The following is a 72089-nucleotide window of genomic DNA, read 5'->3' on the forward strand; positions in this document are numbered from 1 at the left end:
TACGATCATAACATTCAAAACGACACAGTTTTGTCAATCTGGAAGCCACCTCATTTAAAGTGGCAACACCCTAATCTAATTAAAGTTTTAAATATAAATTTAAATATCTTTTTAGCAGCGGAAATATAATAAAATAAAATTATTTATTTATTTTTATAAAGAATTTTATTTTATTATATTTTCGCTGCTAAAAAGATATTTAAATTTATAAATTAATACTTTAATTTATTTCTTGGGGATTTTTTAGTCATATGCAAAAATAGAAAAAATATAAAGGTGATGTATTTTGGGGCGAATTTAAAGGTGATGTGCAATTGTAGAATTCAAGGAAAAATAGTGTATTCAGAGGCAACTAACCCTAATATAAATAGGAGGGCTCCTTTCGAATGAGACGAGTCCCAAAATCGGCACTCAGTGGCGAAAAGATGAACAGGCTCAATTCGGCCAAACATCTCGTCGCTTTCTTCACCGCCGTCGCCCCCAATGCGAAAATCAGTCAGATTTTTGACAGCCGCTCTCTCGCCAGAATCCATCAGATTGCTGACCGCTGCAAATGTGAGGGGGAAATGGAGAAACAGCTGAAGAAGCTCTCGAGTAATGACAGTAACAGCAGTTATGAGAGGAAAGTGCTGCCGCCGGAGCTCTCGAGGAGTGTGGCTACGCTCACGTGCGAGTCGTCTGCGGCCGGCGGCGTCTGCGATGTTTATTTGGTTGGAACCTGCCACGTTTCTACGGTAATTTTGGTGTTATTTTGATGAATTTGTTTTGAGATTTTCATGATTATACAGTTTGATCTCTAAATCTGAAGCAGCTCGTTTTACCCTTTTCCAACTGTTTTTCTCCTTTTGATTACTGCTGGGAATTTTGTGGGATTGTTCGGATAGAGATTGCTTATTAAATCAGAATAGCTCAAGTGAATTGCTCTTTCATTTTCAGGAATCTTGCGAAGAAGTTCGGGCTGTGATTCAATTCTTGAAACCCCAGGTGCTTTTCTTTTGATAGTTTTAATTACTCTTTTCTTTTCTATTAGTGGGCGTTTACTTTTGAAATCTAGTAGTACTTTTGAAATCTAGTAGTACTATACTAATCCAGTGTTTACGTTATGGATTGAAACTTGGGATATCCCTAGGCCATTGATAATTTCTGTAATTTGAGCTAATTTTGCTATATTAATATCCTATTGAAATAAAAGGATTGGAGAAATCCTAGTAACCAAGGATAAAAATATTGAATCATGAAAAGTAAACGCCTTCTCAATGCACTTTTAGGTCTTCTGCTATTATTATGGTCATGGCCCATTTTCCTTTTCAATCCCCAATATAGCAATGTTATGTTATGTGTTTACTGCAGGTTGTCTTTTTGGAGCTGTGCCATAGGCGCAAGGCGTACCTTAAGCCTCGAAGCTTGAAGGTTGGCCTGTATTTGTACTTCTATTCTCTCTCTAGAATTAATTGATTTTAGTGTGTGTGATTAGTCAGAAAACATGAAATGATAGCTTGAGAGCCATGTAGTCTGCTTTTGCTCTGTTTCTTGAAGATGTACATGTATAGGACCCGAGCTCCGAGTGAGGTGAGAGAATTCAGAACTGCTTGCAATGACCCTTCACCCTCTATGTATTTAATGTCATATGGCTGAATGATTGATTCGAGAAGATAATTAGCACAATGAATTCTTGTGAACTTTGTTTCAAGTCCTATAAGGCCAGGTGATACTGAAATAGATACTCTGTGAGATCGGAAGCTAGACTTGAATAGAAACCTTCTTGTATTCTTGTTGCTCAGTGGACTTTGAGAATTAACTTAACCACAAGAGGTCACATTTGCCTTTCAGAACCGCAACTAATGATCTTGACCTGTTATGAATGCTTCCCTAATCTGACTTTCTAATACCTTATTCAAGACATGATGATAGTTCTTTTATATGCTCACGGTCAACTCAAATTCACAAATAAACCATGTTTTGCAGAAGCCGACCATAGGAGAATTGTTTGACGTGTGGAAGAAGGAAAAGGAAAGTCGTTTAGGGATACTCTACAGCTTGTTTGTTGATAAGGTATGATTCTGTTTTCCATTTTGTGCTAACTTACTAAAGAAACTTCTCGTTTTGGCTTCTTCAACAAACAATAGATAAATCTGGCGACTTTATTGTTTTTCCCATAATCTGCCTTTTTCTAGGTTGCTAGTCAACTTGAAGTTGAGCCCGGTGCAGAATTTCGAGTGGCATATGAAGAAGCCATGAAAAATGATGGCAAGATTATACTGGGCGATCGACCTGTTCAGGTACTTTTCCTCTAATTTTACTATTGTAAAGTAACACAGAAGCCAATTTGGACAAATTTGCTAGCTTTGTCACTGCTGTTTCTTCCTCCGTAGTCATACTATTTGTGCATTATGAACATCTGTTGCTGGCTATTGAGTTTTCTTTACAATAATGTTTTCCTCTTAATTAATAGCAGCAAGTTGTGTCGTCCCTTTCCATTGCCTGTAGGAAGAAATTCATGCACGATTAAATTTGAAGTTTTCTTTATTAGTATTGTTTGAGTTCTTTCCTGACTTTTCAGTTCCTATTTTTTTCGCCTTTGGTAGATTACGTTGCAGAGAACATGGGCCATGATGCCTCTTGGGCACAAGATAAAATTTTTCTTGAAGTTGTTTTCCGTGATAGGCCCAGAAGATATCGCCAAGAGGGTATACTAACTCGCCTTATAAGACTGACATATGCTATCTGCATTGTATCTGGCGAAGTGAATTTTACTGATGTTAGAAGGTCCATTTTTCCCTAGTGTAGCTGAAGGAATTGAACGATGTTGACAACATAACTCGAATAATTGAGGAGCTGAGCGAGGAGTTTCCTACTCTCGCGGAAGCCCTCATCCATGAGCGCGACCAGTTAGTATTCTCATACTTTCTAATTCTTCTCTATTATATTCTAGGTTTCTTATCCTTGTAATATTGCATGTTTGATTGTTTTCATTCCATATTGCCGTATGTAGATATATGTCAGCCACATTACTTAAAGTAGCACGTGAACATAACTCGGTGGTAGCCGTTGTGGGAAAGGGCCACTTACCAGGAATCCAGAAGAACTGGAAACAACCAGTTAAGGTAAAGATTTTATGTCATTCATTGATTACTTTGTCTGTTCAAATTCTCTTCTTGATGTTAACCTTCTACATAAGGGAAATCGCGATTTCTTAAATAATGCCCCTCTTTTCTAACCTGGCTTAATTGCTTTGATTTCAATTATATCAGCCTGATGTAACTTTACGCACTTGAATGTTTTAGATGGATCAACTTCTCAAGCGTGCCAATTGAAAATAAAACGATAACAGCGTGCAAGATACTTGGTTCTATTGGAGTAATATTCGCTGGTGATATGGTTCAAATTCGTGGAAATTGTTAGCTTGACCACTCTTCAATGTTTCGATCATAACTTCTTCAATTTAACTCCAAATAATGAACGACCAATTGCATTGGAAAAGCCAATTCAGATACCTTTCCATCAATATACTGTGGAGCTTCAGATTCCAAGTAGCCGAAAAGTTATGGACGTTTCAATAAACACCAAAAACTGAAAAATCTTTTCTTTAATGTTGGTAATTTCTAAAGTTCTTATTTATTTCTTGCATTAAGATTTCTTTGTATTGGGGCCTATAAATAGCGTATCTTATGGAGAAAAATGTAGACTTGAGTTTATGATAATTTGATTATATGAAGTTTGAGAATAGAGTTCTTAATTTCTTGTTCTTTCAACTTAGAAGTCGAATTTGGCATGCTATCTTATTTCATCCATTTATCTTATTTCCATCCTCATCAGCTAGAGTTGCTGTAATTTTTGGCATTTATCTCTCCATCAAGATATAACTCTGCATCTCATGTAACAAAATTCTCCTTTTTATTTTCTTTCAATCTTTTCATATATCTTTTATTACAACCTCTCGATGCCAACTCATTCTTTTTTCACAAAAATTCTTGTACAAGTTACATGATGCAATATGTCGGCGATTGGATGATGCTCTCTCTCAACCCTAGGAGGATCTTCTCCTTCTTGTGGATGGTGCTCTCTCTGTAGGAATATTAAACTTAATTAATACTCAATTTGTCCGACGATCGTTTATTCGATTATCTTAATTCGTCAATTCGTCGCTGAATCGGTCAACCGTCTTCAACCCTTCGTTTAAAGCCTCAAACGTCCTCCAATCATATTTTTTTTCTTTAGAAATACGACTACTTCGTCTTCGAAAGAGCTTTCTGTGGCCGCCTGTTTCGCCTTAATTCGAGCTATGTACAGGAAGTTATGGCCGTTCTTCGGAGACTGCCAAAACTTGATTTTCTGCGAAAATCTAACTCCAGCTCTGATCTTCTGGATTATATCCCGTTCAATCCCCGACGTCGGATGGACGACGATCTTCGAGGATTCCCTGAAGAAAACACCCACTCAACAGGCGCCGTTCAACACTCACAGAAAACCTAATTTCTGTAATATGAAATTACGTGAATCTTATTTCTGTTTTGAGGGTTGCTGTGTATTTATAATTATAAATACAGGATATGGGCCAAACTTATGAGTTGGACTATTTTTCTCCTACTGGGCTCAGGAGTCTTTGGGCCAACCCATGGATCAAATACAAAGAATAAAGATGGGCCTTAAATGAATTAATTCTTATGATCAGCCCAGATCACAATTAATACATAAATATTAATTCATTCCACTAGAGAATCAATATTGACTTAATCATTTATTGCCAATGATGAGTCGGGGATTGTATTTAGACTTATGGAACCCTCGTATTCAAGATATCCAACATTCATTAATTAATTAAAGCTTCTAATAGCTTATATTAATTAATTTCTTATTAATCCTTAAGTAATACCACTCAACCTTATTATTGCATTTGAACTTAATAAACATACAGGGTTTAGTGCAATAAACCTTTTGAGCTCCTTAAGGGGATGTTATCATCCTATATCGGATACGGTCACCTAATACAGATGACCAAATGTCATATATAAATTGCTATCACCCAAGATACAGAGTACTCAAGTTAATATGCAACTCTCACCCATAGTAAATTAAAGTGATACACAAATTTATATATACACTTGAAATCTTATTAAGATTTAGGTCTCATTAAGTCACCGGGATCTTGATTCTTCACTTAGGTCCTCATTGTGATCCTATCAATACATTTACACGCACCAGTATAGAGAAGTAGCCAAGACAAACTACTTTCATCTATACTGTAGCGTAAACCAACAACTCGTCCTAGAGTCGTCTCGGCTGTGATCAATTTTATATCTCATAAGGTTATTCCAATTATATGGTCTTCTGTGATCTACAACACACCATATAATCTACTTATATAGAGATAATTGGACATATATATGTAATTATGAACAATTCAGATAGGAGATTAGATAGTGAACTCAGGAATCATTGTATACAAACATAAAAGTTCCTACTTTCAGTATACAAATCCAACACTCTCTCAACCCTAGGAGGATCTTCCCTTTCTTCTCATCGTAGCTTCTCTGGCGCTTCTCTGCGGCCGTTCGACTTTGGTTTTCTCCGGACCGGCCAGGACTTCTCCTTCTTCGTTGCACTCACAGTTCCCGATTGTGTTGAATAATTTCACTCATCCGCCTCCTCGCAGATCTTCGACGTCTCCTCCGCTGCTGATAACCTCTGCTACGGTGGTCCTCCCCTTAGATGCCGCGGTTCTTTTCCCTGAACTTAGTGTTGTTGCGACGCCCTCTAGGGTTTCTATTATGGAGCCGCCTCCATCTCCTTTGGATGCTAGGGTTTCTGCCTAGCTTTTTCTCCTGCCGGTACTGTTATCACCGGAGTGTCCACTGTCCGGGTCTCTCACTCTCTCGATGCTTGCACGCCATCTCCTAGGGTTCCACCCTCCTCGTCCGATTTGGCGCTAGTGCCGCCTCACTCTGGTTTTAGGGTTTCGGCCCTTACGTTAGTTTCTTTCGGCCCCATGGCCGCAGTTTCTTCTATTGACGACATCTCTGCATTGAGTTCTCTCTAGTTTGATGGTAGTAAGACCCCGCTGATTCCCAATTCGCTCAACCAATCGTCAAATATTTTTGCCGGGAATATTATTCTTCGTGACTTAGGACAGCCGCCGGATGTTGGGGCTCTCCAGCATCAGCCGACTACCATGTCGGTTTTGAATAAGCTTCAAGGGCCAGCTTCCTTGTTGTACCATGCGGCTGGGTCTATGGCCGGATTGCCTCTTGACAAGTCCGCCGACATTCTTTTTCCAGAGACCACCATGCTTTCGCCGATGGGTCTTGTGGGAGCTGGGCAGACGTCCCATCCCGATTCTTCCAGTTCTTCTACTATTATCCTCCAGGATTCTGGGGTTCGTCCGCCGCCTGATGAAGGACGTGTTCCCCCAGCGGTTAAATCCTTCGCTGAGACGCTCAAGTTGCAGTTGGGACGGTCTGCCGACGTTCCGGCTCACGACTTCGTTGTCCTCAAGCCCTCGATGGAGGATGATCGGACTTGCCTCACCCTATCTCCGGCTTTCCATCAAAGACAAGTCCGTTCGTTCCAATTTGCTGTGCATGGCCGATTATTTCTTCGCAAGGGCGATGCCCCCCGATTCGTCGCTGATATTTACAATGAGCTCACCTTTCTGTGGAAGCCGTTGAACCCTTTGGGAGTCATTCCTCTTGGGAAAGGTTATTTCACTTTGAAATTCTCTTCACAAGAGGATTATTCTATTGTCTTCTCCAAGGCTTCTTGGCGCTTACGCACTGGAATTCTCCATCTCCAAGCTTGTGTTCCCAAATTCAATCCCAATAAGGCTACGCTTGCTCAGGTTTGGATTTATATCTTCAATCTTCCACATGAGTATTAGCATCCTGAGGTTCGTACTGGTATTGCTAGACATGTGGGTACTCTTATTATTATTGATGGTTGTTCTGCTAGAGCTTCTATTGGTTATTTTGCTCGTGTGCTTGTTGAAATGAATGTTGTAGCTGAGGTTCTTGATTATTTGTATGTGAAATGTGGTGATGATGTCTATGAAATAGAATTTAGATATGAAAATCTCTCATATTTTTGTTGGATTTGCTCTGTTGTTGGCCATGCTACTGACGATTGCAGGAAGAATCGTACTGATATGGAGCCTTCTTCTCCGACCGCCGATCTGGGCAAGCAAAATCACAAAAGAAAGAATGGAGGGAAGGGGAGGGGGGCAGGAAGCCTATGGGCTGGTCGATTGTTTGTCGTGAAATTTCCCCCCCAAAAATGTTGTTGATGTCGTGCTCCCCGACACTGGCATTACCAAAGACACTACAGATGGGGAGGAGCCAAAATCCCCTAATAGTTTGCATTCGGCTCCGGTTGGTGGCGCTGTGACTTCTAACCCCTTCGCCATTCTGGCGATGGAGAGGATAAGGATATTGTCACGCTACGTTCGCATATTCCGGTATCTACTCATGCCACCACGGGTTCTTTGCACCAGGTCCTGCAATCGGCTGCTGCTTCTGAGTCAAGTCGGCATTCCCCAAATTTGTCTATCACTGGGCAGTGTGAGTCATCGGATGGGACGCCTCCTTCTTCGGCGATTGATCACTCATCTTCAGACTCGACATCTGCTGCTGATGTGCTTGATACGTAGATTGATAATGAGGCTATTTCCCCGACGCACTGTAGCGGGCATCATCTGGCTTTAAGTGTGACGTCAGAAAATGCGGTGATTGAGGATCCTCCCGTGACTCGCGGCCGAGGGCGTCCGAAGGGTGCTACCAAGAAGGAGAGAGTTTATGATTCCTCTATAAAGCACCGGCTCCGATATATGATCAAGAATGGTATGTTTTTAGATATGAGTAAGATCCAAAAAGCAACGGGCCGTGCTGCTGGGGCCATTTTGCAAGGCGCTGACACGTTGTTGCTGGTAGAGTTTTTGAATAAAGTGCAACAGGATCAGGCTGGAGGTGCGATTTTGCTAAATTTTGTGATTCATTCTTCTTGTGACATAGCTCGATCTAAGTCGGCTGTGGAAAGATGAGAAGATATGTTGGATGAAGAAGATTCTTTGGAAGAGGATGGCCTCGTAAATTTTTCCTCATAGTCTTGGTTTGTTTATTTTTCGGTTACCCGTGGTTTCTTGCGGGTGTTTTTCGTCTGATTTTGTTTTGCTTTTAGACGGATCCTTTGTGACCCGTCCCTTAGGTTGCGTCTGTGCTCTCATAAATTTATAGGTCTTGTTTCTGTTTTTTTCTTTTTTAATAAAATTTCTATTTCAGCAATATGTTGGCGACTGGAATCCGATTGATCCGACCCATCATAAAAGAGAAAAATCCTTATATTTCTCTCTCCCCACTTTGGCTGTTTCACCTCCTCTTCCCACCACCGCCCGAACAAGAAACACACCCTTTTTTTCCTACCTTAAACACCTCTACTAGTCCACCGCCACCCACATTTCCCCGTCTCGGCACTCCATCCTTTCCCCGTCCTCCTCACTATTTGCATCTCCTTCACGTCACAGACACCAACACGACATGACACGACGCAGTGGCACCCTTCGACATCCACCCATGCACCGTGTGGCGAGATCCTCCAGACCCACCCCAATGTTCTTGCACCACCACCAGTCCTCAAAACACGGCGTCTCTGACCTCGTCGACGATGAGAACATTTCAAAAACATCCACACTTCGAAAAACATAGTGCTTTCCCTCTCTAAAAACCTATCTTTGTAATATTTCAGTTTTCTTATTTAGATTTTAAGTTTCTTTTATTTATGTATGTAGATCTAGTTACTATTAGTCGCTAAACAAGTTATTCTCCTCCGAATGAGAGGTATACTTGTGTATTAATTATATTTATAATTCCTCAACAAACGTCAAGGCTTTCACCTAACTCTCCTATATTTCTTTTAGTTTCTATCTATACAAACAAATACTCTACGCTCCGGGTAGAAAACGAGCGAGAGCTAATGTTGTTCATATTGGTTGAAAAATGTCTATTGGAATTAACGAATGCGTTTGTGTTTGTTGAATTTATTTGTAAAACTTTGTGTGCCTATAGACATTGTCAACAATCTATATATATAGGGGTGGACTAAAATAAAAACATATTTTTTTGTATAAAATAAAAACGCATTAAAATGTATGAATTTTATATTGAATACGTATGAATTCAATGCATAAAGGTATGAATTGCGAAAAATAAAATTTTCGCCACCTTTGGGATTCGAACTCAAGACCTGAATTCATCCAATAAGGTATCCAATAAGGTGATGAATCAACTGTAGATCTTGATGATCTAAGGGCTGAAAATGGTTTCTATTTTATACAAAAAAATATATTTTTATTCTAACTCTCCCGTATACATATATATATATATATATATATATATATATATATATATATATATATATAGGGTTGCACTCTATAGAAAAGGACTCTTAGATTAAGAATAAGGAACTAATCTGGTCCCTCAATTTCATTGAATCTAACGGTTGAGATTTTCTAATCAAAATCATTTAACTAATTAATATAAGTGCTGAAAATTAGTTGTAAATTCGTTTGGGTTATATTGGTCAATTGTAGTTCGTCGGATTTATGGAAAATCAAATCAAATCCCGTGATATTCTCATCTACCTTCTTAATCCCAATGGTATGGGGTTTTCGAATTTGTATCATTCAGTTGTTCAGATTTGTTTTTTCAGTCATTTTGCTTTTCATCTTCTTTGATTTCACGTGGTGGCAGCTGGCCTTGGCGCGCCGGTTTTATGGCTGTGGTGGCGACGATGCCGCTGCCACCCCCTCCCCCATCGCCGTTGCTTCTCCCCGACCCACTCGGCTCCCACCGATCTGCTCGTCGACGACGAAAACCCCTCATTCCTTTAATCCCCCTTATAAATCCCCTCGTCACCCCAATTTCCACGTCGTGCCGCTTGCTCTTGCGCTAAAGATTCAATTTTTTCGAAATCTTGGGTTGTAGAATTCATCACTTGCTTTGTAAGTCATTTTGCTTTTCTTCCCGATTTTCTTCTTTTGCTTTTTGTAATTTTCGGAACTGCATTAGCTTGTAGGTGTGGTTAATCATGATTAGAGAGCGGGATTCTCTAGAAGCATATGTGTGGCAAGAGACGTGGAAAAATCTGAATTCAAGAATTTTTGCTGTTGGAAACACTATATAATCTCTGGTGGATTTCTCTATAATTTAGTTTGTAATTAACTAGTGGATGATTTCGACATGTCTATGTAGTTATATCTTTTTCATTGTTTTTGTTGGGTTTTTTAAGTTTGTTAATGGAATGTTCCTTAAAGTTTTGATTTATATTGTTCTGTTGCATTGGTTTTTTGTTTTTGTTTTTGAAGAGTGATTTATGTTCGAACAATTTATAATTGAACTATCTTCCAGGTAACACATCAAATTTTTTTATAATTTCGTCAATCCAATAAACTCTAGCAAAGTTCAAATGATATAACTATTTGTTCAACAAATTACGTTCAAATTATTAAATATGTTCATCGAATCAGTAAAATATGTTCATCGTAATTAATAAACTATTCATTGAAAAAAATCAAGTTATGTTCATTTAGAAAATAAGATTTGTTCATAAAAGTTTAAATGATATAACTATTTGTTCATACAAAACGTATTAAAAATTCATTATACTAAACAAAAATATAATTTCATCAAGTCGGGTAAATCTAGCAAAGTTACGTTCATCTAGAAAATGAGATTTGTTCATTAAAGTTCAAAGGATATAACTATTTGTTCAAAGTTCAAAGGATATTAAAAAAAGTTGAGTTTAAAAGGAGGGATTTGACTTTGTATTGTTTATGCATAACAATTTGACTGTAAGTTCATTAAAATATGTTATAAGTTCATACAAATTATGAAATTCCAATGCAGGGAAATGTTATGTTCAGAAACTTATCTATTATGTTTGAAACAATATGTGACGACCAAAGGTTATTAAACACATTGAAATGAATTAAGAAATTTGTAGACATACCACGTCAGTGAAAATGTCAATACATATATAGCTAATGAAATGATTAAAGACTGAACTTAAATGGAATGATTAATTATATGTGATGACCAAAGGTTATTAAACACATTGTATATAAATTCGACAATTTTGAACAATATAATATTTGTAATGAACATGCATGCATATTTGATGAATATAATGTTTAGTCCAGAATTCCAAACACGAAAACTTAAACAGAAAAAAGGATAAATTTCGAAAATGAATCAATGGTCTTTCTGAGTGAGATATGGCGCCATAGATATTAAAATATTCGTGTTGCATTAATAGAAAATTGAGTGGAGAATAGATTTAATTAAATTTGGGCACCTAAGAAGAAGAAGAAGAATAATAGGAAGCTGCTTTCAAAGCAGGAGAAGGAAATTGGCATGTACATTAAAGAATTATATATTGTTAATTGAAATATAGTGTTATGTGCATTAAACAATTGTGTTATTATTTGATGTGAGTTTTTATAACTTGTATTTTTTTTCTTATGTTTATAAAAGATACGAAGCTGCGACATGGCTGAGGAACCTGATCGGAGTAGTGGCGACAAAAGATTTTCCAGCCGAGCCTTCCGAGAAGGTGTCGAAGCTCGATTATGTTCAGAGAATTGTGGAATTGTCTGTGTATTCTGATTGGATTTTTGATACGAGTTTTTTGACTCCAAATATTCTAATAAATTGTACTCTCCATTTTTGTTGTTTTTTTATAAATAACAACTTGAAAACTTACAGTATAAATATCCATTAGGTTATAAGTTCATTAGAAATAACTAATAAGTTCATTCAAATTGTGAAATTCCAATGCACGAAAATGTTATGGAGATTGATAAGTTCAATAAGTTCATTAGAAATAACTAATAAGTTCATTCAAATTGTGAAATTCCAATGCACGAAAATGTTATGGAGATTGATAAGTTCAATAAGTTCATTAGAAATAACTAATAAGTTCAATCAAATTGTGAAATTCAAATGCACGAAAGTGTTATGGAGATTGATAAGTTCAATAAGTTCATTAGAAATATATAATAAGTTCATCCCAAATTGTGAAATTCCAATGCAGGAAAATATTATGGAGATTGGTAAGTTCCAATAAGTTCATTAGAAATATATAATAAGTTCATTCAAATTGTGAAATTCCAATGCGGAAAAAATGTTATGGAGATTGATAAGTTCCAATAAGTTCATTAGAAATATATAATAAGTTCATCTGAATCGTAAAATTTCAATACTTTGGTTCCACTGAATTTTTTCCTACCTTATAATACTTGATGAGCGGCTGGATAGTTCATGAAATTTCAATACTTAAGGTAACTTACTAGAAAATTTTAGTTGTTTTAAATTTGAAAAATCTATAATAACATGAAGAGATACATTCTATCAAATTTAATATGATAATAAATGAATAATAACGGATATCACTTGTTTAGAGAATATCTACTAAGATTACCATGATTTGATTAGCGCTAACTATGGAAACGCACATATATCATATTTAAGTAAATTACACTCATGTCCTTCAATGCAATATAATCTGTCGAATTTGATTATGAATATGGACGGCCGGATTTAAGCATATGGAGGGCCATGATTTCTTCTTTCTTCTTTGCCACATTTAGGCCTTCTTCATTGAACCTTGGCCTATATATATATATATATATATATATATATAGGGGCGCGCTCCAGTGAGACCCCCTATTTTTCGTGTAACATGAGTACAATGAATAAGACATATAATACTAATGAACAAAACGTATATCTAATGAACAAGATGTATATACTGATGAAAAATAAAATTTAAAAAATTCGTAATGAATAAGACATATATACTGATGAACAAGGCCGTATATACTGATGAATAATGCAGTATATACTGATGAATAATAAAATTTAAAATATTCTGTTCGAACCCTGCGAAAAAAAATCACCCTCCAGATACAATATCAGTCATATGATTGATAAAATAACGCACCAGATCGTGTCCTAGATCTCACTAAAATTAGGGGGTCTCATTGAAGCGTCCCCCTATATATATATATATATATATATATATATACCCAGGACATGAATTCATCCAACAAGGTGATAAATCAACCGTAGATCTTGATGATCTTAGGGCTGAAAATGGTTCCTATTTTATATAAAAAAAATATGCTTTTATTCTAACCCTTACATTTGTAAGGGTTGTAAACAAGGTGATGAATCAACCGTAGATCTTGATGATCTAAGGGCTGAAAATGGTTCCTAGAATAAAAGCACATTTTTTTATATATAAAATAGGAACCATTTTTAGCCCTTAGATCATCAAGATCTACAGTTGATTTATCACCTTGTTTCCAGCCCTTACAAATGTAGGGGATTGATATTAATAATGATATTTATTACTTACTCCGTCCACATTAAACATGTGATACTCCCTCCGTCCGCCAAGATTATGGCAATTTGCTTGGGCACGGGATTTAATAAAATTGGTGATGATTTTGATATAGTGGAGAAAGGGTCCCACCACTTTATGAGATGATCAGTGGTTGAGATTGAATTTTGAGTGGTTTTTTTTTGTAAATAAAGAGTGTTAGTAATGATAAAATATTAAAGAGGATGGTGAGACCATTGCCATAAAAGGAAAGTGACATAATCTTGGCGGACGCCCAATATAGTAATTGTGACATAATCTTGGCGGACGGAGAGAGTGTTACTTTTGGCATATGTTTTAATAAAATGTTTATTAGTAGTGAAGTAAAAGTCTCACTTTAAATGTGATTGGAATTGTGTAAATGCTACGTTCCATTAGGCTTGTCCCATTTATTTTGGGTACTGTTATTAAAGATAGTTAAATTAGTGTAGTAAAATTATGTAAAGGTGTGAGACTATATTATTTGTAGTGTAAAATTATTACCAAAAATAGAAACATGACAATATCAATGAGACAACCCTTTCTTCCTTAAGATAAATCGAAGCTTCTAGAGTATATCTTCATCTTCCCACGAGTCAAAGTCAAAAAGGAAAATATGATACAATCAATGAGACAGAAGGAGTTTTATTAATCGACAAAAAAGGAAATTATGACAGTAAATTTTTTTGAACAGATATTAATGGCACACTTTTTCTGAAGAGGCACTCTTGTGTTCACCTGGGTACATGGTGCACCCGGATCTCCCGCGACCCGAATCCGAATTCATATAATATATACAAAATCCGCGCTTTATTTAACATCTAAAGACTTAGCTGAGATTTAATCCTCTTTCCACCTTCCCCCCTCTTTGCAGTGTTTCTTTCTTTTTATTTTTTTCAGTTTTTATTTTTAGTTTCTCTCTCTCTCTCTCTCTCTCTTTTTTTTTTCCAGCGATTTTCCCCCCTCTTTGCAGTGTTTCTTTCTTTTTCTTTTTTTCAGTTTTTATTTTTAGTTTCACTTCTTTTTTTTTTTTTTAATCTTTTCAGTTTTAATCATTTTGTTTCTTTTGTTTTTAGCTTCGAATGAAACTATAATCTTTCATTTTTTTTTTTTTTGCGTTTCTTTCCTTTTTTTTTCAATTTTGAATGAGACTAAAATCTTTCTTCTTTTTCTTTGAATGACACTACAAGATTTTGAAATGAAACTTTAAGATTTCAATTTTTTTTTATCGGATAAAGTTATGTTAGATGTTAACAATTATTAGTTCTCCAAACACTCCAAGAATTCACCAAGCCCACCTTATCTCTCCAATCACCAAATTCGCTCTCAAGGGGGATCGAACCCAGGTCTCATCACTTAAGTGAGGACCCGGTGGCCAGGTGAGCTAAACCCCCTGGTTACTTTAAGATTTCAAAATGACACTACAAGATTTTGAAATGAAATTTTAAGATTTCAAATGACACTACAAAAAGTTGAATGACACTACAAGATTTAAAATGATACTTTAACATTTGAGAAGACACTACAAGAAGTTGAATGACACTATAACATTTCGAAATGACACTATAAAATTTCAAATGAAACTATGTCATTTCGAAATGACATTATGACATTTTGAAAAATGAAACTTTAAGATTTACAATGACACTACAAGATTTCAAAAGACACTACGATATTTCAAAAGACACTACAATATTTTAAAATAAAGCTTTAAGATTTCAAAATGACACTACAAGAATTCAAATGACACTACAAGATTTCGAAATAAAACTTTAAGATTTCAAATGACACTATAAGAAGTTGTATGACACTACAAGATTTAAATGACATTTTTTTTAATTAAATGACATTATTTTTATATGTAAGTAACACTTTTACTATATGTAAATGACATATTTTTCTTATTAAATGACATTTTTTATATATTAAAAATGACACTATTTTTATTAGAAAATAAGACTATATGTATTAATAAATAATAGTACTTTTATATTTAAATGACACTTTTAATTTATCTAAATAGCACTATTTTATTAGTAAATATTCCATCCGTCCCCCAAAAGTATTCCACAATTATTATATTTGGCGTCCGCAAAAAGTATTCCCCTTTCCTTTTTAAGTAATGGTCCCACCATCCACCTTTATATTTTATCCTTATAAACACTCTTTATTTACAAAAAACTCACCCTAAATTCAATCTCAACCACACATCTCATAAAGTGGTGAGACCATTTCTCTACTATATCAACATCATCTCCAATTTTATTAAACTCCGTGCCCAGCCAAAGTGGAATACTTTTGGCGGACGGAGGGAGTAATACTTTTAATATATTTAAATGACTCTATTTTTCTTAGTAAATGACACTTTTAATATATTTAAAAATGATACATTATTTAATTTAATAAATGACAAAATTATACAAATTCTATGTTTAATGTGGAAGTTGAATCCCAGGCCCTTGCTTGCATAATGCAGCATCTATAGAAGGATTGGCTGCACAACAACACATCTTCAAGAACTATATCCAACAGCATACTAATAATCAAGTTCCAAGAAACGGAATTCCTCTCCAGCATTTGATCGAACACTTGATATGCATTATCAACATCACTTAATTTGCAGTAAGAATCTAAAATAGTGTGGTAGGAGAATATGTTTCTAAGAGGCATTTGGTCGAACAGGCGGCGGCGGATAATACGTTCTTGCTTGCTTCATAATCAATCAGCCAAAAATCCTTGACCCCAACCATATACATATAATCACCCAAGAATCGCTGCCCACTTTCGATTCCCGGCGGCATCGCCACCCTCGGCTACCACTTTGCTCAAGGACAATCTCTCGGAGCCGCTGCGACCTTGACCCTAACCCACGAGCTGCTGTCTCTAGCGGCAGATATCGAGAAGGCGAACCTCTTCGATTTCAACCTGACATGAGTCGAGTCAGGCGAATGCCATGGATTCAATCATCATTGTCTTCTATAATTAAAATGTGTGTGCAGATTCTGGAAGCTCTGCTCAAACACAAAGTGCAAAACAAAGAAGCCATCAACAAATCAGGGCCGCCTTCGACACGGCCAAGAAGACCGAGAATTCGACGGTGGTAGCCCTTCTGCAACCATCCGGCGTCAAGAGCGCAAAAGGGCTCGACTTTCGAGCTCGATTGTGTGCGCATAAGTGAGAAGAGAAGGATGAGGAATGAACGGCGCGAGCGGATGCCCTGAGATTTGGGATGGCAGAATTGAGGAATGTAGGAAGGAGGAGTAGGGATGGCAATGGGCCGGATCTGGACCGGATCCTGCTTGGTCCAGATCCAGATCCATGTTTTTTTACTTAGATCCAGATCCGGTCCAGATCCATTGGATCCAAAAAAATGAGATCCAGACCCAGATCCATGAGATCCACAGGATTTTGGGGCCAGACCCGGATCCATATTATTTTTTTTAAAAAATAAATTCTAAGCTAATTAAACATTAAAATAAAAATCATAACAATTGTCTAAAGTTTCAACAATCATTCAAGAATACAAAATACACCATAATCCATTTAAAACTAAACAATCCAAAATAAATAAGAACATCATAATTCATTTAAAACCAAACAATCTAAAATGAGAACATAATAATCATAATATTGAAACGATCAATTTCTGTAATCCTCAAAGATGTCTTCCATATTGCAGCTACTTTCGACATCATTAACATCCTACAAAAATTAAGAACAAGATATAATGAGAAATAAGTCATAGATATTTGCGAAAATAATTATGCTTCTATTCTACTACTATGCCTTAACCCTAAGTCATTACAAATTGCTACAACGCATTAGAAAAGGGAAAAAAACACAAGTATATTACTATAAATTATGTTGTGTGGTCTGTTATATTTACCATTTTTTAGCCATACATCATTTACATGAATTTACATTGTAATTTTAAAATATAAATTATGAATTAAAGTTAGAAGTTTATGTTTTAGGGTTGGATAAAATTAAAAAAATAAAAATATTACTCCCTCCGTCCATGAAAGAACTTCCTATTTTTCTATTTCGGGACGTCCACGAAAGAACTTCCTACTTTTTCCTATTTTGGGACAATACCCCACCACTTAAAAAATACTCCCCTTTTAAGACAATTCCCACCACTCAAATAACATTAATTAAAACAACACAATAAATTATTAATACTTTTTCACAATTTCCAATACACTTTACAACTTTTTCTCCACTCTCAATACACTATACAACATTTTATTAAAACCCGTGCCACTCCCTCCTAGGAAGTTCTTTCATGGACGGAGGGAGTATATCTTTAACATTACCGGGTCCAGATCCGGATCTGGACCGGATCTAGGTTTTATATCTTCTACTCCAGATCCGGATCCGGTTTTTTAGAGAGTGGTCCAGATCCGATCCAGATCCGCCGGGTCCAAATTTTGCAAGGTCCAAATCCAGAAAAAAGGGTCTGGATCCGCGGACCTGAACCGGGTCCCGGATCCATTGCCATCCCTAAGGAGGAGTTTCTGATATTTTAATTTTTTATTAATTCAGGGAAATCGGGTCAAGCTGTGCGATCTGGGTCGGGTGCAAACCGGGTGTACCATACACCCGGTTGCACACAAGATTTTGTGTTTTCCGAATGTTGGTATTTTTTGAGGTACTATAAAAGTAGTTAAGACTTTGGCGCACTTTTTTCGAATGTCAGCATTTTTTGCGAAAATAGGAATAGATGCCCGTATTTAAATATAAGTAGGAAAAAACCTAATTTCAAAATTTCGCCCAAATTCGACTGTAGCGGAAGGATGTACGGATTCAATTCGGCCAACCACCTCGTCCCTCTCTTCACCGGCGCCGCCCCCTATCCGAAAATCAGTCACTCCTCTCGCCGCTCTCTCGTCGGAATCAGTCAGATTGTTTGCCGAAGCAAACGTAGCAGGAAAAGAGAGAAAAAGCTGGAGACGCCCTCGAAGAAATGTGAGAGCTCCAGGAGTTATGAGAGGAGAGTGCTGCCGCCGGAGCTCTCGAGGAATGTGGCTGTGCTCACGTGCGAGTCGGCTGCGGATGGCGGCGTCTGCGATGTATATTTGGTTGGAACCTGCCACGTTTCTACGGTAATTTTGGTGTTATTTTGATGAATTTGTTTTGAGATTTTCATGATTATACAGTTTGATTTCTAAATCTGAAGCAGCTCGTTTTACCATTTTCCGACTGTTTTTCTCCTTCTGATTACTGCTGGGAATTTTGTTGGATTGTTCGTATAGAATTTGGTTATTATATCGGAATAGCTTAAGTGAATTGCTCTTTCATTTTCAGGAATCTTGCCAAGAAGTTCAGGCTGTGATAGAATTCTTGAAACCCCAGGTGCTTTTCTTTTGATAGATTTAATTACTCTTTTCTTTTCTATTTGTGGGCGTTTACTTTTGAAATATAGTAGTATTATGTTAATCCAGTATTTAGGTTAAGGATTGAAACTTGGGATATCCCAAGGCCCTTGATAATTTCTGTAATTTGAGCTAATTTTGCTCGATTAATATCCTATTGAAATGATAGGACTTGAGAAATCTTAGTAAAGAGGATAAAAATACTGAAAAGTAAATACCTTATTAATGTACTTTTAGGTCTTCTGCTATTATTATTATGCCCCATTTTCCTTTTCACTCCCCAATATAGCAATGCTATGTATCTATTGCAGGTTGTCTTTGTGGAGTTGTGCTCTAGTCGTGTTGGGATTCTCGCGCTTCAAAACGTCAAGGTTGGCCTGTATCTGTATTTTTTTTTCTCTCTGTAGAATTAATTTAGTTTAGTGTTCTTGATTAGTCAGAAATATATCATGAAATGATAACTTTAGAACCACGTAGTCTGCTTTTGCTTGGTTTCTTGAAGAAGTCAGTGACCCTTTACTCTCTATGAATTTAATGATTGATTTGAGAAGATAATTATCAAATGAATTCTTGTAAACTTTGTTTCACGTCCTATAAGCCAGGTGATACTGAAATCGATACTCCGTGAGATCGACAGCTAGACTTGAATAGAAAGAATCTTGTTTTCTTGTTGCTCAATGGACTTTGAGAATTGACCTAACCACAAGAGGTCATACTTGACTTTCAGAACAGCAACTAATGATCTCGACTTGTTATGAACGCTTCCCTAATCCGACTTTCTAGTACCTTATTCAATACATGATGATGGTTCTTTATATGCTCACGGTCAACTCAAATTCACAAATAAGCCATGTTTTGCAGGTGCCGACCATGGGAGAAATGGTGGACATGTGGAAGAATAAGGAAAATATTTTTCGGATACTCTGCAGCTGGGTTCTTGCTAAGGCATGATTCTATTTTCCATTTTATGCTAACTTACTAGAGAAACTTCTCATTTTGGCTTCTTCAACAAAAAATAGATAAATCTGGTGACTTTATAGTTTTTCCATAATCTGCCTTTTTCTAGGTCGCTAGTGAACTTGAAGTTCTGCCCGGTGCAGAGTTTCGAGTGGCATATGAAGAAGCTATGAAATATGGTGCCAAGGTTATACTGGGTGATCGACCTGTTCAGGTACTTTTCTTCTCATTTTACTATTGTAAAGTAACACAGAAGCCAATTTGCGTAAATTTGCCAGCTTTGTTGCTGCTGTTTCTTCTTCCGTAGTCATACTATTTGTGCATTATGAACAGCTGTTTCTGGCTATTGAGTTTTCTTTTCAATAATGTTTTCCTCTTAATTAAATTTGAAGTTTTAGTTGTTAGTATTGTTTAAGCTCTTTTCTGCCTTTTTCAGTTCCTAGTTTTCTCTTCTTTGGTAGATTACATTGCAGAGAACATGGGCCAAGATGCCTCTTTGGCACATGACAATATTTTTGTTCGCGTTTCCGTTGCTAGCAGTTTTCTTCCCAAGCCCAGAAGATCTAACCGAGATGGTATACTAACTCACTGTATAAGACTTGACATATATTATCTGCATTGTATCTGGAGAAGTGAATTTTGCTGATGTTAATAGGTCTATTTTTCCTTTGTGTAGGTGAAGGAAATGGTCGAGGACGATGTTGACAGCGTAACTCAAGCAATTCAGGAGCTGAGCAAGATGTTTCCTACTGTCGCGGAAACCCTCGTCCATGAGCGCGACCAGTTAGTATTCTTATACTTTCTAATTATTCACTATGCTATTCTAGGCTTCTTATCCTTGTAATATTGAGTGTTTGGTTGTTTTCATTCCATATTGCCGTATGTAGATATATGTCGGCCGTGTTACTTAAAGTAGCACGTAAACATAACTCGGTGGTAGCCGTTGTGGGAAAGGGCCACTTACCAGGAATCCAGAAGAATTGGAAACAAGCAGTTGAGGTAAAGAATTTATTCCGTTCGTTGATTACTTTGTCCTTTCATATTCACTACTTGATGTTCATTTTCTACATAGGATAAATCGCGATTTCTTAAATAATGCCCCTCTGTTCTTACTCGTCTTAATTGATCGTTCCACGCTGTGATTTCAAATATATCGGCCCGATTTAACTTTACACTCTTGAATGTTTCAGGTGAAGCAACTTCTGAGCATGCCAATTGAAAAAAAAAGACAATGATAGTGAGCAAGGTACTTAGTTCTATTGGAGTAACAGTCGCCGGAGTTGCTATAATTTCTGGCATTTATCTCTCCATCAGGAAATAGCTCTCTGCATCTCATGAAACAAAAATCTCCTTTTTATTTTCTTTCAAATTTGGCATGTTTCTTTGCATTTTTATTTTCCTGACAAGTTGAATAGAAAGATTTCTGTCACATCCGTCCGCACGGTACGGACGCCTGTATTGATGATGAGGGCAACTATTTATTACAACTTCTCGATGCCAACCTTTTTTTTTTTTTTTAAAGATACCAACTCATTCTTGTGTGTGTGTGTCAAACTACAAAATATAAATCGGTTTTTAATAAATCTAAGAATAGAAAAAACAAAATATTGTTAAGTTAATTTTTTTTATTTCTAAAAAGAAAATATCACTTTATATCGTATTACTGTCGTGCTTACATAGAGGTCAAGTCTAGTTTTTACTAATTTAATCAAATCACTAATCGTATGATTATATTCATTTAGCTAATATTTAGTACATTTTTCTTTGCGAGAGCTAAGATTTCCTCCCTTCGTTTTTTATTACGTTCCCTATTTTAATATTTTCCTTGTTTTCTAATAAGTGTTTCATTTTAAAATTATGAGTATAATTATGACATTTTTTCTTATTTGTCCTTATTTAATACTTCATCCGCCCACAAAGGTTGTGTGTTTATTATTCCCTCCCATTCCAATAAGCTCATTTCTTTTGGGCACGGAGATTAAGAAAACTTACTTTTAAGTACAACTTTTTTACCCAAAAAGGAAAATGAGCCTATTGGAGTGGGACAACCCAAAAAGGAAAATATGCTTATTGGAGTGGGACGGAGGGAGTATTTATTTTAGTTTGTCCATAAACATTGTGTCTTTTTATTTTTTAGAAACTCTCTTTATACTTTAAACCTCATTCACATTCAATATTAACAAAATACTCACTTTTATAATTTGGTGGTCAATATTATCATTTAACACTAAAATCACATCTTTCAACTATTTTATTAAGCCATGTGCCTCCACTTCACCACACACTCTTTGTAGATGGAGGAAGTATTTGTTAAAATACAACAAAAAGTGTACATATACATTTATTATGATAATTAATAAGGTTATAAATTACTCCCTCTTATTCATTGTATAAGTCGTGCTAGCTATTACACAAAGGTTAATAATATTATCTTTTAATTATCAAAATTAACCTTAATCAATGCTAAATTAATCATTAATTCGATAATGATAAATTTGGATAACTTTGTTTAAGAATTTGTAGTGAGAAGAGGATAATAAACGTTTGTATTATATTACTGTTTAATTGGTTATCGGGTTTTGGATAATCCGTTAATCGAATCGGAATTTTTGGGTTTGGGTATCCAATAACCGAATTTTTTGGTTATCGGTTCGGTTTCGGGTATCATTTTTAGAAAAATTTCGGGTATCGGTTAACCTGATAATCGAAATAACCAAAAATTATTTAATAAATATATATTACATACATTTTAATTATTAATTCATTAATTAATTTTTTTTAAATCAATTCATTTTCTAAAGTATAAAAATGAGCTTTAGTCTAGTGGATAAGTTGCTTTATGTATTTTTTGGAGACCAAAGTTCAAATTCTCTATCTAGCAAATTATTTGAATTTTAATTTTTAAATCGGTATTTCGGATACTCAAATAACCGAGCGGTAACCGAACTCCTAAAACGGTTCGGAAATGGTTAGTGAAATATGGCAATTTCGGGTTCGGGTAACCGAAAATTCGGATACGAGTAACCGAACCCGAACCCGAACCGAGCGATAGCTAGTATTATGTGAAATAAATGACTGTCAAAATCAATAAATTAGTCTATTTAATAAGCTTAACTTTGGAAGTATTTTCCAAAACGTCATATAATTTATTCAAAAATGAATTGGATAGAACTACTTTTATAATGAATAGGAAGGAGTAAATTAGCCCACCCTGGCTAAATGCAAAAACTCCGGTTTTGACCGAGTGTCCAAGTGTCTTGGACACTCGGTGTCCATTTAGCATTTCCGAAAAAAAAATATACAAAACTTGAATTTAGGAGTTATCTTTACTTCTGTTTAGTAAAGTCCTATTCTTTAGGATTTTTTGTGAAGCGGCCTTTTATTTAGATTAGTTGAACTATTTTTTTGTTTTCAGTTATGCTTTTCTTTGGAAGGCTATTTAACACAACACCCACTTTGTTTATTTTCAATCAAATTAATCTGCTTTTGCACTTATCATCATACACCTTTTTCATTCATCTCATCTCTTCCAAACCTTCTGCAAAATTATCGCATAAAAAGAAAAATACAGTGAGAATGTGGCGGAATCACGCTGCCATGATTTTGGGAAGAATTATCTCCAATTCTTCATTCAATTCATCCACTCTCCCCGTTGCTTCATTTCTTGTCAAACCCAGATTCAATTTTGATAATCTCACCCACCAAATTAAATACTTCTCCGCCTATCCCAGATTCGATTTTGGATCTATACGTGAGCCCAATGATGTCGTCGCTCTATTTCGGGAGATGGTGAGGACTCAACCACGCCCATATGTTACTGTTTTCAATAAATTGTTGAGTGTTGTGGTGAAGATGAAACAATACTCTCTTGGCCTTCATCTGCTCGACGAAATGCTTATGAGAAATGCTCCTGTAAATCACTACACGTTGAGTATTGCAATTGATGGCTGTTGCCGACTGAAAAGACCTGATTTTGGGTTTGCTATCTTCGGCATTTTTTTCAAGCGTGGGTACGAGCCTGATGTTGTAACCTTTAACATTCTCATGAAAGGCCTTCTGTTGGTTGGAAGGATTCCAGAGGCAGCGAAAGTGTTGGGGAAGCTGTCGGCCTTCCATTTATGTGAGCCCAATGAATATACGTATAATACTATAATTAATGGATTATGCAAAGCTGGGGATATTCTCCAAGCGTTTGAGTTGCTCTGCTTATTGGAAAAGGGAAAAGGGAGCTGCAAACAACCTGATGTCTATGCGTATAACATAGTCATTGATGCTCTATGCAAGGAAGGAAAGGTGGACGAAGCTCTCCAACTCTTCTCCACTTTGGGTGATAAGGGGATTTCACCCAATATTGTGACATATAATTCAATAGTTGACGGGTTATGCAATCATCGTAGAGAGGATGAGGCTGAGGACATTTTTAAGAAGATGATTGTCTGCCCAGATGTGGTGACGTGTAATATCTTTGTCGATGCTTGGTGCAAAGATGGAAAGGTGGAAGAAGCCGAGCATATGTTGGTATCTATGAAGGAGATTGATGTTCACCCCAACATTGTCACATACAATGCATTGATTAATGGGTATTGCTTGCAAGGGAAAATGGATGAAGCCGGACGCATTTTCCAACTGGCAGTGAACTCTGGAATCAAGCCCAATATCATCAGCTACAATAGATTGATGAACGACTATTCCAAAATGGGGCGAGTCGATGAAGTTTCACGTCTTTTCGCCATAATGCCCGCCAAAAGGTTAGAGCGCAATGTGGTTTCTTATAACATAATGCTGCATGCCTTATTTTGTGAAGGCAAGTGTGAAGACGGCTTGAAGCTGTTCAAAGAGATGGAAGCTCTACAAGTGTCTCCGGATATCAAGACTTACAATATCTTGTTGGATGGTTTGTGTGGAGCTCATCATATTGCTGAAGCATTTTCAATGTTGCATACCATGGAAGATAAAGGCTTCATTCCAGACATAGTAGCATACAATGCTCTCATTGAGGGATTGTGCAACGACAACAGAGTCGGAGAAGCAAAGGATTTGTTTGACGAGCTTCCATCCAAAGGTTTGCAGCCTGACATCATAACATATAATATTCTCATTGAGGGATTTTGCAACGACAACAAAGTCGGAGAAGCAAAGGATTTGTTTGATGAGCTTCCATCTAATGATTTGCAGCCTGACGTCATAACATATAATATTCTCATTGAGGGATTGTGCAAAGACAACAAAGTCGGAGAAGCAAAGGACTTGTTTGACGAGCTTCCATCCAAAGGTTTGCAGCCTGACATCATAACATATAATATTCTCATTGGTGCACTTTGCAAAGAAGGGCATATAGCGGAGGCTAAGGATATGTTCCATGAGCTTCCATCCAAAGATTTGCAGCCTGACGTTATAACGTATACAATCCTTATCGGTGCACTTTGCGAAGAAGGGCAGATCGAGGAGGCTAAGGATCTGTTCCATGAGCTTCCATCCAAAGGTTTGCAACCTGACATCATAACTTATACAATCCTTATCGGTGCACTTTGTAAGGAAGGACGGATAGATGAGGCTAAGGATTTGATGACGCAAATGGTAAACAACGGTTGCTTGCCTAATAGTGTGACATACAATGTTTTTGTTCAAGGTCTTCTCAAAAGGAACCAGACGCTTGATGCAATGCCACTCATGGAAGAGATGGATGCAAGGGGATTCACACTCGACAAAACTACATATTCGATGTTGATTGAATCTGTGAAAAGGGAAGGTAGAGATAGTGTTCTATTAGATAAGGTTAAGAATCTCGTACCAAAGAACTTCTATTGTAGATAGGTGTTAAGTTGTGTTTGAAGGTTAAGAATTATTTAAATTGAATTTTAAGGGGAACGTACAGTTGCTTATTTGTTTATTTAATCTCTATGTTATGATGATTAAAAATGCTTCAATTGTGTAGCTGTGATGTTGCTTCAATAGATCTGCAAATTGAAGGTCAAGACTGTCTCATGTTTTACTACATTTGCGATGTAGTAATTTACTGTAATTTTTATGTATTTGTTATATATATCTATGTAATTCTCAAGCAACTCAATTTTTCTTCTCGCATTGTTAATATGCTTTTCTTTTGAAACTTAGAAACCACTTTTCTTTTACTATCTATTTATACTTTAACTGTTTTCACTCTCTAAAACAACAATGATATGCTTGCAGATTGTTTTCGTGGAGCTTTCCCCTGGTCGCGCTGAATATCTAATTAATTGAAATCTTTTGCATAAAACAGACAATGTTGGGCCGGTTTTTTTGGGTTTTTTTGGGTTTTTTTAGACACCTAGGTGTAAACCGGTTTTTTTGGGTTTTTTTGATTGGGCTGATTTTTTACTAATTTGTGGTTTTACTAAAATATTCTTTCCTTAAATTTCTCAACTACTTTTAATCTTATCCTAAATATATTTTATTTACATTTTTATTTTTATCTTAATTTCCGTTTTTTTTGGCCAATTTTTTTTCAAAAATTATTTTTTATTTTCTAATTGTTTTTATTTATTTTTTTCGATTTTTTTTTATTTTTCTTTTAAAATATTCTTTCCTTAAATTTCTCAAATACTACTTTTTATCTTATCCTAACTATATTTTATTTACATTTTTATTTTACCTTAATTTCCATTTTTTTTGCCAAATTTTTATTTTCAAAAATTATTTTTTATTTTTGAATTGTTTTTATTTTTTACGATTATTTTTTATTTTCTTTTAAAATATCCTTTCCTTAAATTTCTGAACTACTTTTTATCTTATCCTAAATACTATATTTTATTTACATTTTTATTTTACCTTAATTTCCGTTTATTTTGCCAAATTATTTTTTATTTCACTAATTTTGATTTTCTTCTAAGAATAATCCTAGATTTGTTTCAACTAAATTAGAGATTCTAATTCTCCTAAATATAATCCTAGATTTGTTTCCACTAATTTAGAGATTTTAATTCTCCTAAAAATAATCCTAGATTTGTTTACACTAATTTAGAGATTCTAAATCTCCTAAAAATAATCATAGATTTGTTTTCATTATTTTAAAGATTCCAATTCTCCTAAAAATAATCCTAGATTTGTTCCACAAATTTAGATATTATAATTCTCCTAAAAATAATCCTAGATTTGTTTCTACATATATTTTATTTTTCGATATTGTTTTTTTTTTAATTTTTCGCCCAAAATAATATTTAGAAGTCGTTTTTATAAAAAAAAATCGAAATAAGGGTAAAGTTATTTTAGTTGCAATTTTTTTTTCGAATTTCATGTTCAAAAAAACATTTTGAAGATTGTTTTCAAAAAAAATCAAAATAAGGAAAAAGATGCTTGAGGAATTTGAACTTGAGACCTATATAAAATGTGAATGATACTTTGTCACCTTGTCCGGTAGTGACAACCGCATAAATCCTTGGTTAGAATTACAAATAAAATGATTCATGCGATTGGACATCGAGCGAAAAATTTAAATAACATATACATTATTTAATCTCTTATAATAAAGTATTAATTAATTGAAGTAAATTAGTGAATGTCAGAATAAATAAAATCAAAAGACTATTTAACATATACTTGAATGAAAAACAATGTATTATTGTAAATAATACAATGAGGTGAAATGATTCATATGGTTTCGCTTAACTATGTAATGAAGCCGATATAATTATTCGTTATAAAATAAATATTTATTAATCAATTTAAGTTAAATTAGTGATTTTGAGGAAAATAAAAAATAAAATGAGGTGAAATTGTTCATATGAATGTATTTCGCTCGCAAGACTATGTATAACAAGTCGATTCAATTATTCGTTACAAAATAAAGTTTTTTTAATTATTTTAAGTTAAATTAGTGATTTTGAGGGAAAAATAAAATAAAATGAGGTGAAATGGTTCGTATGAATGTATTTCGCTCGCAAGACTATGTATAACAAGTCAATTCAATCATTCGTTATAAAATAAAAATTAATTAATTATTTTAAGTTAAATTAGTGATTTTGAGGAAAAATATAATAAAATGAGGTGAAATGGTTCGTATGAATGTATTTCGCTCGCAAGACAATGTACAATATGTTTAACTAATTTTCCGTATTTTTTGTAAAAAAAAAAACGCACTCTATGTTTAACATACTTACTACTTACATATAAAGCTTATTCAATATTGATTGGGTTTTCTATAAGATTTTGAGTGATTGTACGCCATGTGTTTAAATTTTCTATAAGATTTTGAGTGATTTTTTACCATGAAAAAAATCTAAAAGATATTCACTACTCCTTTATGATTTATTTGCCATGAAGAAAATCAAAATCAAATCTTCACAAAACAATGAAAAATTTCGGTCTTCTCATCTCTAAATCATCCACCAATTTTTTTGCACGCCAAGTGTTTGTTTCTATGGTTGAACGAATATTGTATAAAATTTTTCAAGATTTACATGATCCATCAACTTTTGTGGGATTATGTTTATCCAAAATAAAATCTTCACAACATATTGTTGAGATTTTGTCCCTCTTGAAACCAAAAAAAATGAAAATAAGTAGTTTAGCTGACTGTGGATGTAGGAACGTAACTTACGAACCACGTAAAAATCCTTGTGTCATTTATATGCTTTAAGTTATTTCCTCTATGTGTAAAACTGCTTTCAAATTGAATTGGACTAACTGAAAACTTGAACTAAGGATTTGATTAAGTGGCAAACATTTTCTAAAGGCTATTCGAACTAAGTTTAAATATCCGCTGCCGGAGTTATAAGTCTGACTGATCTATCTTTCGATAGTCAGGAAGATTCATAACTCTACTTTGTTTTAGTTCAAACCGTGACTGAAGCTTTACGTGGACTGAAGTTAACCGATCCACTCAATTGACCCAAGTCATCCACTGATAGTTCTATCAGTATCTGATCCACTCAATTGACCCAAGTCATCCACTGATAGTTCTATCAGTATCTGATCCACTCAATTGACCCAAGTCATCCACTGATAGTTTTATCAGTATCAGTTGCATCCCTTTCGCAAATATTCTAAACTGGTTTAAGTATCCTGACTCGTCAACTCAACTGATCATTTAAATACAAATCTTTGTATCAGTCAGGTTACAACAAAGTGTTTTTGCGAAAAATAGCCTACAAGTGTATTTCCCCCTCCCCCCCCATACACATGTTCAGTGACCCTCCGAGACCCCAACAACATGCAAAAAAAATTGGTGGATGATTTGGAGATGAGAAGACCTAAATTTTTCATTGTTTTGTGAAGATTTGATTTTGATTTTCTTCATGGCAAATAAATCATAAAGGAGTGGTGAATATCTTTTAGATTTTCTTCATGGTAAAAAATTATGATCTAATTTAATCATGATAAAATCACTCAAAATCTTATAGAAAATTCAAACAGGCGTTTTAACAAACACATAGCGTGCAATCAAGCTCTTTAATTTAATAAACTTACTTAATAATTTTAAATTAAAGTAAAAAAAAAATATTACTTCATTATTTACAAGTATTAATCTTACTTAAATATTAGTGGAGAAAAAATTAAAAATCACCATTTTCGAAAAAAATAAATAATACTAGAAATTTTCAAGAAAAATAATACGTATGGAAACAAATCTACAAGTATTTTTAAGAGAATCCAAAAATAAATGTAAACAAATGAATAAAATATTATTGAAAAATATAAATAATAGGATTTTTGGAAAAAATAATATGTGTAGAAACAAATTTAATTTTTTTTAGGAGAATACCCATATTAAAGGAAACAAATCAAAAAATAAATAATACAATTTAAAAAAAAAGCTAAAATTACAGAAGTAAAAAAAAAACAGAAAATAGAAGAATTAAAATCGAACAATACTAAAAAAACGGTTGAGATAATTTTGGAAAGGATATTCTAGTGGAAACAAATCAAAAAGATTGCTGAAAATAGAACCCTCAATAATCGGACAAATTTACCCTAAAAAAAATAATCGGACGAATTAAAAAGAAAAAATAGTCAATTCATAAATTTTTGAAAAAATTAAAAAATAAAATCGAAAAACAAATAACATAAATTTCAAAAAAAAATATTTTCAAAAAAAAAATGTATTCGGAACAATAAAAAAATAATATATGAAAAAATAATTACTCTAGGATTATGTTTACAACAATTCATGCATTCGTCGAAAAAAAATAATAAAATTTCGGAAATGAGTAAATAAATAACAATTCGAAAAAAATCATAAAAGTTTCAGAAAAAAATAATTTTTGAAAAAGTGGAAAAATAGGGAAAAAACGAAATTACAAAATAAATAGGATAAGATTAAAAATAGTTGAGGAATTTAAGGAAATGATATTCTAGAAGAAAAAAAAAATTCGAAAAAAAAACAATTCAAAAATAAAATATAATTTTCGAAAAAAAAATTGACAAAAAAAAATGAAAAAATAGGAAAAAACGAAAATACAAAATAAATAGGATAAGATTAAATGTAGTTGAAGAATTTAAGAAAATGATATTTTAGTAAATCCACAAATTAGCAAAAAACCGGTCCAATCAAATTAATCCTAAAAACCGGTTTTTAGCCTAGGTGTCTAGACTAGACACCTAGGTGGCTAAAAATCACTTCTCAAATGTGAAATATTGTTTTTGACCATCCGCCTTTCTCTGTCTGCTCCGAATTTGGTGCTTAGGGATATGAAAAGATTTTCATTCCATATCAGAAATCATTATCATTTAGGTCGAATGAATTGAATAAGGACTTTAATGCAAAGCATCAGTTCTTCTCATTGAATCCTTGATTATTTTCTTATGCAGAACAATTAAACTAGATAAAATATTTTCTCTCTCATTGAATCCTTGACTATCTTCTAAATAGCACGAATTTAATGTTTATTTGTTACGAATTATATATTATATAGAAATAATGCATAACGAATTATATTACTATTTGTTACGAATCATATGTCTAATTATACTTCAAAGAGTTTTTATGTGTATCTGTTACGAATCAAGTGTCTAATTATACTTGAGGATACAGAAATTAAATTGGGAATTGTTTTACAGTTAAGAAAAATGTTTGACGTCTAGGTTAGGATTATATTAAAAGGTAAAAGATTTGAATCGAGAATATATGAAAATGTGATTTGATTATTAATTAAACAAATCTTAACAACCGAAAATGATAATTGCAAATTTACATCCTTCTCCTCAATAGATTCAGCCGTGTAGTGTAGGAAATATGATTAGACTAATTTCAAGCCATAAGATCAGCCAAGATCTAATGGACATGATTTGTTCTTATTTTATATACTTAAAAAATGTACTTATTATAGCCTTCCCCATAGATAATAGTAATGTTTTTAAGCATTATACAATCTCCTTGAACAACACGGCAAATTCCTACTTTTTTTTACCTGTAATTTGTTTGTTGTATTGTTGATCAGCTGTCCCCAGATTTGGTCAAAGAAAAATAAAGCTGTTTGGATATAATTAAATACATACAATTAATTTATCGCAAAAACTTGTGCGCGGGTGATGCGGTCACCCGCCTATTACACATCTATATATATTTTGAGAGTTTAAAATCATAACTGTGTATTGGTGCAGTGGTGGGAGCACCACCAATAATGTTCCACTCTCAAAGGTCCCAAGTATGAAACCTCTTTATATTCTATTGGGTTAAGGTGCAGATCCACCCCTGAAGTAGAGACCCCTATAGCGTTTACCCCCTCATTCTCGTTCTTGACGCAAACACCCCCTATAGTCCAAGAAAATGGTGCAATTAAACCCAGACCTCTAACGCCGTTAACGTCCGTTAAACGTTTGGGTTTAATTGCACCCTCTACTTCAGGGGTGGATCTGCACCTTAACTTTTTTTTTTTTTTTTTTCAATTTCGGCAACCCACCTCCGGTATTAGCTTAGCCGCCCCCGTACTTATCGACTCCAACTTGCACCTTGTCAACTCGCACGTGCCCAATCTCTTGGTCGTTGACATGCGGCAGCGCAAGCAGGTCCAGGATCGAGTATGGACCGGATGGTTTAGATCCAGATCCGTATTTTTTTACTCAGGTCCGGATTCGGTCCAGATTTATTGGATTAAAAAAAATGAGATCCAGGTCCAGATCCATAAGATCCACAGGGTTTCGAATCCTTACCCGGATCCATTATTTTTTCTCTTTTAAAATAAATTTATAAATATTAAATTAACCAAAAATAAAATCATAATTATCGTTTAGAGTTTTACCAATTATTCAAAAATAAATAATTAAACCATAATCTATAAAAAAAAATATTAAAAAATTCAAAATAAGTAAACATATAATAATCAAGCACTAAATAAGTTAAGGTGTTGGAGGAGATGCTATTGTGCGGAGCGGTGAAGAAGCTGGTGATGCTGCTGCATGTGGGAGGTGGACAGTCGACAACCAAGAGATTGGGCGCGTGTGAGCTGACAAGGTGCAAGTCGGAGCCGATGAGTACAAAGGCGGCTAAGCTGATGCCAGAGGTGGATTGCCGAAAAAAAAAAAAAATTAAGGTGCAGATCCACCCCTGAAGTAGATGGTGCAATTAAACCAAACGTTTAACGGACGTTAACGGTGTTAGAGGTCTGAGTTTAATTGCACCATTTTCTTGGACTATGGGGGGGGGGGGTGTTTGCGCCAAGGTCGAGAATGAGGGGCTAAACGCTATAGGGGCCTCTACTTTAGGGGTGGATCTGCACATTAACCCTACTCCATTTCTGCGAATTTTCCTCATCCTTTTTTTTACACTTTTTGGATTTTGTTTTTTTTTACGTTTTTTTTCCTTTTTCTGTTTTATTTTTTTATTTTTAGTTTTTGCATTTTTTTATATTTTCTTTTTTTCTTTTCAGTACTTTCTTTTTTTTTTCTTTTTTTTTACTGTCTTTCTATTACATTTTTTTTACTATCTTTTGTTTTTTTTTATTGTTTTTCTTTTGCCTTTTTATATATTTTTGTAAAAAATGTAATATATTTAAAATATTACATTTCTTCATAACAATAACTACTTTTTCATGATGACAATAATTACTTGAGGAAAATAACTAAAAATATAAGTTTTCTTGAGTAAAAATTATTATAATAAAAAGTAATTATTTATATGCATAAATGTAATATTTTAAAATTATCATAATAAAAAGTAATGTCACACCCCAATTCTTGGAAGAATAAATACAATCGAGGTACAACCATTTTATTTAAATAACATAAGGAAAAATCCTTATTGAACCCGAATAAGATGACAAGTCGGGCTAGTCCCCTTTGGATCACAAGTTTTGTTTCATGCTTCTGACAACTGACATTCATTAGCATAAATCTAGGAGTTTAGAGTCTAAACTCAATCAGGGATATCATTTAATATTTAACATGAAGGTCTTAAGTTGATAAAACAAAAGACAGTTGAAAGCTAGCGTTGCAGCGGAAGTCTTAATAGAATATTGAATCCTAGCCTCAGCTCCGTCCCGTCAGCACCGGCCAGCCAACCTGAAAAACATTTGAAGGTATTTTTGGGCTAAGTACTAAAGTACTCAGTGGGCATGCATTTTCTGAAACATTTCATTCATTTCTTAAAGATAGTTTATCCAATCATACTTGACATAACTTAGAAGGTTTTAAATTGAAAGAACTTCTAAGCATGTTAAAATAATTTCTTTCATTTGTGCGCACATGTCACACTCCATTTTCTGTTACTCGCTGTGATCCCGGACCTTTTAGCCACCGACGGATCCGTTTCTCCCATTTACTTGAACTGAGGGCGTAACCCAGACAAGTTTACTTTGACCTCGGGACGCTACCCAGGCAGGCCCTTACATTACATGCTTCGGAACACATCCAGCAAGCACCCTTATAACACCTCTTAGTTAGTGCCCGAATGGAGATCAACCCACCGAGTCAGCTAACGGTGTACACAATTCTCAAATAATGTGTTAGGCTATAAAAGAACCTCAATTGATTCGTTGTGCCGAGCCTTAAACAGAGTAGAGTGCACATAAACATTTTATTGGATAAACAGTTTGCATTTCATTGAATAAATAGTTTGCATTTCATTGAAACATTTAGAGCTTAATAACTCAATCATACTTTATACATTTGGAAAGTAAGCCCACCTGTTTAGGCAAAGCCTGTCGTTTAATTTTATCTCTGAATCGGAATAGCAGTGCTAATCCTCCTGACGTTCAAAGCCTACAAGAAATCTATTCTTAATAGGTCTCTTAATCTAAACTCAAGTCACGGTAAAGTGCTTAACATTCTATGATTCACTTAGCCGGGTTTTCAAAATTTAATGAATAAATAATTGAAAATAATTCTCTTGAGTGAAGAACACCAACAATATTTTTACTCGTCTTTCTTTTGTAATTGGAATTATAAATAACCAATTAAATCATGATGCAATGCATGACTCATTTCATACTTAAGCATATAAGTGTTTACTTAAAATGCACAAGTCCAAGATACAAAAACAAAGGCAGCCCACTGCCGCCTCTCCCCCATTTCTCTGCTCTGTACTACTATACTCTACTCTGCTTTGCTTCAACCAGCTTTGCTCTCCAGCTCTGGTCTCCCAGCTCTGGTAATCAGCTCTGCTCTTAAGCTCTGCTAGTCAGCTCTGCTCTTCAGCTCTGTTAGTCAGCTATGCTTTTAAGCTCTGCTAGTCAGCTCTGCTCTTAAGCTCTGCTAGTCAGCTCTTCTCTTCAGCTATGTCGGTCAGCTCTGCTCTTCAGCTCTGCCGGTCAGCTCTGCTCTTTAGCTCTGCCGGTCAGCTCTGCTCTTCAGCTCTGCTCTCCAGCTCTGGCGTACGAGCTCTGCAATCCAGTTCTGGCCTTCGAGCTCTGCACTGCTCTACCAGCTCTACCAGCTCTGCCCAGCTCTGCACAGCTCTACCAGCTCTGCCCAGCTCTGCACAGCTCTACCAGCTCTGCACAGCTCTACCCAGCTCTGCTTGCTCTACTCTCATCTCCCAACTTCTAAACACCCGCCAACTCTCTCTTTCTCAGCCCACCAGTATAGCTCACGCCGATCACCTCCTTGGCAACGGCGAAGCGCCGTCATCTCCCTCTATTTCCGGAGACCGCAGCAAGCCACGGCTGCTACCCTCAACTCTCATCCAGATCTGATGGAAACGCGACCCATAGGCCACGCCTCCGCCGAGCCTTAGATCCCCAATTCAGCCACCGATCTCCCTTCCTTTCTCTACCCCTGATTCTCTCTCACTCCGGCGACAAACGACGAGGTCGCCGCCGATAGCAACAACCCCTCCAACTCGGCACCTCAGACCCAACACAGCCAACCAACTCAAGACTCTACCTTTCTTCTTATTCTTAACACAGGCCGGTTCTAATGCAAGCATAAACATAAACATGAACAGAGTATGCACAGTTCAAATACAATGTATGCGTGTGATTCTTGTTTGTGAAGCTTGAAAACTCATTTTGTTCGATCATGAAATCTGAACTGGACTGGAATGAAATGGAGAAATCTCAAGGTTGAGAAGAACTTACCAACGTTGCTGCGTTTGAAGTTCAGTCCGGGTGTGTTGGAATGAGAGAGAAGTGAGTGAATTGAGAGGAGATGATTTGGGTGAACTTGTGGAGGAGATATATTTGAAGAGAGAGAGAATAGTGAGGCGGTGGAGGTGGAGCAAAAATATCAAGGATCAAAGATGGGTTGGGCTTGGTCAAGATGGGTTGGGCTCTCATTTTTATTACTCAAATGTAATTAAAACATAAGGCCCAATATGAAAATAAATTCACATACTCACATAAATGCTTGAATGCTTAATTAAATAAATATGCAATGCATATAAATTTAATTACTAAATTTACAAATGCTTGTAAATCATTTTTGTTGGAATTAAAATAAATTCTTTTTCTCAATCCGACGTGAATCATCTTAAATCTAAGTTCAAAATTATTCTAAACTTAGCTCGAGGAAAACAGGGTATTACAAGTAATTATTTGTTCACAATGATTATTTTTATTTATAAGAACTTTTACTTTTAGTTATTTATTCAAGTAATTATTTTTATAAGCAAAAGTAATTATTGATGTGAAGAATAGTAATATTATTTTCACTTGTTATAACTTTTATTTTTGAAAATTTGGTCAAGTAATTATTGTCGTAATAAAAAGTAATTATTGTTACAATGAAATGTAATGTTTCTAAATAATTACATTTGTTCACGATAATTATTATTTTTATTTATGAGAATTTGTACTTTTAGTTATTGGATCAAATAATTATTTGTGTAAGCAAAAGTAATAGTAATTGATATGAATAATCGTATTCTCCATTTAGGGTTTAGTATTCAACGTTTAGGGTTTACAAAATATTAAATGATATGTAATACTTATATTCACATAAGTATACATTTATGTACAGTAATGTATATATTAAGATAAATAAAAGTGAATATTTTCATTAGGGTTTAGTATTCATTATTTAGGGTTTAATATTCAAGGGTTAGGTTTTAGTCTTCAAGGTTTAGGGTTTATTATTCAGTGTTTAGGGTTTAGTATTCAGTGTTTAGGTTTTAAAAATATTAAATGATGGATAATACTTATATTCACATAAGTATACATTTAAGTATGGATGTCACGACCGCACTTGCTAAAAATCGATAATCCGTCGTCGAAAATTGGCTGCTCTAAAAATCTAATTTGTATTATTATCGAGATTGCTAAATTAAATCCATAGATTTAATTCGTTCGTCAATCTAATATCTAAATTAAATCCGTAGATTTAATTGGCTTCAAAGTCTGAAATAATTCACGACTTAAGTAACAATATAAAATAAACTCCATCTTGATTAATAAATAACACAACTTTGCTAAGTTGGTTATAACTTTGAATAATAATTATTCATTGATTCAAAGATTAACGTCGCGATTTTAAACACGCGAAGATAAATAAATGCATACTGCTAGTGTAGCGAATCTGTTTCCAAATTACGTAATTCAGAATCATAGTGGAAATTTATAAAGCGTTTCATTTACTAAAAATAGATAAACACGCAATACTGGACTTAAATAAATATAAAAGAGCGGGTTGTTACATACTACCCCTCTTAACAAAAATTTCGTCCCGAAATTTGCATACCTATGTGAAAAGTTCTGGGTATTTTTCTTTCATCTGGTCCTCAAGTTCCCACGTTGCTTCTTCAGGTCCATGGTGTCTCCACAGTATTTTGACTGACACGATCGATTTATTCCTCAACTCTTGCACCTTTCGGTCCAAAATGGCTTCAGGTTTTTCCTCGTACGTCAAATCTGGGTTAAGAATCATTTCCTCTTGGTGAATCACGTGTTTGGGGTCAAACACGTACCGTCTCAGCTGTGACACGTGGAACACATTGTGGACGTTTCCAAAGCTAGGTGGCAGCGCCAACCTATACGCTACGGGACCTATTCTTTCAAGGATCTCATAAGGTCCTACAAAACGGGGTCTCAATTTACCCTTAATACCGAATCTAACGATCCCTTTCGAGGGTGACACTTTCAGGAAAACCTTGTCTCCAATTTGAAATTGTAGTTCGGTTCGTCGGGTATCGGCATAAGACTTCTGTCTATCCTGGGCCTCTTTAATTCTTGCTCTAATCTGGCGGATGGTCTCGATCATCTCGCTTACTGCATCTGGCCCAAGGATTTTTCTTTCACCCACCTCGTCCCAGTAAAGTGGTGATCTACACTTCCTTCCATACAGCGCCTCATAGGGTGCCATATCAATGGTCGCCTGGTAACTGTTGTTGTAGGCGAATTCGATCAACGGTAGCACTGATTCCCAACTTCCTCCTCGGTCTAGCACCACTGTCCTCAACATATCTTCAAGGGTCTGAATTGTCCTTTCTGATTGTCCATCTGTTTGAGGATGAAAGGCGGTGCTAAAGTTTAATCTTGTTCCCAACTCTTTCTGCAAACTGATCCAAAATCTAGAAGTAAATTTTGAATCTCTGTCTGAAGTAATGGATATTGGTATTCCATGTAGCCGTACAATCTCACGGATGTACAGTTGGGCTAGTTTCTCCGATCCATGGGTAATTGGAATCGGTATAAAATGAGCGCTCTTCGTGAGACGGTCTACTATTACCCAAATAGCTGTGTTGCCCCTATTTGTCTTGGGTAGACCCGTCACAAAATCCATTGCTATGTGCTCCCACTTCCATTCTGGGATTTCCAATGGCTGCAATTTCCCATATGGTCTTTGATGTAAAGCTTTCACTTGCTGGCATGCAAGGCAACGCTCTACAAACGAGGCTATATCTCGTTTCATCCCGTCCCACCAAAACTTCTGTTTCAGATCTTGGTACATTTTGGTACTCCCGGGATGAGCGGTATAGGGCGTGTCATGAGCTTCACTCATGATCTCGTTTCTGAGTTCCTCGTTATGGGGAACACACAATCTTCCTTCAAAAAGAACGGCGTTATCCGTTGCCTCTTGGTAGCCTCCTGGCGTGCCTGTTCGGATCTTGAGACGAACTTTTTCCAAGCTCTCATCCGCTCTCTGGGCACTGACGATCCTTTCTCTGAGGTCTGGGACGGCTACCAGAGTTGCAATAATTGCTCTTGTCGTTGCCGGTGGCTGAACCACTTCTATCTTCAATCTGTCAAAATCCCTTACAAGCATGTCCTCTTGAGTGAGAAGAAGTCCTAACTCGGATTGAGTTTTACGACTTAAAGCATCAGCTACTACATTAGCTTTTCCCGGGTGGTAGTTGATACCGCAATCGTAATCCTTCACGAGCTCGAGCCATCTCCTCTGTCTCATGTTCAAGTCTTTCTGCTCGAAAAAGTACTTAAGGCTTTTGTGATCAGTGAAGATTTCACATCTAACTCCGTATAGATGGTGTCTCCAAATTTTCAATGCATGCACAATTGCTGCTAGTTCCAGATCATGAGTGGGGTAGTTCAATTCGTGTGGCCTTAGTTGCCGTGAGGCATAGGCGATGACCTTTCCTTCTTGCATCAACACACAACCTAGCCCATTTTTGGACGCGTCCGTGAAGATCACGTACTCCTTATCAGCTGCTGGAACTGCTAGCACTGGTGCAGTTGTCAATTTCTTCTTCAGCTCTTGGAAGCTGGCTTCACACTCTTCGTTCCACTTATACTTGATTCCTTTGCGAAGTAATTGCGTCATTGGTCTCGCTATTTTAGAGAATCCTTCGATGAATCTCCGGTAGTATCCCGCCAAACCTAAGAAACTCCGGATTTCATTAGGTGTGGTTGGTGATTTCCACTCGCGCACTGCTTGCACCTTGGCGGGGTCCACCTTAATTCCATCTGCTGATACGATGTGCCCTAGAAACATTACTTCTTTCAACCAAAATTCGCACTTGCTGAATTTGGCGAACAACTTCTCTGTCTTTAATGTCTCCAGGATGATTCTCAAGTGATTTTCATGCTCTTGGTCATTCTTAGAATAGATGAGGATATCATCTATAAACACTAAGACAAATTTGTCTAAGTATGGATGGAAAACTCGATTCATGAGGTCCATGAATACTGCCGGTGCATTGGTTAGACCAAAAGGCATGACAACGAATTCATAGTGACCATATCTTGTGCGGAAAGCGGTCTTGGGTATATCCTCTGGTATGATCTTCAGTTGATGATACCCAGACCTTAAATCTATTTTTGAGAATACACTGGCTCCCTTGAGTTGATCGAACAAATCATCTATCCTTGGAAGAGGGTATTTGTTTTTAAGCGTCAGTTTGTTCAATTCTCGATAATCAATGCACATCCTCATGGTTCCATCTTTCTTCTTGACAAAGAGTACAGGCGCTCCCCAAGGCGAGACGCTGGGCCTGATGAAACCCAAGTCCAAGAGTTCCTGTAGTTGCACCTTCAATTCTTGTAGTTCCTTTGGGGCCATCCTGTATGGTGCCTTTGATACTGGGGCAGATCCAGGTTCTAGATCAATGGTGAAATCTAGTTGCCTGTCTGGAGGTAGTCCCGGCAATATTTCAGGAAAAACTTCTGGAAAGTCTCGTACTATTGCCACATCTTCCACCTTCTTGTCTTCACTAGCTTCCCCGTTTAGGTAGACGAGATAAGCTGTGCTTCCTTCCTTCATCATCTCCTTTCTGGCTTGTAATGCGGATATCACTGGTACTCTTTTCTTCATACCTATGCCGTGAAATTCCGTCGGTTCCTTTCCAGGTGGTCGAAGAGAAATTTTTCGTTCACTACAAAGGATGGTGGCGTGATTCTCAGCTAGCCAGTCCATTCCTAAGATCATATCTACGTCCCACATGAGCAGAATATTAAGATTGTTCGCTACCATCTTAAGTTCTCCTATTTCAAATTCTACGTTCGAGCAAACATGTGTGGTGGTAGATTTTCCTCCTGAGGGTGTAGTGATTCTTAAGGCACACTTAGCTCGTTCTGATTCGATTTCTAAGGTATCTACGCAAGGGGCAGATATAAAAGAATGCGAGGCACCGGTATCGAACAGAATCATAACGGAAAAACCTTTAAGCTTGCCCATACCTGCCAGGTTTCCCTGATTTTTCTCGGGCTGGTTTTGGGTGAGAGCAAAGGCTCTCGCCTGCTGCGGCAATGGTTGCTGCCGCCTCTGTTGCTGTTGACGATGTTGGTGCTGGTGTTGGTATTGCTGCTGGTATGGCTGCTGTTGGCGGGGCTGGTGTTGCCCTTGAACTGCTCGCAGGGGCTGGGCATAAGTGGCCCTGATTGCCGCGCCCTGCTGTTTGTTGGGGCATTGTGAGGAGTAGTGGCCCTTCTGGCCACACGTGTAGCAACTGTCAGTTCCAGCCCTACAGACACCACGATGTGGTTTGTGGCATTTTGGACAAAGGGGAACTTCATTTTGTCTTTGGCTGCCTCCAGCCGGGGCAGGACCCTGTTGCTTCCCTTGTCCTTGTTGCTGATGTTGTCCCAACGGCGCATTTCCTTGCCATGGCCTCTTGTTAGTCTGGCTTTCATTTCCCCCACGGTCGTTCCAACTGCGCTTCCTTTTAAAGTTCTGAGGGCGTGCAGGTGGATTGGCTGGTGCTGAGGTCTGTGGCGGGGCCAATCTTTCTACTGGCATTGCAGCTTCGATGTCCAGTGCCCTATTCAAAGACTCAGTGTATGAGAGTCCACCATGACTAGCTAGAGTCATCCGAATCTCGTGCCTCAGACCGGCACAAAATTTCTCCGCCATTTTCTCATCAGTATCCACCTGCTGCGGAGCATAACGCGACAGATCGCAGAACTCTCTGTCATACTCCGTCACCGTCTTCTTCCCTTGTTTCAGGCTATAGAACTCAGCCTCCTTCTTCTTCCTGTAGCTCTTGGGAATATACTTATCGTATAATCCAATTTTAAAGTCATCCCAAGTGTAAGCTGCCCATTGTTCGGGAGTCAGAGTCTTTCGGCGGGCTTCCCACCAAAAGTCAGCCGATCCGGCTAGTTGGAAAGACATGCACGAGAGTCGCTCCTCTTCTGTGCAGTGTAGGAAAGTGAAGATACGCTCCAAGGCGCGTATCCAAGCTTCGGCCTCGGCTGGGTCGCCTGTCCCAGTGAACGTGGGCGGATTCTGTCGAAGAAAAAGTTCTTCAGTCCTTCTAGCAGGGGGTGGAGGGGGTGGGGTAGGTTCCCTGTCGTTTCGCCGCTCTTCAGGTATTTCATTGCGATTTCCATCATTGTTAACGTTTCTTCTAGGGGGGCGACCTCGTTTAGGCGGCATTCTGCAATTTACAAATCCATTTTAACACATTCTATACATGAGTCTCTAAGGCAATTAATAAAGAATTGTTGGTCAAAATCTAAAAATATCATAACTCCAACACTAAGATTTTAACAGGAACCGTTGCATACACAAGTCACATTATTCAAAGTTACTACATTCTTAACTGACTTGTGAAGAATAAAACCCGTAGAGAAACATAAAACATACACGAGATCGTCGTAGAAAGCCCATGCTAGGGTCATATATATATAGATATCCTGGAAAATTGCCTCATCGAGGGCTTTTACATCGTCAACCAAAATGTAAGTAAAGTCGATCCGAGTACTCCCTATGGTGTACCGGCTTACTAGCTATGCAACCTCAAAATGGTACTTAATCATGGAACGTCAACGTTTTCGTACTAATGCTAGCTAGAGACAACACAAATAAAATCATAGTCATAGATTACAAAAAAATATCGGAACGAATCATCGTTTCTGGAAAAATCAACAAGCTTAAAAATTATCAAATCCGCGAAGCCTGAGTCGCGGTACGGCTGCTCCTCGGTGACGCTAAGGGGTCCTCCTCCGGATCCTCCTCGGGGTCCTCCTCAGGATCCTCCTCGGGGTCCTCCTCCTCATCCTCGCCCGGCTCCCAGTTGGGCAACGGAGTCTCTCCCTGGCCCTCGCCTGTTTCCCGCATGATCTGGGCTGAGCGGAAGATGTCGTCCACAATCTCACGGATCGGATCGTCTCTGGTGCTGATCCTGACCGTGGTGCGAGGCTTGATCGGAGCTGGAGGTGGCACGGGCTCGGGATGAGAAATCCTCATCGTACCATACGGTACTATACCATCATCCTCCTGCATAGGGGCTTTGCCCCTATCTATGAACTCCCTCAGGTTGGACATGACCCTGTCAGCGTTGGCCATGGCAGTCGAAAGCCTTGCTTCTGCCGTAGGTATCATTGGTGGTGGAGGAGTAGTTGCCCGGAGAGCTGAGTCGGGAGGCGATGGGAAATCCCTGCGAGCCCGTGGACGAGAAGGGCCTGCCTCGTCATCATGCCTACCACGGCGCCCTAGAACTGAGGCTCGTGGTGGAGAATCTCGGGGCAAGGCCATCGAGGGCTCGGGAGCAGTAGTGGGTGCTTCCGCTGGCAAGGGCGTCCCTACCTGTACGTAGTCTCCCGGCAGGATGTAGGGCCCTAGAGGGGCGCGGCCCCACAAGGTGAAACAGGCCTGAAGCTCCGCAATGAAGCTAGGGAAGTCTCCCACGAGGTCGTGGTAATCCTCCCGGCGAAAGATGTAATGGGCAGAGATCAGCCTAGCCCATCCCTGCCATTCGGAAGGTAACAGTAAGATCAACCTCTGGATACCGTCATACCCTGATACTCCATGTACACTCGCTTCGACCCAGTGTCTGTGAAAACCTGCGAGAAATTGTCCGAGGTTATCCCCGTGACATGGAGCATAGGTGCGGTAGGACCGCTTGACCTCTTCTGGACTAGCCCATGGGGGCAGTGGTCGTCGTCGGGTGAAAACAGTCCTCGCCATCTAACAAAGGAAGTTCTATCGTCAAAAGTAACACACGACAAGTAACTTTAAGCGATAAAGCTCTAAATATCTAAAATCGGAAAACAAGTTTGGTTCGATAACCAAAACGTGCAAAAACACCTCATCATCTAAATCTAGCATTTATACACAAGCCATACAGGTTCTTAATACTTAATCACAGATTACCAATTCGACTTTCATATAATTCTAATGTCGTTGTTTACCGAACTTAGGGCTTGTTATGTGATGATGATATACTCTTAGATCTAGTAACTAAAAGTTTCAACAAAATAAGTTCAAAAGGCCGAGTTAATTCGAGATCTCATCGTAGAAAAACACTCGAATATTTAAGCTATGCCCATGCCATCAACGTACTATTGGCGTTCGTTACGCTGTTCAATCTTCATGCTCGTGGTTTCATCATGCGACCCTTCGTGTGCTTCTTCTTTCTCTATTTCAACCGTCATTGTCGATGTCATCGTAACATGAAGAAAAGTTAAGGCATCTCCCTAAGTTCTCTTCTATGTTCCGTCGTGAGAGTGAGCATATATAACTTAACAGTTCTAAGTTCTTGTGATTCATACAATAGTCATACTTATTCATGCTTCATACATTTCAAGAAATTAACTTAATTAAAACTTGAAAGTACTTACCATAACCTCTGTTGAGCGTGACGAGATGTAGTGCCAAGCTTTTGTCAACTAGTTCAAAAGTATATTGACTTACTTAATCTAGACTCAACTTAGAAGGAATGATTAGTACTCAGAGCAAAAGAAACGCTCTGATACCATTCTGTCACGACCGCACTTGCTAAAAATCGATAATCCGTCGTCGAAAATTGGCTGCTCTAAAAATCTAATTTGTATTATTATCGAGATTGCTAAATTAAATCCATAGATTTAATTCGTTCGTCAATCTAATATCTAAATTAAATCCGTAGATTTAATTGGCTTCAAAGTCTGAAATAATTCACGACTTAAGTAACAATATAAAATAAACTCCATCTTGATTAATAAATAACACAACTTTGCTAAGTTGGTTATAACTTTGAATAATAATTATTCATTGATTCAAAGATTAACGTCGCGATTTTAAACACGCGAAGATAAATAAATGCATACTGCTAGTGTAGCGAATCTGTTTCCAAATTACGTAATTCAGAATCATAGTGGAAATTTATAAAGCGTTTCATTTACTAAAAATAGATAAACACGCAATACTGGACTTAAATAAATATAAAAGAGCGGGTTGTTACAATGGAAATGTATATCATATGATAAATAAAAGTGAGTATTTCCATTAGGGAGTAAATATTTTCATTTGGGTTTAGTATTCAGTGTTTAGGGTTTAGTATTCCGTGTTTAGGTTTAAAAAATATTGAATGATGGTTAGTACTTATATTCATATAAGTATACATTTAAGCATGGAAAAGTATATATATATCTTAGATAAAATAAAAGTAAATATTGCCATTTGAGTTTATTATTGAATGGTTAGGGTTTAGTATTCAGTGTTTAAGGTTTAGTATCTCCTATTTAGGGTTTAGTATTTAGTGTTTAGGGTTTACAAAATATTGAATGATAGGTAATACTTATATTCACATAAGTATACATTTATGCCAACAATGTATATATTAGGATAAATAAAAGTGAATATTTCTATTTGGGTTTAGTATTCATTATTTAGGGTTTAATATTCAAGGATTAAAGTTTAGTATTCAAGGTTTAGAGTTTAGTATTTAGTGTTTATGATTTAGTATTCAGTGTTTATGTTTTAAAAATATTGAATGGTGGGTAATACTTATATTCACATAAGTATACATTTAAGTATGGAAATGTATATCTTAGAATAAATAAAAGTGAGTATTTCCATTAGGGAGTAAATATTTTCATTTGAATTTATTATTGAATGGCTATGGTTTAGTATTCAGGGTTTAGGGTTTAGTATTCAATGTTTAGGGTTTAGTATTCATATTTAGGGTTTAGTATTTAGTGTTTAGGGTTTACAAAATATTGAATGATAGGTAATACTTATATTCACATAAGTATACATATTATGCATAGTAATGTATATATTAGGATGAATAAAAGCAGTATTCACACTTGATGAATCATCATTTTGAGTTGGTGAATCAGAACCCGCAGTGTTTGTATCATCATTTGTTTCATTAACATTATGTGTCACTATTCTTCTAAAACAAAAGACAATAACAATAACAATAAATATTCAATAACAGCAAAATATCATACATTCAGTAAATGTACAATTTTTTGTATAGAAAAGTAAAATTTACATTTATACAATGTACACATTTTAATTACTAAACATTAATAAAACTTCAATTAAGATAAACATTAATTACATTTGTTCACAATAATTATTACTTTTATGAATGAGAATTTGTATTTTTATTTATTTGATTAAGTAAATATTATCATAATAAAAAGTAATTATTGATATGCACAAATGTAATTTTTTAAAATTATTCTATTTCTTCACAACAATGTTTATTTTTATTCATACGAACTTTTACTTTTAGTTGTTTGCTCAAGTAATAATTTTTGTGAGTAAAAGTAATTATTTATGTGAAGAAAAGTAATGTTATTTTCACTCGTTTATACTTTTATTTTTAACTATCTGGCCAAGTAATTATTGTCGTAACAAAAAGTAATTATTGTTACAAAGAAATATAATGTTTCTAAATTATTACATTTGTTCACCATAATTATTACTTTTATTCATGAGAATTTGTACTTTTAGTTATTTAATCAAATAAGTATTATTGTACGAAAAAGTAATTATTAATATGTATAAAAGTAATGTTATTTTTACTCGTTAAAACTTGTAATTTTGTATATTTGGTCAAATAATCATTATCGTAAAGAAAAATAATTATTGATGTGATGTAATATAATGTTTCTAAATTATTATATTTGTTCATGATAATTGAAACTTTTATGTATGCGAGTTTGTACTTTTAATTATTTCCTCAAATAAATATTTTTGTAAGTAAAAGTAATTATTGATGTAAAGAAAAATAATCTTATTTTCACTTGCTGATGTGAAGAAAAGTAATCTTATTTTCATTCGCTAAAAATTTTATTCTTAGTTATTTGGTAGAGTAATTAGCAAAAAAAGGGAAAAAAACAAAAAAAAGAACAAAAATGAAGAAAAAAAGGGAAAAGCACAAAATCGGAAAAAAGGAACAAAAATAAAAAGAACAGAAAAAGGGGGAAAAAAGGAAAAAAAGAAAATGCAAGAAAAAAAACTTTTATTCTTAGTTATTTGGTCGAGTAATTAGCAAAAAAAGGCTAAAAAAACAAAAAAAATGAAGAAAAAAGGGAAAAGCACAAAATCAAAAAAAAGGAACAAAAATAAAAAGAACAGAAAAAAAGGAAAAAAAGAAAATGCAAGAAAAAAAAACAGAAATCCAAAAAAAGGGGGGGAAAGGGGTTTCGAACCCTATCCCTTTGGTATAAGGGGCACATGCTTTACCAGTTAACCAAACACTACTTTTGGTTTAATTTACTAAAATGTTTTATATACATATTATATACATACGTTTGATCTGGGTCGGGGCCGCATAGCATGCGGGCACCCGCACCCAAGTCTAACTCTTAGGGCTCATTTGGTTTTCAGTAAAGGATTATGTACGATAATTTGTAATCAGGATATTTAGCGTGGATAATGACAGATTCTTAATACTGAGTTGATGTTTGCTATCATGGCTAAATACAGAATATCCTGGTTTAAGTTAATCCTAGAGGGGAGGTGGTATTATTAATCCTAAGAAATCTGGATTATTAATACTGGGTCGTGGGATTAAACCGGGTCATCCGCATTATTACTAAATAATACCAAACACTAGACTGGTTTGTATTAAATTAGCTAATACAGTGTATTAGCCAATATCAAACACGCCCTTAATTTATTCAATAAAGACCGTTTTGGAGTGCTTTAAATATAAACTAAAGCAAAGAATTCGAGTTTCCCCTTTTCTCTTCAAACCATATTACAGCTTTTTTTAATGCTTTGGTTTAATCGATTAATTTGCAAAAGATGCAATTTATTTTTTGTCTTGTATCAACTTTTATTTTTCGGGATTATATATAATGGACTATATATGGTGTACCTTATATAATTTTTTTACTAGAGAAAGTAAAAACTAGAAAACTTGAATTGATAGGTGGAAATGAAATGAAAGAAAAGACTCGGAAAGATTAGTTAGGATGATCGAGATGCATCCATTTTCCAAAAGGTAAAAAAGGAGTGGAAGAAAAAGAAAAACATAGATAGGTCCCACCACTACAAGTTTTCTAAGTCAAAAAGTTTAGAAAAATATTGAAATTTATGTTGTATAAATTTATAGATATAAAGATGAATATAGCCTGCAATATTATCATAATTGACTTATTAATATATAATACTCCTTCCGATCGACATGCGAATCTTGAGCAATTTTTTTTCGACACATGATTTAAAAAGTTAGTATTTTGTGTGTTAAGAGTGGTAGATGGAAAAATGAAAAGGTGAATAAAGAGAAAAAAATTTGTCATGTAAAGAAAGTGCTCAAGCTTCGCAGAACAACCCGAAAAGGAATATTGCTCAAAGTTCGCGGGATGGGGGAGTGCTATTTTTTATTTTTGTGGGAGATATATAATGACAAAAACTTGGGTGCAACATCTTGTACTATGCAACAAAAATCGATTTTTTTATCTGCTCAAGCAAGTGTTGAATCCATCAACTCGATCTGACGATGCGCTTGAGATTCATTGACTATTACTCCACTGATAACGAAAAAAAAAAGGATATGAATCATGATTATTTAACTATATATAGATCAAATTGAAGTGTTTGAAATATTCTCTTTTTTGAATGTTTTATAAAGTGTTGAATGCTTTAAGTATTTATAATAATTTGGCGAAACTAAATGGTTAGATGATTTCAATTCAATTGAATTCTCTCAATTGAAACCCACAAAACATATATACACCTTAATATCATATGAGCTAGCACCACATTTATATGTACTAAATATAATTATCTAATTTTGTGGAAATTTAACTAGTTAGTTTAAAATTCATTTAAGAGTAATTGAGATTAATAAACTCAAATTAAAATTAATAATTAAGTTTTGTTTTAATATATGGACTCACATTATTGAATAAATTTAATTATTGGTCAAAGTATATTCTATAAATTAAATTATTTTTTAATAAAAATATAACTATTTATTTGGCCAACTAAAAGTTAATTGACCAAATTAAATTGATTGATGGTGCAAATATATGAAGGATGAGATACTACACAACCATTTATATAGTTTTTAGTCAAGATATAGTTTGATTAAAAATCAATGTGGGATAAAGAGATATGACTTGTGAAAAAATGAGAACGGAGGAGACTGAATTAAATCCTCAAAATTTCGATGCTACAAAGATTTCGTAAACATATACTCCCATTTAGAGATTTATCAAGCATTTCTGGTCTCTAATCAGTCAACGCTAAAAATATATGATATCAGTTCATATTGTTTAGCAAATTTTTATAAAATACTCACATCACAAATGAATTCCGCATTATTAAATTATTGATCGATATAATATTATTTCAAGCTGCCTATTCATAAATAACCATTTAATAATTATTTTTAACGCGTCGGATAAAAAAATTAAGATTCTGACATTCACAAATTATTTCTTTTATAAGGGTCCAAATTTGTACTGAATAAATAAACATCACAGTTGTCCCCAAGATAACACCAAGCGGTGCGACCTCCTGTATGTGAACAGTGAGGTTTCGGATTCAAACCACACTGCTCCGCCTCCCCAACTCTCCCAAGTCAAAAAAATAAACGTCACAATTTCATTCCCTTATAAAAATAAACTACAATGGGCAGACAACAAGTCATTTCCATAGACATCATTCCCATAAAAATAGAAAAGCACATGGGATCATCTCTCTCACTATTTTGTGTGTATACCATCGCATACCCCTCTTAATTTATTATAATTTTTAATTATATGTTCTTCAGTTTTAATTTATTATGCTTTAATATTATAAAAAGAAAATTAACAAGGGTTCACTCATCCAATTAGGGTTTATAATTATTTTTTTATATTTATTTGAATTACTAAGTGATTATTTGGGTTCATTAATTCAAAGTTAAAGTATATAAATTTTTAAAATTTTAATTTTTAGTTATAAATATTAATTAGAGTTTATAATATAATAATATTTTTTATTTTTATAAAAAACAATTATAAAATAGATAAATTAAAAATGATACACACAAAATAGTGAAATAGAAGATCTCATCTGATAAAAAACTGCCTAATTAAAATTCATTGGGCCCCAATAGTGTAAAATGAGTGAAAAGGACTTTGACTAATTCACTTGAATTATTAATATTATTTGAATTCCTACGCGGGCCCCTATCGTGTAGAATGAAAAAGAAAGACTACTTGTTCACGAGAACTACCCTATTTTTTTTTTCAAAAGAATGAAGTGATGAAAAATCTCTAAATGGGATGCCATTTTATATATGAGTTGTTCTCCTGTAAAATCGATTTTATGGTGAAATCGACTTTTTAATAATACTACTTCAATATAAAATATTATTTATATATTGAAATAGTATCATTAAAAAATCGATTTAACCGTGAAATTTCCCTGGAGTTTTTGTCTTTATATATATCACGAAATAGCTTGCATATCTAAAAAACATGATTTGCTTTTCAAATCCTATGTGGAATCCCATATATATATATATATATATATATATACTAGAAATTTTGCACCGCGTAGGACGCGGTGTTTCCATAATTGCTCCGTGAATTATGGGACCAATAACGGCGCTGGTCGAATCATTTTTAAGTGTAGACATATTATACTTGACTTATAGGTCACGATTGTAATACATTTAGGAGTATTTAATTTGTACAGCTAGGAGCAACAATCTACATAATACAATTTATATATAAACTATTTAAGTATCCTTTCAGACATTATGCGTTATATATACATAGCACATTAAACCAAAAACTGCATCGAGGCATATACAATGTACATACAAAAGGTAACCTCAAAATGCTAGTAGAATGTCACCAACACGGTGTAATAGAGCCAAAAGTCATAGCTAGAGAATTGTACAAAGTACATACAAAAGTTGCTTCAAAGTCTCATAAAATCTTTCACTTCATCAGTCCAATATTCTTCGCTTGATTGTTCTGCCACTCCTTGACTTGAGTGTTGGTGTTTGTGGAACTCTTTTGCCTAAAAGTTGATGATAATATTAACAAAATCAGTTAATGAAAAACATAATGTATTTGCATATATAATATCCTATATCATTGATGATTTGATTTAGAACTATTCACACTGTTGTCTCATGTAGAATTCTAACCGTTATTATGCTCAATAACCACTTCGCTAAGTTGGTGGGATGAATCAGATATGCTTTGTATCTTGTCTTTTAAGATATTAGACTTCATTTTGTTCGCCTTCTTTGCTGATAATGTTGCACAGAAACTCTCATCAATCATACGAGAACACACATTAAAGATTAAGTGTTTATATAATGACAATAGTTAGTTGTTCTCTAGTTTTTTAGTTTTGTACCCTTAGCTACTTGTTTGTCCTTAGCTTGAGTTATTTTAGTCTTCTTTGATGTTTTTGCCACAAGGTCCTGTTTCTCCTCATGGTATAGTGTGCCTAAATGATTGAGTTAATATTGTTAACAACGAAGAATATTGGAAACGAAAATTTATCTAATTGGTTGAATAATTACCTGCCAAAGGTAGACATGACTCCATATGAGAATCTTCAACAAGTTTGCAATCAGTTGCTCTCCCCACTAATTCATCTACAAATAAAGTTGCTTAATTATATTTGTATATGTTTTATAAATTGTTGGAGCTAAGCAAGTAGCTGGTACACATGTGTACTGGTTCAGATTTCATAGTAATTACACACAATGGTACCAAGTGGTAGTTCAAAACATGATAGATTAACATAGGCGATATCAATTTAAAATTAGAATGTTTAGATGTGCATGCTTGAGGATCTTTGATCTTCATGTTCACGTGACTTTATGACCTCATGCTAATGTTTTTAGCTTTCTTTTTATTTTTGAAATTTCTAACAATGGCACAATAATATTTCAACATTTGCTCGATTAATAAATTCTAGAAGATTTAAAATACTATCTATCATGTCTAACTATTACCTGATAGAGGCATATCCAAATGTGCATCATCAAAATTCTCAGGTGTATCAACATCATCTAACATTACAAAACCAATATAAATATTGTTAGATCAATCATTATTCTTATATTGGTTATACAATTTCTCCATTGCAATAAAAAAGTCAAAAACTCACTACTCATGGAAAAGAAAATAAAAAGTTTCACCAACATTTGTTCAAAGTGATCAAAAGAATCCTCATTTTCACTAAGCCATGATTATCATTTTCTGATGGAAAACATATCATCAAAATCTTTAGCAAAATGCACTAAATCTTGTAATAATAATTGAATACCTGAATCTTCAGAAAGATCTAAGTGCACAACTTTTTTCCTTTTGCTAACAAATCTTCTTTTGATTTTCCCAATGTTACCTGATATAGTATATGAATTGAACCCGATTTCTTAGATGAATAAAATATGAAAATTAAATTTAGAAAATTTCTTATTGGGTGTGTGCATTTTTTCATCACATATACTTTTGTTATTATATATGTAAAAAATCAAATACACGTGTAACCTAGATTCTTTGAAAATAAATTTCTAAATTTTGGTGATATACCTCTTTCAACCGATTCCACTACACAATTCAGACTATCATTGCTTGAATCTTCAGACAAAACAATAGAGCAAATTTTCTTTTTACCCCTGAAGATTTCTGTGATGGAGAAGAAATATAGTTACATTAAATGAATTTGCAATATCAAGTATCTATTTATAATAGTGGATGTTATACCTGATATTGGTTTATCATCATCAGAAGAAAGACTATCTTTAAATGAGCTTCCAATTGTATCTGTTGTTGCAAAATTATAATTATTATCCTTTCAAGCAAGAGTAGCATATCATAATCATTTTCACCTTTGATATGTTCAATATGGCTTTCTTGGGACACTTTCCCCTTGCCTTTTAGCTTTGGCAGCAATCTTTGCTCGAATGACTTTATCATTATCTATAATAATTGCAGTAATCATCATTACAAAAAACAAAAATAATTTAACTTAATTTAACTAAAATGTTCATATTAAATTACAGCAAATATTAATCGGTTGCCATCACAAAATTATTCACCTAATGAATCATGAAAAACCAATTGTCTCGTCACACTTTTTAGCAGCCCTGAAGAAATAAAATACTTAAATTATTATCATCTTAATTTAATAATACATGGAGTAGAAGAAAAAATTATACAAACCTTGCTCCAGATGAACTTCAGGTTCAATGCTAATTTTCTCAGATGGTATTGCACCATCATATTGTAAAATCTCAATAGCATCCGCAGTGAAAGTACAAACATCTTTAAATATTCGACTTTTTATCTTTAAGAGTAAGACAATATTGCATAGGCGTTGCCTAAGAAAATCCATCTGCGTTATGGGTCCCTATAATTTTTAAAAGGGTATTATTTATTTTTGTAAACGTGATAATAATCGACCATTGTTTAGTTAGAATACTCACTTGATTTTGTTTTTCATAAAACTCAGAAGGATCTAGGCCAAGAAGTTTATGAGCTTCTTTCCCCAAAAAAGTGACTTCCACTTGTCCAGACGCATCAAAGACCATGAGACTAAATCTGAAGCTGTAGTAAAATCAAGTGTTCTAATATACACACTTGTACAAATAATACAAACTAAGAAAAGAGGTATTGATCGATTAGCACCTCCGATTGGCTATTCTCATATTCTTGCATGGAGTTGAGTAACACATGAACTATGTACCATATGAGGCAACTGTCTTTGTGGAACATATTGGACAACCAATGTAAAAGTAGTCTTGGTATTCATTTTCCAATCTTGCTTTAACTTTTACATTAAAGTATGTATTCTGGAAAAGAAATTAAAAAAAAATGTTAAAATCACGTTACTTGTGCAAGTACAATATAAAGTAAGTCACCTCTTGATTCTGCAACATTTGTTCCACTTTAGTAATCTGCAGGGGTTGCTTAGGTGAGCGCAACACTTTATTTTCAAAAAAACCACCAGTTTGTACTAACATGTTGATGGCCTCTTCATTCTCTTGCTTCCTATTTATGATAATTATAAGCAAGTTAGGAACAAAAATATTTACACGATAAGGTTCTTAATTGTTATACAGATTATACAATACCATCTCTCTAGTTCAATTAGCATTTCATTCTCAGAGCTATCCAAGACAATTGACTGAGCATTGGTGGTCAGACTCAATCCTGAACATTAAAGAGAAACCATCATCAATTGTGCCTAACAATTTATGTATGTATAATTTATCACACCATGTAAAATCATGCATACCGTAATATGGCACGACTGAAAAAATCAACAACAGCAACGGTGTCCTATTCGAAATAGGTTCCAATTTAGCATAGATCTCATCGGATACAGAAGTTTCCCAAAATGTCACCACAAACGTTTCCAGCCTACATTTCCATGAATTATGTTATTATAAAATAAACTAAACATATGTAAAGAAATAAAAAAACATAAACTCATCGTGTATCTAACATACTCTGTATCAATGGCAGCATACTCACGAATGACTTTACCCTGTCCTTTGACTGTGACAACCCGAGGTTCATGGGTACCAATAATGACACAAGCAGTATCTAAGTAAGAGAAGAAAATGATTAATTAACATTTAAGTCACAGTAAAATAATCCCATTCTAAAATATAATAAGTACAATAATTCTTTTCCTAAACTTACACAAAATATTGCTAAAATAAATATAAAAATATCATTTTCAATTCTTCAATAATTAAGTTGCTTAGCTTAACTGATCAATGTCTTTGTTGAGAGGAATTTGTGGAACTCGCAACTTGGAGTTGCTCTAAAACTTAGTCCACCAGCAGGTATCGAATCATTTGGTTCTTCATTCACCGAAGTATCTTTTCTGAACGTCCATTGGTAATTACATGTCACAATTGGATTCCTGTATTGCTTTGGATCAGAAACATAGGCTCCTTTCACCATGTAAACATTACCCTCTTGAAGCACATGTTTGAACCTATCTATATTATCATGGAATATCACGGCATCAAGAGTGTGGCCCTAAAAAGAACAAAAAAATTAATATATGTAACCTTTTAAAGGTAAGAAAAACTCACAACAACAACTTAAATGTAAGGGATACTCATAAACTTACCAAGCCATCACCCAAGATTAATTTCTGAAATTTATTAGGATTATTGTTAGCTTGCTTAGGTTCTTGCTTCTTGATCACTCTCACCTTGCATTTCCATTCCTTCGTTCCTGGGAGAATCTCATTCATTGGAATCAAACGCTCTTCCATTTCTTGACAACCTAATTGGATCATGGCAGTAAGTAACAAAAGCATTTGAATTACAAAACAAGCAATAACAGTTAGATCATAATCTTAACTAATTGGAATTCAATATTATATGATCCTAAATGTTTAACTAATTCTATCCTAATCTCTATTTCAAACTAAGACTACCCCAAAAAAGAGTACACCCCTATAAATACCTGCCTTCTACAAAGTACCCAGATTTATCATCATGTCGCCGCATGCAAAATTTCAGTGTACACAACATTTCTTGTTTCACATGTTGAATCCATATCAGCAACTGGCGGTCGAATTAAGAATTTTATTGAACTTGATGTTCTGACCCTTGATAAAGCAACATATAGCTGTCCATGTGAAAAAACAGGATGAGGCAAATAAACACCAACACGATCCAATGTTTGTCCTTGAGATTTGTTGATGCTGATTGCAAAACACAATCTTAGCGGAAAATTGTAGCCTCTTAAAAGTAATTGGACATATGTGTGTATCATCCAACTCCAATGGAATCATTGGGATTAAAACATATTTACCAGAATGAGTCCCTACAGCAATGACGGCTCCGATCACGTGCCTACCAAGATCACGCACAATTAAACGTGTTCCATTACACAACCCCTCCAATGGATTTAAGTTGCGAAGTAACATAACTGGACAGTTAACCTTTAATTTAAGAACATGTGGTGGCAATGAACCAACACTAATTGCATTCATATAATCTTGATAGTATTGTTGCTGGCTTGGATCGTTTGCATAATCCGTGCTAACATATTCAACCATATTGCCTGGGAATTTTCCAATCAATGATTCATTAATTTCTCCCATACATTCATTATTAGGAGTTAAAATAGCGGTATTTATAAGGCTCGAAGAACCGCTAGAATATGCATCAAACGACGGAAATATTTCATTGACCAGTGTGTCAAGAGGTGAATCTGAACCATGGTAAGAAAGACACATATCTTCAGGAAGATTAATATAATCAACACGAACATTTGGCTCTATGCCTTCACCAACCCTCAATAACAAATCTGTAAAAACAGGATCCTCCATTGCCCGCATATTCTGTGTCAAATGAATTTTTCGAATAAGAAGCCATATGGATGAATATACCAAACAAGCATCCACTATCTCTTCACGAGAACCCCTTCGAACAATTGGTATAGTTTGCCGAAAATCTCCACCAAGAACAACTGTTTTGCCACCAAACAATAACTGGTTTTCCATCAAATCTTGCAACAATAAATTTAATGCTTCAACTGCCTTTCGATTTGCCATCGATGCCTCATCCCACAATATTAGCTTGGCTGCAATTATTAACTTTGCCGTCGCAGTATTCTTGCTTATCGAGCATGACATAGATTCATCTAAATTTAACGGAATTTTAAATCTAGAATGAGCTGTTCGACCATTTGGTAACAAAGAAGCCGCAACACCAGATGAAGCAACTGCAAGAGCAATTGTAGTGACCCGCTCTTTTATATATTTTAAATCCAGTAATGAGTGTTTATTTTTGTTCATCAGTGAATGAAAACGGTTATTATCCTGATATGAATTCAGTTTATGATCCTAATTTTTTTTTTATCAGAGATGGAGTATTATTTTAGCCGTATGCTTTTGTATGCATGAGAAAAACGCGACGAGGATTATTGAGTTATTCAATAATTATTATTTTTAATTGACTTAGCAAAGTCAAGTTATTTATTAATCGAGAAACGGAAGCAGTTATATTTTATTAATGCTACTAGAAGTCGAGGATTTATTCCGACAGCAAAGCAGATTAAATCTACGGATTTAATTTAAGTTATATTATAGTTTATCAAGTTAGCAGGCAAGGAAAAAGATATCAAACAGATACAATAACGGATGATAGAGAATAGAAGCCAGTATTTTATTACAGTTCACGAATACAGTCTACTTCCCAGCTTGGGGAAAATTGTATAGTATTTTACAAGGTTGAATTTACCACCATTTGCTTCCCCACCACTACACCTACTCTTCCACTACACCAACTTCTCCACTACATTTTTCCCCACCAACTCCAACACTTCACCCATTCCTTCCATTTCGCACCGGCAATCACAAAGAGAAGGAAGACTTGGCTTAACTACTTTGCCAAGATTTCAAGCTGCTCCAGTCCAGTAGTACCCCAACACTCGAAGCATTGGAGGAAGAAATCATTTACTGCACTGCTGCCAAACTTCAAGGAAGTAGGCTTTCTTCAACTTTCTTCATCACCTTTTTCCATATTCCACCTGCATTAATACAAGAACATCAATCTTGAATTATTTCAGAGCTATTCCAGTTCATCTAGTAACACCACAGCAGCCAACATCAATTACAAGCCTAAATTTCTCATTGAATTCAATAGCAACAAACAGCCACCAACACCAAGCATAGCAGGTATATACTAAGCTCAGCTCCAGTTCATATATCATATCATCAAGCATATGTTTAAAAGGAAATACATAGTATATGGGTGTATATTACACTTTGATAGCTATAGTTCATCAAGAGATTCACGAACGAGGATTTATAATAGCATAGAAGTTAAACTTAGCTTTGGAGAATAAGGGCCGACTGCCCAAGCAACTGTCAAACCCCGACGCCGGACGGAGCTGGCGGAAGCTGAACGACGCCGGGAAAGAAAAGGGCCGACTGCCTCGTCCGGTGGGGACTGAGTGACGATAACGGTGACAGGGACGAACTCTCTCGGCCTCACCGAGACTTGAAGGCGACAGCTACGGCGTTACCGATCTAGGGGGAGAAGAAGAAGACCGGTACCAGGACCGGAGCAGCAGCAACTCCAGTCGGCGGCGACTCCAGGCGAAGCAGCAGCCACTCCCAGACGACGACCGGCGCCGTTTGACTCGCTGGATTCCGGACGAAAGAGTAGCAACAGCGGCAACGATGATATTTCAGATCCATGGCCCGATTTAGGGCTCTGCGATGAAGAGAAAAGGGGGCGCTGGGCTAGACTTGTAGAAGGCCGACGCCGGTGATAGCGGACGATGACTGGACCGCCGGAGAAGGTGGAACCGACTGGATTTTGAGGGGCGCCGAACGAGCAGGCTGGAGAGGAAGGGGCGAGCAGCTCCTTGAGAGAGAGAGGAGAGTGAGACGGCAAGGTGTGCCGCCCTCTGCCAGGCACGGCCGCGCCGGCAGCGGCGGCGACGCCCGCCTCGGCTGGAGACGGATCGAGAGAGAGAGAGGGTTAGAAGCGTGCGTCTGTGTGTGTGTGTTTCTTTGAGAGAGAGAAAGGACCGAGTATGTTGAGAGATGACTCGAAGTGAGAGGAGTCAGGCGGTCTCGCCGGAGCCTCGACGGCCGACACCTCGGCTGGAGGCGGATCGAAAGAGAGAGAGAACCGAAGGGAGCGACTCCAACAGAGAGAAAGAAAGAGAACAGAGATGGGGAGGAAACGTGAGGTAGAAAGAGAAGGGCTCAGCCGAATTTGGAAGGAAAAGGGGGAAGAGAATTGGGTGTTGGGCCATTACATTGGGCTCGAATTTTTTTTATATTTGGGCTCGATTTTTTTTTTAATTTTGGGCTTGAGTTATTGTTTGGGCCGAATTTGAGCTTGTTTATTTTAAGGAAATTGGGCTTTTCCTTTTAATTTATTGTGGGCCGAATTATTTTAAGCTGGGCTTGATGTTATTTTTAATCACTTGGGCTTCACATCTAAATTATGAATTGGGCCTCTGATTTTATTTATATGGGCCGATTTTAATTACTGATTGGGCCTCTGAATTTATTTATATGGGCCTTTGATTAATTTATTTCAGTTGGGCCTTGGTTAATTTATTTCAGTTGGGCCTTATTTATTTTACTCAGATGGGCCTCTATTACATTATTTCGTTGGGCCTCGTTTGATTTATTTAATTGAGCCCAGCTAATCAAATTATTTATTTATTGGGCCAAGATTTATTTAATTACTTGAGCCGATGAATTATTTCAATTGGGCCTCTCATGTTAATTATTCAAGCCCACTTCTATTTAATTAATTATTAGGCTGCCTTATGTTGAGCCTTTTAATTATTTAATCTTATAACATTACTTGTTCCTAGTTATTAAGCCCAATTAATTATGAGGTTATAAAGCGAATAAGTTGAAGTATTTATTTATTTTCTATTGACTACGAGGAATGGGGTTTATTTAATCAGTGGAGTATAACATCCTGAAGAGAATAGATTAATTTTAGTTAATTATCCGGCTTCATGAGATGAGACTTAGCTTTGGTTTAAATCCGATAATCTGGATTAACAATAGAAATTCCCTGATTATTTCTGAATAATAATTCATAAGAGGATCATGCATCGTTAATTACGCATTCTCATTTAATTGAGAATTTTCCCTCGATTTAAAGTCTTACGTTATTTTCTCGGATTAAAGGTCGAGCGCAAGAATAAGAGCTCGTCAAGGAGTCACTAATCTGTAGCAAAGCTTTGCTATCAGGTGGGTTACTTTCATATATATCAAATGAGTTTAATGTTATGTTTGAACAGTTATTTCATTGCAAAATCTTTGAACTGAAAATTATTTCAAATGTTGTCTTGCCATAAATGTTTCAATGTTTGGTATGATATCTATCTGATGTGGCTTTGCCAGTTATTATGCAATCGAATTCGGGTCTTGAGCAGTTGATAGCTATCCTGCCAGGGCTAGTGTACACCAGTGACCGTGAGTCATCTAGCGGGTTGGCCGGTCAAGTGTCCGTGAGAGGTGGCCACCTCTCCGGCACACAGTTCCAGATATGATAGATTACAAGAGAACTTAGTCTGCAGACGAACTTTAAGAATCACAAATGAATTTAGTAAGCTTGGGCCTTTTTAGCGAAAAACTCCCTTGCTGTACTGTTTATGATGGCATGACAATTTACAACTTTACGAAGCATGTTATATTTCATAGTAGGCATATGTGCCCACTGAGTACTTTTGTACTCAGCCCTGCATATATTTCTAAATGTGCAGGTTGAGCAGCTGCCGATGGTGATGAAGTGACGAGCGGGACTCTTTTGTCTTATTATGTATTAATGAACTCTAGGGTTACATGTCTTCATACATGTAATCAGAACCTTATTCCGCTGCGTACTCAGAATTTTTATGTTATTTTGGATAAGTCGGAGTTATCCGAACTTACTAGTTATTTGAGTCTATACGACTAAAACTCCGTTATATTATAAATATCCCTGTTGTTAACAATGATACTGCGATCCTTTCTTGTTTGAATATTCCCCTTTCTACCCCGCTTCTAATCTCCCTCCATTAGTCACGGTTTCCCCGGCTTAATTATCCTTAATTAGGTCCGGTCGTGACAGAGTGGTATCAGAGCAGTTCATTTGCTCTGAACCCTAGAGTTAGCCCATTTTTCTAGTATGATCACTAGTATATATGAGTCAGTCAGCCAAAGCTCATCACTTCATCACATCGTCATGCTCAGCAAGAAAGAAGGTGGTAATGATTTTAAAACATTGAGAAGTTCACGTTTTATATGAATGTACTGATGCTTACATTCAAGTTTTATGCTTTATTGATTGATTAGATATCTCAATGAACTTAGATGCGTTAAGAATGCATGATCACTGTTACGAGAAGAACAATAGAAGCTAGAAACTCAGTTATATTTCACTATAGCCATGGTGAAGAGCTAAGAAAGAAAAAGAGAATCCCATGAAAGCAGTGCAAGCGGAGTGCCACGCACGAATCACTGAAGCAGGCATAGTTCTTCATTCAGGTTGTTCACGAGTGACAGAACACCGAATCGACTATTGCCTTATTTGATGATAGATCACGTGAGTCATTGCTCGTAGCGACGAGTGTGACTTATATAATCAGCTAGCTATCGCATAATGAGCTAAGACTCATTACTAACTCTCGATTATCACCAGTTATGGCATGAAGAGAACCTTCATGATTTATGTTTGAACTTCAGAGTCGGACTCATATGCAGTTATAACACTTTGTGTATGATGTTATAGCATCGCGATTAGAACTGCCAGCTTACAGTTTCAGATATTCAGAACCTTTATGATTACAATTACCTATTATATTACACGTGAGCATGATTTAGAATCCCTATTGATTACGATCACCTGCTACAAATCGAAAGGAGGATAGGTGCCATGGGTAACTAGAAGTTACCAACCATTATGATTGACTAGAAAAATCTATACAAGTGCGTAAGACGGGAGGAGTTCCTGAAGATGGTTTGGAGTTTAACAAGAGCTAGAAATATCGACAATGGTTCGATGTTAAAGTTAAGAGATTGAGATTATGATGAGAGACTAAGCAGGTTAAGTATGCATACCTTAGTCGATCAGAGACATTCCCCAGTTAGAACATTTTAGACCAAACATTCAGTTTAGTAGCCAGAATGCAAGCATTGACTAAGGTCATTCCATGACTTAGAATTACACATGGGGACACATACCCTATAAAGGTACTCAGATGAGCAAAAGCTATTTCCTTATTGAATGCGTGATGATTCAGAAGGTCTTTTGCAATAACACGGAAGAGTGCTTCAAATTATATGGTTGCATTTCAAGAGCTATGTGAAGGAACACTAAGTACTAGAAGTACTATAGTAAGATCATATAGAGGAACATTGTTGAGTAAGGTCGAGCCTACCTTATTTCACCTATAGAAGATGTTTAAGGATTGCATTAAACTAGGAGGCAGACTCCAAGTTTGAGAAGCTCTAGAATATTCTCAAGGACATGTTCAAGATATTAAGAAGAAAGTAGTGATTTTAGACCAAATATACCTTTTGCAGCCAAGGAATAAGAGTTTCCAAGTTCGGAAAAGTATTTCCGAGTGACAGAGAAGTAGTTATGTCGGACCTGGCCAGTCCACATGGCCAAAATCTCAGTAGTCATCATATATGGGTCTTTAAACCTATATATTTTAAACCTTCATCTGAAAAGCCAAACGGGTTCAGACTATTAGGTCATTTCGTTTCGACCTTTCAGTCAATTCATTTCTACCCTATGGTTATTCATTTTCAATTATTTGGCAAATTATTGAAACACTTTGCCTAATTGCCATTTGTGATTTGAATCATTGCGATCTACTAGCTGTTGGTAGATTTTCTGTGACCCAAGGACAAACAGATACTCATCAGATTAAATCAGTCAAACACGTATGCTTCAACCCAAGGGTCAAGCACGTAATGCATACAGACATTCTCTTGTGCATTTAGTAGGACGTTATTTGTGTATTTCAAAAACGATGATCATTTCGATGCTTTTGTATGCCCCTATGTTGGCTTAGTTATTTTGATAAGTATTAGTACGAAAATGCTGGTTCATAGGGCATTTCGGAACTGAGCTCTTTCATGATGACCTTGCTAGATAGCTAGTTCATCGTGTATAATGCTTGGATAGATCACCAGATCTATATTCAATTGTTGATGAAATAGTCCTCATTGATACTAATTTCCATGTCTATGTAGCGACTCTATTAGTCTTTTGCGGCAAGTTACTTCCGCTATGTTATTTATATACTTTCATGAGGAAGAGTATGAGCGAGATTTGAGAATCAAGAAAATAATTTACAGAATCGATGATATGCATCTGTGTATTACATTGATGACTATATGTCGACTCATCGGAATGCCAACAAAGCAAAGGCGTCCGAGAGAAGTTGGATAGAACAATATTATGCCTTGTGATGTTGCATTAACAACTTGTGTTTTGACCTAATAGAGTGCCGTCAAAACGAGGACGACCAAGAGGAGGGGGCAGGATTCCCCGAAATGAAAGAAGAGGCCCAGAAACAGGGCCAGAACCAGAACCCGAAATAGTTCAACCACCTGTTCAGCCAGAACGACGGATTGAAGAATTATTCTTACGACAGAACCCACCTACCTTCAACGGGACAGGAGACCCGGCAGAAGCTGAAACTTGGGTTCGCGCTATTGAGCGCATTTTCAACTTCCTGCGTTGCACCGACCAAGAGCGCCTGACTTGTATGTCCTTTCAGTTGACTGGGTCAGCTGATTTCTGGTGGGAAGCACGGATGAAAACGATGACAGCAGAGCAGTTAGAAAACCTGACTTGGGAACAATTCAAAGCCGGTATATATGACAAGTATATACCCAAGAGCTACCGCAAGAAGAAGGAAGCTGAATTTTACAATCTAAAACAAGGGAAGATGTCGGTAACTCAATACGACAGGATGTTCTGCGATATGTCTAGATATGCGCCGGAACAAATTGACACAGATGAAAAGATGGCTGAAAAGTTTTGTGCCGGTCTGGGGCACGAAATTAGGATAGCTTTGGCAAGCCACGGAGGATTATCTTACACTGAGTCGCTCAGCCGAGCGTTAGACATTGAGGCAGCCATGCCAGGAGAAAGACTTGCAATTGTACCTGCGCCAGCACCTCCACATGATCAAAGATATAATCAGAATTTCAAAGGAAAGAGGAGATGGGACAACAGTAACCCGAACCAAGGCGAGAAGAGGCCATGGCAGGGACGGGTCTTCCAGTCACAGGGCTATGGAGGTCAGAGTGCACCGAAACAGATGGGAAATAACCAACAGAGGGCCCCACATTGCCCCAAATGTAACAAAAATCATGTGGGAATCTGTAAGGCCGGCAGTGATAGTTGCTATATCTGTAACCAGAAGGGGTACTATGCAAACCGGTGCCCGAATAAGCAACATGGAACGAGTTCAAGGCCAAACCCACCTATCCAGGCTCCGCATCTGCGAGCAATTCAAGCTTTGCCCCAACCATACCCAAGGCAGCAACCACAGTATCAGCAGCCACAGCAGCACCAACAGCTACAGTACCAACCACAACCTCAACAACAGTATCAGCAACAGGCCCGCCAACAACAGCAGCGACAACAGAAACAACATGAAAAAAACCTCGTCATGCTAGAGCCTATGCTATGAGGCAGAAACAGCCCGAGAACAACCAGGGAAACCTGGCAGGTATGGGCATGCTACTTAATACCCATGTCGTACTTCTGTTTGATACGGGCGCATCGCATACTTTCATTTCAAGTACATGTGTCGACACCTTAAAACTTAAAATGGAAAGAGCTGACCAGGAGTTGAGTATATCATCACCTATAGGAGGGATGACGATAGTCAAACATGTGTGCTTGAACTTAGAATTGAACATAGGATCACTCAAGATGGTGGTGCACAACTCATATGTTATACCGATGAGAGACGTGGACATAATTCTAGGAATGGACTGGCTGGCTGAAAATTACGCCACCATCCTATGTAATGAAAGACGGATATCATTTCGACCCCCAGGAAGGGAGCCGTCACATTTCCACGGAATTAGCATGGGAAGAAGAAAGATGATCATCTCCGCTCTACAAGCAACGAGAATGATGAAGAAGGGATACCCAGCTTACCTCGTATACTTGCACGGAGAACCGGGAACTGAAAGGAGCATAGAAGATGTAGCAATTGTACGGGATTTTTCAGATGTATTTCCAGAGATTCTGCCAGGGCCACCACCGGACAAACCAATTGAGTTTACCATTGATTTGGAGCCCGGGGCAGCTCCCATTTCGAAGGCACCATACCGAATGGCTCCTAAAGAGTTGGAAGAACTCAAGATACAACTGCAAGAACTTTTGGAACTTGGATTCATTAGGCTAAGTGTATCACCTTAGGGTGCACCCGTACTTTTCGTAAAGAAAAAGAATGGCACATTGCGAATGTGCATAGACTATAGGGAACTGAACAAAGTGACACTGAAGAATAAATATCCTTTACCAAGGATAGATGACCTCTTTGACGAGTTCAAGGGAGTAAGCGTGTTCTCGAAGATTGATTTACGGTCTGGTTATCACCAGCTGAAGATTCGACCAGAAGACGTACCTAAGACGGCATTTCGAACTAGGTATGGCCACTATGAATTTGTAGTTGTGCCATTCGGGCTAACTAATGCGCCAGCCGTATTCATGGACCTCATGAATCGAGTGTTTCATCTGTACTTAGATAAATTTGTCTTGGTGTTTATAGATGACATCCTGATCTACTCGAAGAACGAGAAAGACCATGAGGAACATCTGAGAATTGTTCTGAAAACGTTGAGGACGGAGCGCCTTTATGCCAAATTCAGCAAGTGCGAGTTTTGGCTCAGCGAAGTAACGTTTTTAGGACATATTGTGTCATCAGAAGGGATTAAAGTGGACCCTGAAAAAGTGCAAGCAGTGCGCGAATGGAAATCGCCTACTAACCCTAATGAGATAAGAAGTTTCTTAGGATTGGCAGGTTACTATTGGAGGTTTATGGAAGGATTTTCCAAAATTGCAAGGCCAATGACGCAACTATTCAGGAAGGGAATAAAATTTTATTGGACAGAGGAGTGCGAGAAGAGCTTCCAAGAACTCAAGGAAAAGTTTACTACGGCACCAGTGTTAGCCGTCCCAACAGCTGACAAGGAATATGTGATCTACACGGACGCGTCCAAAAATGGACTCGGTTGTGTACTAATGCAAGAAGGAAAAGTGATGGCATACGCGTCACGACAGCTTAGGCCACATGAACTAAATTACCCGACTCATGATCTGGAGTTAGCTGCAGTGGTGCATGCGCTGAAGATTTGGAGACACCACCTATATGGAGTTAGGTGTGAGATATTCACAGACCACAAAAGCCTGAAATACTTTTTCGAGCAAAAGGACCTTAATATGAGACAAAGGAGATGGCTCGAACTAGTGAAAGATTATGACTGTGGTATTAACTACCACCCAGGCAAGGCCAACGTAGTGGCTGATGCATTGAGTCGTAAAACTCAATCTAAATTGGGAACTCTCATCACTCGAGAGACGGTGCTCATAAGGGAATTTAGCAAAATGAGCATAGAAGTGATTAAACCACCAGGGACGATAGCAAGCGTTGTGGCAACGGTACCTAACTTGAGGAAGACGATCGTAGAAGCACAAAGAAAAGATGAGAAAATGGAGAAACTACGGGAAGCAGTAAGGAAAGGAGGAGTCAAGAATTATCAAGAAGCAGCAGATAATGCTATCCTCTTTGAGGGAAGAATATGCATTCCCCACGATGATGAGCTTAAGGATAAAATCATGAGTGAGGCTCACGATACCCCTTATACTGCCCACCCAGGCAGTACTAAGATGTATCAAGATCTAAAGAAGCATTTTTGGTGGGAAGGCATGAAAAGAGACATAGCATCCTTTGTAGAGAGATGCCTAGCTTGCCAACAAGTGAAGGCCCTACACCAAAGGCCATATGGAAAGCTACAACCGTTGGAAATTCCAGAATGGAAGTGGGAGCACATCGCAATGGATTTTGTGACCAGTTTGCCCAAAACAAAGAGAGGAAACACTGCCATTTGGGTAATAGTGGATCGACTCACAAAATGTGCTCATTTTATACCAATACCGATCACACATGGGTCAGACAAGCTAGCTCAGTTGTATGTTCGAGAGATTGTACGCTTACACGGTGTACCCGTGTCGATCACTTCAGACCGAGACTCAAAATTTACTTCTAGATTTTGGATGAGCTTACAGAAGGAGTTAGGCACGAGGTTAAATTTCAGCACCGCCTTCCACCCGCAGACAGATGGGCAGTCTGAAAGGACAATTCAGACCCTCGAAGATATGTTGAGAACAGTGGTGTTAGATAGAGGTGGAAGTTGGGAAATAGTGCTGCCGTTGATTGAATTTGCCTATAATAACAGTTACCAGGCGACTATCGATATGGCACCATATGAGGCATTGTATGGAAGAAAATGTAGATCACCACTTTATTCGGATGAAGTGGGTGAGAGAAAAGTTTTAGGACCAGACATGGTCAATGAGATGGTTGAGATAGTCCGCCAGATCAGAGGGCGAATAAAAGAGGCACAAGATAGACAGAAATCTTACGCTGATGCACGTCGAACTGAGTTATGTTTTGAAATAGGAGACAAGGTCTTCCTAAAGGTATCTCCTACCAAGGGGATAACTAGGTTTGGTGTCAAGGGAAAACTTAGGCCCCGATTCGTAGGACCTTATGATATTTTGGAGAGAATAGGCCCAGTAGCCTATAGGTTGGCGTTACCACCAAGTTTTGGAAACGTTCACAATGTTTTCCACGTATCACAACTCAGAAAATACGTTTTCGATCCAAAGCACATAATCCACCAAGAAGAGATGATCCTTTGCCCAGACTTGAGCTATGAAGAGAGACCAGAGGCCATTCTAGATCGAAAAGTACAACAACTCAGGAATAAGGCAATCACATCAGTGAAAGTCTTATGGAGATACCACGGACAATAGGAAGCCACGTGGGAGCTTGAAGACAAAATGAAGGAGAAATACCCCGAACTGTTTTAGAAGAAATATGCAAATTTCGGGACGAAATTTTTGTTAAGAGGGGTAGTATGTAGTGACCCGCTCTTTTATATATTTTAAATCCAGTAATGAGTGTTTATTTTTGTTCATCAGTGAATGAAAACGGTTATTATCCTGATATGAATTCAGTTTATGATCCTAATTTTTTTTTATCAGAGATGGAGTATTATTTTAGCCGTATGCTTTTGTATGCATGAGAAAAACGCGACGAGGATTATTGAGTTATTCAATAATTATTATTTTTAATTGACTTAGCAAAGTCAAGTTATTTATTAATCGAGAAACGGAAGCAGTTATATTTTATTAATGCTACTAGAAGTCGAGGATTTATTCCGACAGCAAAGCAGATTAAATCTACGGATTTAATTTAAGTTATATTATAGTTTATCAAGTTAGCAGGCAAGGAAAAAGATATCAAACAGATACAATAACGGATGATAGAGAATAGAAGCCAGTATTTTATTACAGTTCACGAATACAGTCTACTTCCCAGCTTGGGGAAAATTGTATAGTATTTTACAAGGTTGAATTTACCACCATTTGCTTCCCCACCACTACACCTACTCTTCCACTACACCAACTTCTCCACTACATTTTTCCCCACCAACTCCAACACTTCACCCATTCCTTCCATTTCGCACCGGCAATCACAAAGAGAAGGAAGACTTGGCTTAACTACTTTGCCAAGATTTCAAGCTGCTCCAGTCCAGTAGTACCCCAACACTCGAAGCATTGGAGGAAGAAATCATTTACTGCACTGCTGCCAAACTTCAAGGAAGTAGGCTTTCTTCAACTTTCTTCATCACCTTTTTCCATATTCCACCTGCATTAATACAAGAACATCAATCTTGAATTATTTCAGAGCTATTCCAGTTCATCTAGTAACACCACAGCAGCCAACATCAATTACAAGCCTAAATTTCTCATTGAATTCAATAGCAACAAACAGCCACCAACACCAAGCATAGCAGGTATATACTAAGCTCAGCTCCAGTTCATATATCATATCATCAAGCATATGTTTAAAAGGAAATACATAGTATATGGGTGTATATTACACTTTGATAGCTATAGTTCATCAAGAGATTCACGAACGAGGATTTATAATAGCATAGAAGTTAAACTTAGCTTTGGAGAATAAGGGCCGACTGCCCAAGCAACTGTCAAACCCCGACGCCGGACGGAGCTGGCGGAAGCTGAACGATGCCGGGAAAGAAAAGGGCCGACTGCCTCGTCCGGTGGGGACTGAGTGACGATAACGGTGACAGGGACGAACTCTCTCGGCCTCACCGAGACTTGAAGGCGACAGCTACGGCGTTACCGATCTAGGGGGAGAAGAAGAAGACCGGTACCAGGACCGGAGCAGCAGCAACTCCAGTCGGCGGCGACTCCAGGCGAAGCAGCAGCCACTCCCAGACGACGACCGGCGCCGTTTGAGTCGCTGGATTCCGGACGAAAGAGTAGCAACAGCGGCAACGATGATATTTCAGATCCATGGCCCGATTTAGGGCTCTGCGATGAAGAGAAAAGGGGGCGCTGGGCTAGACTTGTAGAAGGCCGACGCCGGTGATAGCGGACGATGACTGGACCGCCGGAGAAGGTGGAACCGACCGGATTTTGAGGGGCGCCGAACGAGCAGGCTGGAGAGGAAGGGGCGAGCAGCTCCTTGAGAGAGAGAGGAGAGTGAGACGGCAAGGTGTGCCGCCCTCTGCCAGGCACGGCCGCGCCGGCAGCGGCGGCGACGCCCGCCTCGGCTGGAGACGGATCGAGAGAGAGAGAGGGTTAGAAGCGTGCGTCTGTGTGTGTGTGTTTCTTTGAGAGAGAGAAAGGACCGAGTATGTTGAGAGATGACTCGAAGTGAGAGGAGTCAGGCGGTCTCGCCGGAGCCTCGACGGCCGACACCTCGGCTGGAGGCGGATCGAAAGAGAGAGAGAACCGAAGGGAGCGGCTCCAACAGAGAGAAAGAAAGAGAACAGAGATGGGGAGGAAACGTGAGGTAGAAAGAGAAGGGCTCAGCCGAATTTGGAAGGAAAAGGGGGAAGAGAATTGGGTGTTGGGCCATTACATTGGGCTCGAATTTTTTTTTATATTTGGGCTCGATTTTTTTTTTAATTTTGGGCTTGAGTTATTGTTTGGGCCGAATTTGAGCTTGTTTATTTTAAGGAAATTGGGCTTTTCCTTTTAATTTATTGTGGGCCGAATTATTTTAAGCTGGGCTTGATGTTATTTTTAATCACTTGGGCTTCACATCTAAATTATGAATTGGGCCTCTGATTTTATTTATATGGGCCGATTTTAATTACTGATTGGGCCTCTGAATTTATTTATATGGGCCTTTGATTAATTTATTTCAGTTGGACCTTGGTTAATTTATTTCAGTTGGGCCTTATTTATTTTACTCAGATGGGCCTCTATTACATTATTTCGTTGGGCCTCGTTTGATTTATTTAATTGAGCCCAGCTAATCAAATTATTTATTTATTGGGCCAAGATTTATTTAATTACTTGAGCCGATGAATTATTTCAATTGGGCCTCTCATGTTAATTATTCAAGCCCACTTCTATTTAATTAATTATTAGGCTGCCTTATGTTGAGCCTTTTAATTATTTAATCTTATAACATTACTTGTTCCTAGTTATTAAGCCCAATTAATTATGAGGTTATAAAGCGAATAAGTTGAAGTATTTATTTATTTTCTATTGACTACGAGGAATGGGGTTTATTTAATCAGTGGAGTATAACATCCTGAAGAGAATAGATTAATTTTAGTTAATTATCCGGCTTCATGAGATGAGACTTAGCTTTGGTTTAAATCCGATAATCTGGATTAACAATAGAAATTCCCTGATTATTTCTGAATAATAATTCATAAGAGGATCATGCATCGTTAATTACGCATTCTCATTTAATTGAGAATTTTCCCTCGATTTAAAGTCTTACGTTATTTTCTCGGATTAAAGGTCGAGCGCAAGAATAAGAGCTCGTCAAGGAGTCACTAATCTGTAGCAAAGCTTTGCTATCAGGTGGGTTACTTTCATATATATCAAATGAGTTTAATGTTATGTTTGAACGGTTATTTCATTGCAAAATCTTTGAACTGAAAATTATTTCAAATGTTGTCTTGCCATAAATGTTTCAATGTTTGGTATGATATCTATCTGATGTGGCTTTGCCAGTTATTATGCAATCGAATTCGGGTCTTGAGCAGTTGATAGCTATCCTGCCAGGGCTAGTGTACACCAGTGACCGTGAGTCATCTAGCGGGTTGGCCGGTCAAGTGTCCGTGAGAGGTGGCCACCTCTCCGGCACACAGTTCCAGATATGATAGATTACAAGAGAACTTAGTCTGCAGACGAACTTTAAGAATCACAAATGAATTTAGTAAGCTTGGGCCTTTTTAGCGAAAAACTCCCTTGCTGTACTGTTTATGATGGCATGACAATTTACAACTTTACGAAGCATGTTATATTTCATAGTAGGCATATGTGCCCACTGAGTACTTTTGTACTCAGCCCTGCATATATTTCTAAATGTGCAGGTTGAGCAGCTGCCGATGGTGATGAAGTGACGAGCGGGACTCTTTTGTCTTATTATGTATTAATGAACTCTAGGGTTACATGTCTTCATACATGTAATCAGAACCTTATTCCGCTGCGTACTCAGAATTTTTATGTTATTTTGGATAAGTCGGAGTTATCCGAACTTACTAGTTATTTGAGTCTATACGACTAAAACTCCGTTATATTATAAATATCCCTGTTGTTAACAATGATACTGCGATCCTTTCTTGTTTGAATATTCCCCTTTCTACCCCGCTTCTAATCTCCCTCCATTAGTCACGGTTTCCCCGGCTTAATTATCCTTAATTATGTCCGGTCGTGACAGCAATGTCACCAGTTGAACGAACAGTGGTCAAGATTGCCTTATATAAAAATGTCTTTCCAGTGCCACTAGGACCATCAATGAAAAAGCCTGACCCAATTGGTGTAGCAAGACTGGACATTATCTCAAGATAAGCAAAGCATTGTCTTTCATTAAAACGACCCACCGAAGCTAAATCAGATTCTGCAATCGGCATATTAATTTCTGCTGCAAACTCACGACTATTTATCTCTTCACGAGTCAACCCAACTATATAATCAACCACAGAGTACTCATCTATCCCATGACCCATCACTTGCAACAAAGAATCAATGGACCTTAAAGATAACCGATAACCCTCTGCATGGTCTAACAGATAATCCCGTATTATATCAGCAGATAAAGCTTCTCTAAATTCAATCCACAGATTTTTGGGATCAGAAGGGGAATTAAAAACAAGAATAATCGCAAATAATTTTCGCAGAGCAGACGGCATTTGATAAGTTGCAGCTTCCTGAATCGCATGCCTAACATCGTTGTCAGAATCCAACAAGCCTCTATCAAGAGCTGCCTCGCGAAAGGACAAAAACAATACGCCATTTGATGTTCTCAAATCTTCAAAAGATGTTGGAGCCCTAACATGATTCAGCAACAACCTTAAATAAAAACGCTCCACTTCTGTAATATTGACCGAGACAAGTCTACCGATTGTCCCTAACCTAGAGCGCGGTGTCCACCTCCTAGTTTGTAAGCTCCATACAAAATGTTCAACAAATTCCCGATACAATAAATTTAGTGCTGCAACTTCAACAAATTTATTCATCTCAAAAAACTCTGTAAGTTGTGTCCTGTTAGCACGATCAGAATCTACAATTTTCGGAAGAGATTGGTTGGCCGCGAAGAAAACCTGCTGATACCCCGACAAATGAACGTGTAATTGCAAAACTGATGGATACATATCAAAAATATCAAATCCATAAATTCGCCACATAGCTTCCGGAGCACAAAGCCACCGTGACTTTTGAAAATCAGAAATCTCATCTATTGGCTCAGTAGATTCAACATCAACAATATTGTATGCTATTTGATCATTACCCTTACAAACATATTTGTAAAGATACTTCACTGATCTAACATCTGTACAAACCTGGACGTTAATATGGCAATCAAACTTTGCCAACAAATAAGCATTATAAGGGACCATCCATCTGTTATCCAACCACTTGCCACGCACCAAAACCTTTTTTCCATCATCTCTACGCTTGTAGTCGGGGTATGAGTCCAACCGATGTTCAGTGTTTGACTTAAACTCTTTTGGATAATAACTTTTGCATTTTTCCCCTATCATGCATGCATTCTTTGGGTTGAGTTCACCACATGGCCCATGCATCATATGATTGATAACACAAGAATGTAGATGCGGAGT

At 36.6% G+C, this 72089-nt stretch overlaps 6 protein-coding genes, 1 long non-coding RNA gene and 1 pseudogene across 8 annotated transcripts in view; 4 read left to right on the top strand and 4 right to left on the bottom strand.

Annotated features, from left to right (window-relative positions):
• The first annotated feature begins 403 nt into the window (after positions 1-403).
• On the top strand, positions 404-3736 carry LOC131004544 (uncharacterized). The gene is made up of 9 exons (XM_057931255.1): positions 404-734; positions 937-984; positions 1351-1410; positions 1966-2052; positions 2175-2279; positions 2586-2687; positions 2788-2888; positions 2993-3104; positions 3285-3736. Exons 1-9 carry the CDS (start codon positions 426-428, stop codon positions 3312-3314), a joined length of 954 nt encoding a protein of 317 aa, XP_057787238.1. The 5' UTR covers positions 404-425; the 3' UTR covers positions 3315-3736.
• A 5824-nt stretch (positions 3737-9560) lies between these two features.
• On the top strand, positions 9561-10301 carry LOC131004546 (uncharacterized). The gene is made up of 2 exons (XR_009095057.1): positions 9561-9985; positions 10053-10301. It is a non-coding gene; the product is annotated as an uncharacterized LOC131004546 (long non-coding RNA).
• A 7817-nt stretch (positions 10302-18118) lies between these two features.
• LOC131004543 (uncharacterized) lies at positions 18119-21259 on the top strand (annotated as a pseudogene).
• Positions 21260-23249: 1990 nt separating this feature from the next.
• On the top strand, positions 23250-25593 carry LOC131004547 (pentatricopeptide repeat-containing protein At1g62670, mitochondrial-like). Its single transcript, XM_057931256.1, has one exon. The coding sequence runs from the start codon at positions 23313-23315 to the stop codon at positions 25548-25550; it is 2238 nt and encodes a 745-aa protein (XP_057787239.1). The 5' UTR covers positions 23250-23312; the 3' UTR covers positions 25551-25593.
• Positions 25594-49714: 24121 nt separating this feature from the next.
• Positions 49715-52556, bottom strand: LOC131004560 (uncharacterized). The gene is made up of 8 exons (XM_057931267.1): positions 52385-52556; positions 52085-52141; positions 51926-51985; positions 51752-51847; positions 51486-51563; positions 51172-51228; positions 50734-50808; positions 49715-50219 (listed from the first exon to the last, which is right to left on the bottom strand). The coding sequence occupies exons 1-8, from the start codon at positions 52554-52556 to the stop codon at positions 50146-50148; spliced, it is 669 nt and encodes a 222-aa protein (XP_057787250.1). The 3' UTR covers positions 49715-50145.
• A 375-nt stretch (positions 52557-52931) lies between these two features.
• On the bottom strand, positions 52932-54845 carry LOC131004564 (replication protein A 70 kDa DNA-binding subunit B-like). 2 transcript variants are annotated; one of them, XM_057931272.1, is made up of 7 exons: positions 54650-54845; positions 54309-54466; positions 53941-54214; positions 53674-53770; positions 53460-53584; positions 53296-53374; positions 52932-53212 (listed from the first exon to the last, which is right to left on the bottom strand). In XM_057931272.1, the coding sequence occupies exons 2-7, from the start codon at positions 54453-54455 to the stop codon at positions 53050-53052; spliced, it is 885 nt and encodes a 294-aa protein (XP_057787255.1). In that variant the 5' UTR covers positions 54456-54466; positions 54650-54845; the 3' UTR covers positions 52932-53049. The 2 variants fall into 2 exon arrangements, with proteins under 2 accessions (XP_057787255.1, XP_057787254.1); XM_057931271.1 differs by having other exon boundaries at positions 52933-53212; positions 54309-54845.
• LOC131004561 (uncharacterized) lies at positions 54744-55745 on the bottom strand. The gene is made up of 2 exons (XM_057931268.1): positions 55001-55745; positions 54744-54814 (listed from the first exon to the last, which is right to left on the bottom strand). The coding sequence occupies exons 1-2, from the start codon at positions 55743-55745 to the stop codon at positions 54744-54746; spliced, it is 816 nt and encodes a 271-aa protein (XP_057787251.1).
• A 14919-nt stretch (positions 55746-70664) lies between these two features.
• The window catches only part of LOC131004562 (uncharacterized), a 1911-nt gene continuing 486 nt past the window's right edge, over positions 70665-72089 (bottom strand). The window contains exon 1 of the mRNA XM_057931269.1: positions 70665-72089. This exon is cut by the window's right edge and continues 486 nt beyond it. Within this exon, the coding sequence (XP_057787252.1) occupies positions 70665-72089 (1425 nt within the window).

This window comes from Salvia miltiorrhiza, unplaced genomic scaffold (assembly GCF_028751815.1).
Source record: "Salvia miltiorrhiza cultivar Shanhuang (shh) unplaced genomic scaffold, IMPLAD_Smil_shh original_scaffold_419_1, whole genome shotgun sequence".
Taxonomy (NCBI): Eukaryota; Viridiplantae; Streptophyta; class Magnoliopsida; order Lamiales; family Lamiaceae; genus Salvia; species Salvia miltiorrhiza.

Coding starts and splice junctions, on each gene's coding strand:
- LOC131004560 (XM_057931267.1), bottom strand. CDS start 52,556: ATGGATTTTCTTAGGCAACGCCTATGCAATATTGTCTTACTCTTAAAG. Junction 52,142..52,384: donor TGAAGTTCATCTGGAGCAAG/GTTTGTATAATT, acceptor CAATTATTATAG/ATAATGATAAAGTCATTCGA. Junction 50,220..50,733: donor GTCATGTCTACCTTTGGCAG/GTAATTATTCAA, acceptor ATCAACTTTTAG/GCAAAAGAGTTCCACAAACA.
- LOC131004547 (XM_057931256.1), top strand. CDS start 23,313: ATGTGGCGGAATCACGCTGCCATGATTTTGGGAAGAATTATCTCCAAT.
- LOC131004544 (XM_057931255.1), top strand. CDS start 426: ATGAACAGGCTCAATTCGGCCAAACATCTCGTCGCTTTCTTCACCGCC. Junction 2,280..2,585: donor TGGGCGATCGACCTGTTCAG/GTACTTTTCCTC, acceptor CGCCTTTGGTAG/ATTACGTTGCAGAGAACATG. Junction 3,105..3,284: donor ACTGGAAACAACCAGTTAAG/GTAAAGATTTTA, acceptor TGAATGTTTTAG/ATGGATCAACTTCTCAAGCG.
- LOC131004564 (XM_057931271.1), bottom strand. CDS start 54,500: ATGCTTTTGTTACTTACTGCCATGATCCAATTAGGTTGTCAAGAAATG. Junction 54,215..54,308: donor TAATCTTGGGTGATGGCTTG/GTAAGTTTATGA, acceptor TGTTCTTTTTAG/GGCCACACTCTTGATGCCGT. Junction 53,213..53,295: donor CTAATTGAACTAGAGAGATG/GTATTGTATAAT, acceptor TATCATAAATAG/GAAGCAAGAGAATGAAGAGG.
- LOC131004561 (XM_057931268.1), bottom strand. CDS start 55,745: ATGGCAAATCGAAAGGCAGTTGAAGCATTAAATTTATTGTTGCAAGAT. Junction 54,815..55,000: donor TGCTGTAGGGACTCATTCTG/GTAAATATGTTT, acceptor TCACATGGACAG/CTATATGTTGCTTTATCAAG.